The 71334-nt window shown below is 42.2% G+C and overlaps 1 protein-coding gene across 1 annotated transcript; it reads right to left on the reverse strand.

The window, feature by feature from the left end:
• Window positions 1-5140: 5140 nt before the first annotated feature.
• On the reverse strand, window positions 5141-36403 carry MTMR9 (myotubularin related protein 9). The gene is made up of 10 exons (XM_032470774.1): window positions 35760-36403; window positions 29057-29165; window positions 24920-25045; window positions 22707-22880; window positions 20946-21163; window positions 19963-20124; window positions 17844-17985; window positions 15746-15966; window positions 12602-12753; window positions 5141-9426 (listed from the first exon to the last, which is right to left on the reverse strand). Exons 1-10 carry the CDS (start codon window positions 35939-35941, stop codon window positions 9263-9265), a joined length of 1650 nt encoding a protein of 549 aa, XP_032326665.1. The 5' UTR covers window positions 35942-36403; the 3' UTR covers window positions 5141-9262.
• Between the last annotated feature and the right edge of the window lie 34931 nt (window positions 36404-71334).

Here is a 71334-nt window from a genome sequence, read left to right on the forward strand (position 1 = left end):
CGCTGTGAGCTACCGTAAGATCTTGTGTATATTCCCCTGTGCTATACAGTATAATCTTGTTTATCTATTCTACAATTTTGAAATCCCGTCTATCCCTTCCCACCCCACTCCCCCTTGGCAACCACAAGTTTGTATTCTATGTCTATGAGTCTGTTTCTGTTTTGTATTTATGCTTTGTTTGTTTGTTTGTTTTTAGATTCCACATATAAGCGACCTCATATGGTATTTTTCTTTCTCTTTCTGGCTTACTTCACTTAGAATGACATTCTCTAGGAGCATCCATGTTGCTGCAAATGGCGTTATGTTGTCAGTTTTTATGGCTGAGTAGTATTCCATTGTATAAATATTCCACATCTTCTTTATCCAGTCATCTCAATACTTTTTTAAACATTTATCTTACTTAGGCATGCACATGACCTAGATTACCTAAATTATCCCATATACATGAGTTTATTTTTAAATGTCTTTATTTCCCAAAGAATGTCCCCCAGTTTTTCCTCCCATGTTGTAGGTATCTTGACCATTATATATCTTGACTGTAATATTTTGGCCCTGGTGTTTGTGGGCTGTTAGTTTTCCATGCAGTATTTTCAATCAAAGCCCACTGCCTTTCCAGCCTGAGTTTCAAATTAGGTAAAACAGAGATGAACACCTTTGGTAAGTCCTTTAGGTGTCCTCTAGCCAGATTACAAGACAGAAACAATAACTTGTGACTAGAGTCTTCCCTGCTCCCTTCAGAACCTGACATTAGGGGCCCCCGACTGCCCTATGCTGGTGAGGGGGTGGGCAACAGCAGTAAAGATGCCACGAGTATTTCCTACAGTTTTCAAGTTACCTTAAAAAAAAATTCAGCATGTTCTTGGCTGCTGTAAATCTTTGTTTTCCAGAGTTCTGACAAACTTGATTTTGCAGTTTGTTTTTCAGTGTTTCTGTGTGGGGATAAGAGTTTGGATCTGCCTACTCCTTCAGTTTGCTGATGTCACCCTAAATGCTTTTTCAATAGTTTATTATTTTCTGGACATTACAGTAGTTTAAAAATATTTAAAAATTTAAAAATTGGTTTATTAAACTCACAATGTTATTTTATTATACAATTTTAATAGTAAAAATACAACAAAATCTAGCATCTTAATAATTCTTAAGTGTACAGTTCAGTATTAAGTATTTTCAGAACAATATATTGTCCCCTGCCTCAGCCTCTGGCAACCACCATTCTACTTCCTGTTGCTACAAATCTGACTACTTTAGATGCCTTACATAAGTGAAATTAAATAGTATTTGTCTTTTTGTGACTGACTTATTTCACTCAGCATAATGTCAAGGTTTATCCATGTTGTAGTATGTGACAAAATTTCCTTCTTTTTAAAGGCTGAATAGTATTCCATTGTATGAGTAGACCACATTTTGTTCATCCACTGGTGGATATTTGTTTTGTTTCTATCTTTTGGCTATTATGAATGTTACTGCAATAAACATGGATCTGTGTATATATCTTGCTTTCAAGTTGTTTGCATATATACCCAGAATTGCTGGATCATAAGGTAATTTTATTTGTAATTTTTTAAAATTTTTGGACATTTTCTTGAGGAGCATCGTACTGTTTTCCATAGTGGCCCCACCATCTCACATTCTCTCCAACAGCACACAAGGGTTCCAGTTTCTCCATATGCTCAACACTCGTTATTTTTTGCTTTTCTTACAGTGGCCATCCTAATGGGTATGAGATGGTATCTCATTGCGGTTTTGTTTGTATTTCTCTAATGAGTAGTGATGTTAAGTATCTTTTCACAGGTTTGTTAGCTACTTGGACGTCTTTGGAGAAATATCTATTCAGATACTTTGCCCACTTTTTAGTCTGGTTATTTGTTTTTGAGTTGTAGGAGTGTTTTTATATATTCCGGCTATGAACCCCTTTTAAGATATTTGATTTGCAAATATTTTTTCCCATGTGTATAGTCATTTCGCTCTGTTGATAATTTCCTTTGATGTGCATATGTTTCTAGTCCCATTTGTCTATTTTTGCTTTTGTTGCCTGTGCTTTTGGTATCATAGTCAAGAATTTATGATTGCCAAACCTAATGTCATCAAGATTTTCTGCTGTTTTCTTCTAGGAGTTTTATTGTTTTAGATCTCATATTAGCATCTGTAATCCATTCTGAGTTAATTTTTTTGTGTATAGTATAAGGTACAGTCCAATTTTCATTCTTTGTCATGTGGATATTGTTTCCTGACACCATTTTCTGAAAAGACAATTTTTTACCCTTCTTAGAGATCATTTGATTAGCTTTGGACTGGGTGCTGTTCCATTGGTCTCTGTCTGTGTTTAGGTGAGCACCACACTGTTTTGATTACTTTGTAAGATATTGAACTCTGACTGATACACCATTCCTTTTTCTTAACTTTTCTGAGTCCCTTTGTTTTAATTCTGTCAGGTGTATGCAGCATAGAGTTGGGTTTTGCTTTATAAGTCAATTTGAATATTTTTTCTTTAAATGGATGAATCAAGCCCACTTATATTTATTGGTATGTCTGATGTTTGATTTCAGTTATCATATGCTTTACTTACTGTGTGTATTGTTATGTTTACTGTATTTATTTATGTTGTTACTTTGGAGTCTTTATTTCTTTGGGCATAAAAAGATTGGAATTTTTTTCCCCTAGAGTTATCATTGTAATACTGTTTATAAAGGTGGCCATTGACATCTTTATCCTAACTTTCTACAATTTGATTTGTTAGGTTTGAATGATATGTTTGACTCCTATAATTTAAATGACTGTGAATGAAATATTCTACTTTCTCCCTTTATTTAAAAAAAATTGCCTTCTTTCTACTTTGTCAAAATACATAAAGTCTGCATAATATTCTTCCCACCACTGCCTCTACTTTTGTCATAGTCTTGATCTAGAGTTACAGTATTATTTAGAGCCCTAATCTGTAGTTTTCCATCATCTCATAATTGGGCAAAACACATCCTTTCACAGATTTCTCAGGAAGCACTCTTAACTACCATGTTCCCTGAGTCTGCAGGCTTAAAAACTTTTTCAGTAACTTGGATTCTTAAAGTACAGGTTGGCTGAATATAAAATCCTTGGCTTATAATTTTTCTTTGCATTTCTTAAAAATGCTTTTCTCCTATCTGTCTTGCTTTATGTGTTGTTGAATATTCTAATGGCAACCTGATTTTAAGTGACATTTTGCCCAGCGGCCTTGGGGATTTTTTTCCCCCATCTTCATATTTAATGTCCATTGAGTTTACTAAGCTATGTCTTGAAGCTGACCAATCTGGATCCAATTCCACTCAGACCTTTTATTTCTGGAAGCACTTCTTAGATTATAGGTTTAAATATGAGTCCTGTTCCATTGTTTTGTTTTTCTCCTTCAGGGATGCTAATTACTCAGACACTGGCCCTTCTCTGTGTGTTCTCTGTGTTCATTCCTTCCTCGCTGATCCTTTTTGCTTGATTTTTTTTTTTCATGCTTGACCTTTCACACTTTTCTTCAATACTGTTTAATAAATCTTCAGTTGAACCTTTTCCCCCTTGAGTACCTTGTAATTTCACCTTCAAGATGACTTTTTTATTCCTCAAATTCATTCCTGAATTCATTCAACTCTTGTTTTCTAACTTCCTGGTTTACTTTTGGTTTATTTCTGTTCTGAGTTTTGTAATTTCTCATTTGAGGTGTTTTTCCGTATCATATATGGATGTTTTGTTTAAAGGTATTTATTCCTTTTGGGAAGTCTCACAGTTTTCTTCCGCTTAGTGTTCCATTTATTGGGGGATGATTTTCATCAGCTGAAATATTTTGATTCTCATTTTAATTTTATAGCCTTACATGGATACCATCTGCTATTCCCTATTAACTTTTTGCTTTTGAACTTTTAAAAAATAATTTCAAACTTACAAAGTTTTTCAGTCTTTCCTTTTTCTCTATAAGCAACATACTTTTTTTTTTTAAAAAGAATACACTTATTTTGTAGAATGTCAATTTAAAGTTTGCCTGATGTTACCTCATAATTAGATTCAGGTTGTGCTTTTTGTTTTTGCAAAAATGCCATAAAATTGATGCTGTATTCTCAGTAGATCCTATCAGAAGGCACATGATGTTGGTATGTTCCATTACTAGTGATGTTAATTGTGTTTGGATAAGGTGATGCCTACTAAGTTCCTTTCCTGTAAAGTTACCGTCTTTCTTTTTGTAACTAATAAGAATTTTATGGAAAGATACTTTGCGACTACATGCTTTTGCTCACAAACTTTTACCTGCTGGTTTAGTAGCCACTGACCATGACTCCCTACCTCAGTTACTATTGTAATTATTGCCAAATAATGACTTTCTAATGTCATCATTTTTCCTACATTTCATACTGGGCATTCTACTTAGGGGAGATTTTCCCTCACTGATTTATTCATATCACTATGTACTGAATAAGTAGTATACATAATACACACTCCTAATTCTTGGGAGATACCCGTGAAGTACTTAGGTGGCAAGGTCACGATGTCTGCAGCTCTCCCGCAAATGTTTCAGCAAAATAATGACACTTACACACTCAAGAGTGTTAAATACAAATGTAAAAAAAAAAAGTTAACTATTCAATCTAGGTGAACAGTATATGGGAGATCACTGTTTTGTGCAACTTTTTTGTAGATCTGAATTTTTTCAAAATATAAAGTCCAAATATATATAGCAATTTTAATCAAGACATTGCCAAAATCTTCACAGATAATTGGGGAAAAAATTAGCCTACAGATCTAATTTACTGCATTTGAATGTATTCAAATTTTATTACCATTCTGTAGAAATTTAACACTAGCATCTGTGCAACAGTCCTCTGAGGCAGAGGGAGATGCAACACACAAATCTTATGCACTAAGGTAACAGTACCGTGTTTGACAAGACTGTTTCTCAATTCAATAAACCAGGCTTGACAAAGTAGCCAACTTGGCATAAACGATTCCAGCCTTAGCCAATAAGTGACCTCATCACTTAAGGGAACATGACAAATATTATTAAAATGTTACACAGACTTAACAGATTTCAGAATTTTCCCCTGTATGCAGACAGGTTCACAATACTGAAACCTGTATGTATGTTACAGCACTCTGAGGTTTTAGCAAAGCATACATTATAGACACATTTGGCATACAGTGCAATTTTATTGTGTAAGACATGAATAATAGTGCACTTAAATCCAATAGTCACATTCAAATATATCAAGAGTACAATCCAAATGCCTGGCTATTGAAGAAATACATACTTTTTTTTTTAAAATATCTAAGCTGTACAAGTATATTTTCAGTGTAGATGGTAATAGACCTATAAGGATTCTAAACAGAACTCAGGGGGTGTCTATGTGGAATAAGTCTCCTCTCCAAAGATATGTGCATTTGAGAAGTGAAGCAAATGTCTTGGGCAGACAGACACAGGCAGGTGTTGCACAATTTGTATGCTCACAGATGGTTAAACAGAACAGCTCTAGAAGACAGGAAGCTCTTTTTCAGGACAATGTAGCATCTCCAGTGAGCCCTGTTATCTTTCCACTAACTCCAGCACAAACTGCAGTTCTGCAGTGCAGTTCAAACACAGGCTGTGAGATTTCTTGAAGGGAACTTAGGTAACAAGTTCAGGCTTTCTGAAACCTAGCCATGGAGTTTCAGGGGGTCTCTTCTTGGCTATCAGTGGTTTAAAGGAAGAAAATGCTATGGACACTGGATTATAAAGACTCAGTGAAGGCAGAAGTAGTTTTATTCAAGTAAACCAAAATTAGAAAGCTGACACTACCAGGAAATTAGCTTTCATATCATTTGAGAATAAATTTTGATGTAGAAATCAGTCTATTTTTTGTTTAGACGGTGAATCACACAGAAATGCTACCAAGTAATAACTGAGGGTACCAGCTGTGGAGGGGGAAAAGATGCGAGCCATGTAAACAGTAAGAAAACTAACCCATGCTGTCGGAGGCACAGGACAAACCTGTATTAGGTATACTGAATGAGTTCCTTCTCCAAGCTTCCAGAACAGGGGATTAACTATTCTAAACATTGCCCATTTTTTTGTCCAGGAAACAGCTCTCTGATAAAGAGTGCTCATAACACCCTCATGCAGTTTCATTCATTAAATCTGGTCAATACCAAGATGGGGCCCCAGGTTCAGGTCTGATAGTAAGTGAATCTGATGACCTAGGGAAGACTGACAATTAAAATCGCTAATCTTGAAACCAGACAACTTCAAGAGTTACATCTTTAAATTTTTAAAGAATTTTTAAAATGCAACAACAGCTGTCAAGGGACAACTACTGGTCAAATCTTTTCCATGACACTGATTTTTTAATTTAACATAAATACTGACTAAATCAAAGATCAGAATCTCCCCGAAATTCTACCCTTTAAGATGAAAAGCAATGACATATCACCTCTACAAAATCAGGCTTTGGAGTTCAAAGATAAATGTTAAAATTCCCCATAAAGGAACTTGAATGATTATGTCTCCCAAAGTTTTCCCAAAAATTACTTCAAAAACTTTTCTTCAAAAGGCCTTATTTTTCTGAGAAATAAAATACATTTGTAGGTTGTTTTAAACCTATCAGGTTTTATAATTTCCGCTTTTTTTCTTCTGATTTAATAAAATCAGAATGAAAAATTTCAAACAATTAATTACCGAAAAGTCTTACCACCCAAAAAGTTTCAGTATTTTTATATAATCAACCAACTATGTTCTTCTGATTTAAAAAAAATTATTAATTTAAACCTAAGGACCCCTGTACTGCTGACAGAGGATGATAACAATCCTTTGTATTTTTAAAATATTCTTGTGGAGCCTGCTTTTCTACATCCCCAAAATGCAAACCTTCACTATAAATAAACACGCCACATTTATCAAAGACAGTTCTCCAAACTGAACCTTTAAGAAGTATCTTCTCATGAGTACATCCATCGCACTTGTTCCTTTCATCCAAGGGATGAGCTCCTTAATAGTATTACTAAAAACTTTCTTCAGATTATACTGATAAAGCAGTTGTTTTTGACAAAGTTCTCAAGTTTGGGGAAACCTTAATATTTGCGTTATTAGATGACCCCTTTGAAAGTGCACTGACACCAAAGTTTGTTTTCACACCCTGTAAACAGAACTGAGGTTTGGACAATCCCTAATTATAAATTAATACTATAACACAAACTTCTCCAGACAGCTTATGATTGCTGTCTCAACGAGAGAAAGAAAAAAAAGTGAAGCATGAAATGGTTACTGCGCTCTCGCTCACACAGAAAACGTTCACCAGGAAGACAGGCGTAAACTGATGGCACACGACTTCTCCACGACCAGCCTGAGAAGAACCCCCTCCACAGTTCCCATCCACGGGACCCTCATGGCCGGTCAGCATCACCAGCGGGAATCCCTTCTAAAGAATTGCTAAAAACATCTCTAGATGGTTTTCCTTATGGGTCTGTTAACTGAGGAGGAAAGGTTCCTTCTGCAATTCTGAGGGCCCTAAAAAAAGCTGGGGTGTTTCCTCTTTAAAAAAAATCAATAGACATTTCACACAACACAGAGATATTCAGAGCAAGAAAAGTGCGTCTTCTTTGCTCCTTGCCTTGGCCTTTCGATGGGGGCTCTAATGCCCCAAGACTCACAACTATGGCCAAGAAAACAGGTCAGGAGTTAAACTGAGCTTACGGAAGGAAGACACATTTCCCAAGAGAGCTCTGACTACGGATTCTTGCCCAGCCTTCTGCTACAAGTCTGAGGAAACAGAAGAAAGACAAAGGTTGGGAAACTGGAGATAGAAAGTATTTCTAAAGCTGGAGATGGGCTTTCTAAGGCCTCTGAATGTGGCCATTGATTTTGCTGGGGTAGGTTTTTAAGGATTTTATTTTTAACTTAATATACAGCTCTAAAGCAGGATTCAGTTTTGGTGTTTTACAATGAAATGGTTATATACAGATGGGATGGAAATAGTACTGAGGATTACTCTTCAATTATCCTTTCAAAGGAAAACCAGAATTGATAGTTTTTGTTAAAATGAGCAGTGCCACAAAACAAAAATGTACGTGGAAAGCACCAAACTACCAACTTTTAGAGTTGCAGGCATAAACCAGCACAGCATACAGTCCTCACTGTTTCTGTAACGTTGAGACATTCAAACTGGCTTCTGAAGTTTAAAACATAGCTGCAACATGTTCATAAACTTTCGCCTCCACTTAAAACTGTATTTGCCTAACACAATGGACAAACCAGCAGAGTCATGGTAAATTTTCAAACAGCTCGAGCCAATGTGAAAATTTTAACGTTCGTATTAGTAAACTCTTAGAATATTTAAAAATAAAACAGAACACGATAAAACATACACATAACATACATAAACCAGTGCAGTAAGAACTTGAGACAAGGGCAGTGCATCTCTGGTTTAAAGAAACCATATTTGTAGCTTAATTATAACAAATCGACATCTATTCTAAATGATGGTTTAATGTTACACCCAGCATTCGATACACATTTGTATGGATGGTCAAAACCCTGAAAAACCAATTCAACACTAATGATACCTTATCAGTAAAAATTCCTATTTTTTTCTGCATTGCACATACTTTTGTCTACTGTTAAAATAAATTTACTTCTTAAGGTAAATATCAGAGGACTATAACTACTGCCCTTGTAAAAATAATTTACCTTGAATAAATATTCCGATTTTCCTTTCCTGACAAAGCAGAATGAGAATGAATTCAGCTCTGTCAGTACAAAACTATTTTAAAGAGAATGGCTACATTATGTGGCAAAGATATTGCAAACAGCATATTAGACACAAAATTCTTGGTTTACCAACCATTTCAAGTTTGAAAATATTTCTGTATTTGGAGTGTTTAAAAGTCTGATCCTTTTTTAAACTAACAATACTCCCTAAAGAGATTAATCATGTCCTTGACTGGTCTGGAGCACTGTTTGGGAAGTGGACGCAGAGAAAAAGGCTTATGCTAAAATGGCATATAACACAAATGGCATTAAATAGGTCACCTGTTTCACATAAAATAAAATTACTAGCACCTCCTTCCTGCTCCCAAAGTGAAGATGACTCGCAGGCCACATGAAACATGAGTAACTATAGTACGTTTCATTCATAAAGTACTGAGAACCCCATTAAATTAGAAGGTTCTCACATCTAAAGCCTTAAGTTCAAGGCTACTGTGTGAAAGTGAACTGAAGGGCAAAGGAGAGATAGGTGGGCCAGCGGACGGACGGTCCTTCCGGGGCATGGGGCTCCTCAATTCAGGGGCTCTGCTGCATCCCATCCTCAGTCTCCAGTTCTGCCAGCTGCCTCCTAAGGATATTCACTTTCGCCTGCAATGCCCTGTTATATTCAATGATGTTAACCATTTCTTCATATGCTTCATCCAAGTACCTGGAGGATCTGTTCCAACGTAGGAAAATACCTATTGAATCCAGGACAGGAACACAGGAGGGAAAAGATACACACAACGGATTAACATTATAATTGTGGGTAATAGGGAGTCCCATGCATTATAATTCTGTTTTTTTTTTTATCTCACAATTCACATGTGTGTTTTATTATACTCTCAAATATACAGAAACCCTGAGGTATTGAAAGAGTACAATTAACTACAGCACTTAATAAGTCACTGTGTACATGCTCATTAATTCTTCAAAAAACCCCACAAAACTGTAAAATAGATCAAAAACTGTTCTCTGATATATTCAGGAATACAAGTTAACCATAAACTTTCCAATTTCACAATACAAATTAAAAAAAAAAATTAAAGACCTTTACCCAGAACTGTAAGACCTCGTACATGTGTGAAATCACTTTCCCTGTACAGGTGGTGGTTACGGGAAAAGCAAAGCCACAAAGCTGTCACTGAAAAGCCTGGACTTCAGTGCGCTCTCTCCCTCTCTGTTACTTAGGAGACAATCTTCCAGTTCTGCAGGCAATTGCCTCCTTCCCCAGATAACAATAATTATCCTTTTATCACGGAGTGAAAGACATTTTCTCTTCTACACAGACGTACGTTAGCGATACCATCCCAAAATAATGGCTTAAAGACATTCAAGTCAGGAAGTACAAACACTATTCAGGCTGCGACGTGCCAGCAGCTGGCAAGTTCACAGAGGTTTTATGATTGAGTAAAAACCCTTTCTACAAGCTGCCTTGTGCCCTAGAGAGTCTCGTGGTGTCCAAATGGTACTCTCAGAGAGGAAAAATAGGAACACAGCCTAAAAACTGACTGACCTGTGTTGATTTTCCTATTTAATGAGCTTATTTTGAAAATCCTGTCCTTCAATACAGGAATTTCTTAATGGTTCAGTACAATACAAAATGCAAACAGCAGAGAGACATTTTCAGGCCGGAGTAGTCTCAGTATGCAACCCATGTACCTACCATGAGAGTATTCCACCTCACACAGACTTTCTTCCAGGTCTAATTTGAGCAGACAGTAAATACACAGTGAAACCCTGTTCTTAATGGACTAGCAGGAATTCATTCACAGAACAACACAAATTTTCTTCTATCGTGTAATCCCTGAACTCTCAGGGAGCTGTGGTAGACACTAGTTAAGCTGTCCTTTATGCCACCCGACCCCCAATCTGGTCTTCCTCACAAGTAGCTAGTCTCCTACTTCAGTTGTTAAACAGGAAAGTGGCTTTTAGACAAGGTGCCCCAGAAGTCTTAAATAAGAAGTGCAGCATTTGTAATCTCTCATTTAAGAGATCGCTTGTCCTGCACACCTGACTGTCTAAACAATCAAGAAAGCAAGCCAGGAGAAGCTCTGAGCAGCCCCAAGTCCCCAGGGCACTGAAGCTCAGGCTCAGAGAAGCGCAAGACTATCGGTGAGCGCTTCCCCACCATTCTAACCAGCGGACACCTCGACAGAGAAGGTCAGAGGCATGAACTGAGGGGAGGGCGCAGCTGAGGACAGACTCGCCAAGCAGAACAGCTCTGAGAGGTGGAAGCCAGAGAAGGGACAGAAACAGGCTTGGTCTCAAACCAAGGAAGCAAAGCCATCTGAGAACCCTTTACACGCAAAAAGCAAACAGGTCCCACACAAGAGTTGTCCTTGAGAGCAGAATTTGTCAGAACCTGGTAGAATAACTGACTTTCATGGTGGTTCAGCACAGTTTATCCAACAGCTACCATTCCTGCAATGTATGCCTTTTGCTGTTCAATACAAAGATGGATAAAGATGTACTTACCACCTTCAAAATGACTGAAAGGAAATTAAACGGCATTTTATAGTCTTTGTTTAATGAATGCATAACATATTTTAGATAGATTTTATTTATTTTTTAAATAAGCTTTGGTATTTAAGGAGATAAGCTTCAGGAATCTGAAAAATTAATGTAGGTAAAGCATCTTCTTTAGAACAGATCTGAAAGTGAAGCCTGGATTACTGTTTCACATAAACAACGAGATGCCTGTGTTGCTGCAGTGATGGACGGTGTACACGCAGATTTATGGAAACTTAATAGAATGACTAGCTCGTGAAGCCTTAAATGGCATTTAACAGAAGAACCTAATGACTACTTACTAAAGTAACAGAAACCAGCTCCTAGGAGCGTACGGTTTACTCCTGAACCAACCACCTACCACTTTCTTACCAAAAACGAATGAACTTTCCCTCACACCCATTAGGACGGTCACCACCAAAATGGGGAAAAAACCCAGAAAGTAACAAGTACTGGAGAAGATGTGGAAAAACTGAACACTTGTGCACAACATGGTGGTGGGATTGTAAAATGGTGCAATCATTACGGAAAACAGTATGCAGTGCAATCATTATGGAAAACAGTACGCAGGTCCTCAAAATATTAAATTATCGTATGATCCAGCAATTCTACCCGGTTTACAGACACAAAAGAATGGAAAGCAGAGTCTCGGAGAGATATCTGCATACCTGTGCGCCAGAAGATGGAAGCAACTCAAGTGCTCACTGACGTATGAATGGATAAACAAAATGTGGTATATACATACAATGGGAAATTATTCAGTCTTAAAGTGGAAAAAAATCCTGTCCCAAGCTACTACATTAATTATGTTAAGTGAAACAAGCCAGTACAGAAGGACAAACACTGTCTGGTTCCACTTACATGAGGTCCTAGAGTGGTCACGGCCAGGGGAAAGCAGAATGGTGGTTGCCTGGGGCTGGAGAGGGGCACTGGGAAGCTGTCACTTAGTGAACACAGAGTTTCAGGTTTGCAAGATGAAAAGCTCTGGAGGCCTGTTTCACAACAATGTGATACACTTCATAGTGAACTGCACATTTAAAGATGGTTTAAAGTTGGTAAGTTTTGTGTGTTTTCGTCATAATTTTAAAAAGTAATGTACCTTCTCATCGAGAGAAAATATCCAAAATAAACAGCAGTATCCACTAAAGGATCACTGTCAGCTTCCCAAGTGGGGACTGAAAAGAGCTGCAACAAGCCAGCAGACAGGAGAGAGAGAACACTGCCTACACTGAGCAATGACAACCGCACACAGGTCGGAGGTCAGGTCCACCTCACCACCTGCCAGTGTCAGCAGTGCGCACTCACAGGCATCGAGAGGACGGCCTAGACCATTAACAAAAGGTTTGCAAAGGATGCACAGCTTACCCTCCCACAGCTGAAGGCTCTGTGGAGCAACCGAAGGCCAGATGACAAGATTGTTGGCTTCAAAGAGAGGGTTGGTGAACTTGCTCAGTTCACTGGGCCGGTTGACCCAGGACCACAGAGACATCGTTTTCTGCTGTAGCTTCAACTTACATCTGATCAAGAAAGGAAATTACCATTACAGCAATTAACTTATGACGACTACTATTAAGCGCTCCTTCCAACAGGACACTTTCTTTTCTAAGTATGTTAGAAGGCAGAACACGAGACTTTCAGCAGAGGAACAAGATATCGTAAAATAAAAATATTCATCAGAGAATTCAATCAGCATTTTAACTGTCAACAACAACAACAAAAAAACTGTTTTACAGTCTTCCAAAGCTGGAAAGAAAGTTAATCCATCAAGAAGATATAATAATTATTTTTAAAAAATAATAATAAAAAATAAAAAGATGTAATTATAAATACATATGTATGTTGCACCTGAGCCACAAAATATATGAATCAAAAACTGACATAACGGAACACAAAAATAGACAATCCTATAATATAGCTGAGGATTTCACTATCCCACTTTTGCAAACGTACAGAACAACTAGACAGAAGATAAATAAGGAAACACAGGACTTACACAGTATATAAGACAAATATAGAATACTGTACAGCAGTACACACATTCCTCTCAAGTGTGCACGAACATTCTCCAGCACAGACCACACGTTAGGTCACAAAACAAACTTCAATAAATTTTTATGCAAATCACTAAAATGAGGTTTACACCACTTTACAGCCACCTAGGGTGACTACATCAAAAGGGCAGACAATAAAAAACGGTGAAGACATGGAGAAAGCGGAGCCCTCATACTTTGCTGGTGGGAATGTAAAATGGTGCTGCCGCGTTGTTTCACAGCTCCTCAAAAGGCCAGAGTTACCATATGACACACAATTACAACCCTAGGTTTACATCTAAGATAAATGAGTATGTGTCCACACAAAAACCTACATACAAATGCTTAATGCAGCATTATTCATGGCAGCCAAAAGGTGAAACAAGCCATTCTACAACGTGGCTGAACCTTGAAAGAAGCCAATCACAAAAGACCACATATTGTAGGATTCCATTTATATGAAATACTCAAAGAGGCAAATTTATGGATTTGCAAGAGCAGATTACTGGTTATCAGCGTAGAGGAGGGAGGGAAGGAGAATGAATAGTAACTGCTGGTGGATATGGGGTTTGTTTTAGGGGTGATGAAAATGTTCTAAAATTAGGTGCAGTGATGGTTGTACAGCTCTGAATATACCATATGTTAAAAACTGCTGAATAAATACCCTTTAAACGGGTGAATATTATAGTAAATGCATTGTATCTCAATAAAGCTGTTTTTAAAAAGGTAACATCTTCCCTTTTAATTGAAGTCAACTTTTACCAAGAAGTTTCAGTGGTTTTTAAAGATTTTTTACAATAAGGCCAGTTAATATTTCAATCTGCCAAATTCACAAAGTTCAAGTAATTTTAGACTTTGTATTCATAACAAACCTTAAAAGCTCTTATTCTTTTGTATATAAAATTTAAAAGGAAAAAAAAGTGTGATCATTGCTTTCTCTTAGGTCATTTCTTCTAATTAAACTCTATTCTGAGCAGCAAAATTCTAGGTTTTAGAAGAGAGAACAGAACCCTGAAGTCAGGAAGCATTAACCCTTTCATCTATTGTTAACAAGGAAAAACAGGAAAAAATTATCAATAGCTTATATTTTCTTTGGATTAACTGTGATGTTAAAGAATAGTATCTGGGGTGGAAAGGGCAACATTTATGGCATTTCCATCCCAAGTCAATTCAAATCCTACTTTTTGGAAGTAGGCCTGTTCTTCTGTATAATATAATGATTACAAGTAAAATAAGATAATTATTACTAGAAAGCTAATTTAAAATGATATTAAAATACCCAAATACATTTCATTAATTGAAAAAAACTGAGGTACAATGTTCAAAAGATTCATTTAAGCCTAAACTATGAATGAACAGCCCAGGATAATCCCTACCTGCAATCCACCCGAGTGTTTTTACACAGGTTCAATTTTGCAATGCCAACATAAGGCATTTCAGCTTGAACAAGTTAATCCTGTCCCAATTACATACTACTGTCAAGGAAAATACTCAGAGCAAATACCGCTGAGGGTACAGAAGAAACAGAGTAAATTATAAACACATCCATGAAATTAGTCAAACTGATCGCACAAATCACATGTGGCTACAATAACCAGAGTACAATGAGGACTCTGTGGTGATGGACAACTTTCTAGAGTAAATAGTTCTAAATTTCCCCTACTTCAGAAGACAAAATCCATAAAAAAAAAAAAAGTCAAAAAATTTGCCAATCCAGACTTAAGTGAAAAACAAGTATTGCACTATGTGCTTAAATTTTAAACCGGTAAAGATGCAGTAATTCCATTCTTTTGTGAAAACTATTGTTTAAATTTATTATTCAATTAAATGATGCCAGCTACCAGCCAAGGGACAAATCCTGCCTCCTACCTGGAGGAAGCCTTTTGATTGTCCCCAAATGAGAGTACCAGTTCAGCAGCTTTAATGGTCATTCTGGTATAAACCTCCCACTTAAACCCATAAACTTGATGGCATGTGAACTAAGAAGCACGACTGTCACTCTGGGCCGGAGGACAATTTCTCGACGTAAAAGAGGAAAGGAAGTCTACAGCAGGAGTGGGAAGGCCATTCTTCTGGTGCCTGACTGGCTGTGTGTCACTGGACAGGTGACTCACCTCCATGGCCCTTCTCTTCCTAATCTGTGAAACTGGACGGAGAGCAGAGCTGGACTATACGTTAGAGCTTCTCCCAGAGGTAAGAGACTGTGCTCCAGCATCTAAAATGGCCGCCCAGTCTACTCAAAGCTGTTAAATCAGCGTATGGACTAATTTTAATCTAACAGAACGAAATTCAGGATGTGTTCTCACCTAGCATGTGACAGGCTCATACTAAGAACACACTTCATGTAACTTAATTTATATTAACTGTAACCTCTACCATCTTATAAATAACATTAATGCAGAACGAAACCCTGGTCTCTTCTAGGAAGTGACCAAAACAACTAAAAACGAAATGGCCCCCCTGTGAGCAGTGTACCCACCTTTCACTTTCATTGTTGCCCAGAAATGTTCCAAACTGCGAGGCATACGCATGCTCAAAGAGCATGATGAGGAAATTCTCATTAAACTCAAAAGAACAAGGGAACTGACGAAGAATCTGCCACACACAGTCCAAGAAGAGAAGAAACACAGGCGACTCCCACTTCTGCCGACTGTTACAATAGGCTGACTGAGCGCAGCGCTGTTGGAATGGGTGACCAGCCTAGGAGAAAAGACGGAAACGCGGCAGTCACTTCCTGGTGAGGTCACATGACAGCACGTTCTAGTCACAAATTTCACATAGCTGCAACACAACTATCACTAAAGGGAACAGCATATAATTCGCTCTTTAATGATTTCTTGGTTTAAGACAATTTTCAACAGCTAAGGAAAAAGACATTGATTTCCAAATCCTTAACGAGGCTGCGCAGTTAAGACACAACCATAAGAACTGCAGTTGCTCTTGGAATATCAAGTAGAAGAATAATGAACTCCAGGAACAGGAAACATCCATCTTTCCAGGTCTGTGAGATCTGGATCAAAGTCAGAGAACATAAGCTGTTCAGGTACAAAACAAAGGACACCCCCCCCCCAATCCCTGCTCTAAGCTCCACAAGCCTCACCACTGAGCAGAGGTAAATGTGGGTTCTCACAAACTTCATCGGGTCACTCCTGACATTAAACCTTCAATTACATACGAAAAAAGGTTACTATCATGAAGACAACTCTAGGAATACTTTTACATTGGACAAGGCTGTCCTTAATTTCCCCAAAAATAACTTCTCCCAAAATAATTTTCTCCCAAAAATATTTGGAAGAGCCTGCCATCTACTGACCAAAGGAAATAAGAATCATCTGGCTCTCTGGCCCACCCGGGACCTGAGTGCTGACCTTGTCCCCCAGATTACGCCCTTCTAGGCACTTCACAGACCTGCTGTTTCTTCGGGTCCTCATACTACTTTATCTGACAAAGACAGTGCCATCAGCATGGATGGGATTTTGATACCCATGAAAATGGTAATACATACATCAGTAAGCCATACTCATTTGTTTGTCTGCTGTGCATCATAAGAAATGTAGCTGAATAGATTTTCAACACAGAGATAAAGGTCAGCTGTCAGGGTGGGCAGACATGGTATATGCATCATGGCATTAACACAGTTAAATAATGAACTGTAACCAGAAGGGCCAGAAATGATTTTTCTCCAGAGATACTTCCACTTTCAAGATACATCTAAATATTTGTTTTCAATCACAATCATGTACTAAGTTACACCGGGCACGTACATTTCTAAGTTCATCTCTGACTTGGAGGATTTCAATCTATTTTATGGGACCTTTATGTTAGCTGTCCTTCAGCATTATGTGACAGCATTGTGTTGTGTTCTAGGGACAAACAGCTGAATTGGGCAAGGTTCCTTGAACTCAAAGAAGTCACTTTATTTGGGTCTAGTTCAGGAAACAAGGCATGAGGAAAATGGGTCAATTTTACCTATGAAGGAAGTTAAGACCCCAAAGACCTCATGAACGCAGCGACGCTTAGCTGGGTCTTAAAGGGGGAGAAGGGTTTCACCTGGCGGGGAAGACGACAGAACGGAGCCAGGCGAGCAGAAGGCAGACAGCGCTAAAGCACACGCCTCGCACTGTTTTTATCTCTAGCAAAACTAAGTTCTGCAAGACAAGATTATGTCTTACATCCTTTTTGTTTCCCCTGCAGGTAACAAAATACAACTACAAAGCATTTGTGAAGGAAATGAAGTGCCAAGTGAGCAATACAAGCAAAGAGGGAGATGGAAAGTGAGAGGCAGTAAAGACGACACATATTTATTGAGAGGAAGATAGAAAACTAAACATACAATTTAAACATCTGAGTCAATCAGAATTTCATATGAAAAACTGTGCTCTACACTGGAATTTACCACAACATCGTAAAGTGACTATAACTCAAAAAACAAACAAACAAAAAACACACGGCAACCTTAAAATGAGGATCAAGACAGGAAAAAAAAAAAAGGATTCCATACATTATGCCCATTCCCACAAACCAGCATCAGAGCCCAGTTGGGGCGGTTCCTCTCTGGACCAAACAGCTTCTCTCACCTGCAGCCACTCTCTTTCTATCAAGGCCTCAAAGCCACGGATGGTCCTGCTTCTTGGTTCCAAGATGATCTGGGCCAGGGAGGTGACCTGCAGTGTGGAATCAGTTCCTTCTGTTCCGTGAATCAGTATGGATGCTCCTTCCCTGATGGGAAAAACCCAGAGCACAAATGGGACACTCCCAACACGGTCAACCAGCTTTGAAATACTGTCCTCAAGGCGTGTTTATTATTAACAAAGTCTTGTGAGTCCACTCTGTCCTACAGGGCTTAGAGTCTAACTAAGGCATATGAAGGGGGCTTCCCTTGGGGAAAATATAAAACCAGTGAGTCCCGAATTCCACATCACAAGAAACCTTTTAAGTTATAACAAGTCAGAGAACTGTTTAGCTGAATTTTTTTCTTCTTTTACAAAACTGGGCAGCAAACCTCATCACACTAGTAGACGCTGACCTTTTCTGCTTTAATAGCTGACAAAGGTCTTTTCTCACCAAACCTAGAAACACACACTTCAGGTTATTTTTCTGTATCTCTCTGGCCTTGATTCTTCTTTCCACCATCAGCTCACTGTAAGGATGTCTTCATGAACTGTAATGGATCTGGGAAACAAGTCCTAAGCATGCTTTGAGAAACATGACAGCAGGAAGAATTTTTAAATATACACACATATACACAAAGCTGTCAATTTAGGAAGTCAGTGGCAATGACACTGCTCCCCAGGAGGTGCCCAGGACCCCACAGTTCTAAGAAGAGTGGGAGGAAACACCAAAAACTAAATTAACTACACCTCTCCTCCCCTTCTGCCTTTTTAAATTGAAATGACAGTGAAGGAACTTATGGAAAAAAGGCAAATGAGCTCACCACTTTCCCATTAAAGCTTCATGTTTGGCTCCTACTGTTAATTAATTCCCCACGCACAGACACTTTCACACGTCTGTGACGAAGGTAACTTCTTCTCACTTCCACTGAAAACTTAGACAACGTGGTTGTAAGTGTCTATTAGAACTCATGTTTCATAAGCAAACAGAAACCTCTGCACTCAGTACGTAAGGGGAAATATTTTTAACTTAGCTTAAAAAAACCCAAACCACTTAATATTAACATATCACTCTATGTTATTTATTTCTCTGCCACAGAACCTTAGTCTTTAACTCCCATATTTTATCAGATGAATGAGCTTCACTTTCTAAAACAAAGAATAGTGACAGCCTGGGATTCCTGACACCAAGAGTCTGCCCATTCGTGGCACCCGGTGCCCATGTGGTAAATCGCTAACTCACCACATGATCTTAAGCAACCGTTCGATTATCAATGTCTACTAACCATTAAAAAATTATTTATAGAGTCCCCTAACTTGGAAGCATCAATAAAACAAAGTCTCAAAGAAAAGTGCCATCCAACTCTGTGGCGGCAACCTACCTACCTATTGCTTCCGCGGGAATCCCCTTCTTAAAAAGGGCTTTCTAAGCTTCTGCAACAACTTATACCCATCCTTTGTTCAAGTCTTCTGCCTCAAGTCTCAAGGATTAGCAACCTTCAACTGAGTCAATAAACCAAAATCGCTTCACATGCATCACATCACTAGCGTCAGGTTTCCTCAACTTGAGACCCAGGTATAACTGTACGTAACAGGCAGTTTGTAACGAGACAGCTGAGACATTAGAAAGGATCATTTACTGTGTAACAACGTTACATGTTTCTTTTCATTGCTATTTCAAAAATTTCTTGAAGGCCAAGTTTGGCCCTCTGAAGAGAAATAAGAAAACATCTTTTCATTCTTTTTCAGTTTAAGAAAAGGAAAATTGGTAGATTCGTAACTTAAGGATCTTACAGGAAAAAAAAATCCTTTAGTACTTAAAAAAATCTGAGTCACTGAAGACAAGTATAGGTACACGGTTCACACTCATTCAACAAACATCACCAATTAATGCTAGACTCTAGGCACACAGTTCGCTGGTAACTGAACGGCACTGACCACGGTTCTGTGGTTGTTAGTAAAACGATGGGAACCAAAGACCTAGCGCAGGCACAGACTGTAACATAATACACAGACATAGGCCTGGACGGAAGCAAGGCCCAGCTGGCGTGAGCGCCCCGCCCCGGCACACTGAGATGCCCTCTACCTGTCTAGGCACTGAGCCACCAGGCAGGCGGTGGTCAGAATCTCCTTGATGTGAGTCAGCCAGTTGGAGGCCTCCAGTTTACTGAGCCACCGGTCCATGTTGTGTGTTTGGTCATTGCATGCTTCCACGAGTTTGACTAAGCTCTCCTGAAGAATGTGATACCTTTCAAAAATAAGAAAAAGTAGGGATAAAAAAAAAAGAAAAGGAAAACAGAGTATAGGATGAAGGAATAAACCAAACCAAAAACTCAGCCTTCAATATACCCAAGAGCAAAAGCAGTTCAAAATACTATAAAAATATTCACCTTGCTATATAGTAACTTCAGGGTTAAAGACCGAAAAACTAGTATTTTTAAATGACTGCAAAGAGGCTTAAAATGCCTGTGATGCTAAACTATTCCTCATCTGAACAGATTAAACCCAGAAACATGTGACTGGGGAGAAGGCCAGGGCACTGCATTTTGTGACAGGTCACAAGACAGCGCCACCGACATCTGCAAGGACACGTGCACGGTGAGCAGGGATGCTGAAGGCCAGCTCAGGACCCATCGTTTCATTAGCGCCAACTCTCATCCATCCACCAACAAGCCACTAACTGCAGGCATAAAGGAGAGATGACGTAGTTGGAGGAAACAAGGTGTGAAAATAAGTGAGAATGGGGGAAATTAAATCTGAGTCTTTTGACTTAGGAAAGTATAATCACCCGTAGCGCATCTTTTCAGTAAGTTTGGTGGCCTGCTGACTTTTAAGGAACGGGAGGACAGACTTCGTGGTGATGACATTTCAGAGCTAACTTAGAAAAAAATGCTATTTGATTAAAACTCATCTGTCAGCATCCACAATAATCTTATAAAACACAAAGACAGGATACACAGCCAATTTTGGACTCTAAGTTAATATGCAGGTTCGTTTGAAAACTTGTGATTTTTCACCCATTCTAATCAGCTTCACTAGGAGTCCACTGCCGTCTCCTGAATCTTTTACCTCTCAATGGACTTATGAATCCGCCTCCACTGGGGATAATGAGCTTCTTGCTCGAAGCCGCCTCCTTTGGCTCTGGCTTGCTGAGCTACGTTCAGAGGCCGGGTGTCGATGATGTAGCCCCGCTTTCCTGCTCTGAGGGTAGCATTTATCAGCTTCTCATCTTCTTTGCACCGTCTCCCATTTGTGCCAGTGAGTGGCTGACCACTTCGCATAATTACCTACAAGCACAATACAGTCTAAAACTTAGCAGTAGCTGCTTTCAAAGATTCTGAAAACAGAAATGAATTGGCTAGATTAACAGTATCTCAAAAAACTGTGTTACTTTGGAGAGGGGTTTGATCCTAAAACAAACAAAATATTTTTATACACTGACGACTGTTGATAATTGTAAAACAAAAATAAGACTTGCACTCTCACATGATTTTCCTCCTACTATCTCAGAATACTTTCACATAATAAATTATAGTTTCTCTTTAAGACCAGTATTATAATTCATTTAATCAGTGAACTAATTATCCAGCAGATTTGGGCCTGTAATTAAGATAATAATAATGGCCTGTATGCCAGTAAACTTTTGCTTCAACTAGATAAACTTAGGGTTGGCAGGTTTTATTAAGAATTATAAAGAGAAAAGGCACCAATGGTAAAATAAAAAAAAGCTTATGCACTATTATTCTTGTTTTGGGAATCATTTTTACTATCTTGAGAGCTATCTATCTCTGAGTTATTCACCAGTGGCCCTCTTCCATGCAGTATTCCAGGACTTAACCGCCTGTCTCCAAATACCACCAACTATATATTTTGAAAGGTTTGCTTTTGAAACTTTTCTCAAAAACTCAATGTCTATTATACTGATCTCTTCCCCAGTGAATGGTTTAGTTATTTCAACCTCAGCCAATAATATAACTTAACTACCTTGAAGGTTAACATGAACAAGGAAGGTCACCCAGAGGATGACAATGGCTCTCAGGCTGCACTTACCATGTAAATGGACAGAACAGTGTATTTTATATCAGTTGTTAAAATGCTTTATGATGAACCTAGTAAAGAGAAACACTACTGAGCAAGCAGGATAGGTGACCTGAGTTTTAGAAATATTTTTATCCTTAAATATCTATGCTGGACTTACTACAAGAGGAAGAAGGAAAACAGAGGATAACTGTAACTTATCTCCTAATTTACTGCCGGATTCAAAACGAGAAGCAGAGTTTACTGACTGAGAGAAAATAAGAGGAGAGAAACAGATTTAGAAAAAAATTTAGGGAACGAACACACAGCAAGCACTTGCCTATTCAACTCCTGACTCCACGTTTACTTAGGTTGTGACGAGTGACATGTCACTCTTCACCCTTTTGAAAATTAAAACGTCTGCTCAATTTACTTTTCATAAGAAAATTTCGTGAGAATAATTAAAGTATAACGGCATTATTTTGGTCAGAGAAATTTATTTTTCTACCTACGAGTGATAGTTAAAGTGTCAAAGGAACATTAGTTCCCTTGGTCCTGAGTCCTGAGGATCTACCCAGCTGGGCTTTGCGAAGGTTAAGCAGCCTCAGGAGAAGAATCCAAAGTCAGACCCCGATCACAGAAAACACTCTACTTCTGATGCCCCAAAGTCTAAGTAAAAGGCAGTCCTGGCAGGAGAGACTTCTCCTTCACGTCAGGGAACAGGTACACAGGAAAGGGGAATGTGTCTAAGAAAAGAACCTCAGACCAGTTCTTTCTGTAGACCAAGCTGCTCAGTACTGCTTGTCCACTTACCATTCCGTTTTTTTTATGGTAATAGCTGAGAACTGGGAAGCGGCCTCCGTGTCGAAACGCAGCTACCTTCCGGAGAGCTTCGTCATCGATGGCTCTGGGCACGATGACAATTGGTGGGTAAGAGGGGCAGACAGCAAATTCCTTATTGACGTAGCTTAACCTCCATTCACTGGTCTGAAAAACACAAAATACTTCAAAGCTAAGCAAGCATCACAGTGTCACAAAATAACCTGAGAAATTTTAAAGGAACGAGCTTGGAGATCAACTTTCATACAGGAAGAAGCCATCTCTGGGGAACTAACAGAAGGATCCAGCACACACTTAAATCATCAGTGGAGCGCCATTCCTGAGGTCAGCTTTCTGCAGTGCTAGGTACCCTAGTTCCTAGAAAGTTCTTCCTCACACTGAGCAAAACTTGGTGCTCTGTTAACTTCCTCTATTGTTTTTTTTAACTGTGATTTCAGTTAAGTTCCCTATTTCATACAACATCCTTTGGAGCACATAAAAGACAGCAGTTTCTCCCTAGTCTTGTATTCTCCGAGATAAATATATTAAGTGTGTTTATGGGTATCAGGGCCAACATCATCTCATCATCCTTCTCTGGGCACCACTGGCTTTGTTAACGGCACTCTCCCTTAAAGCACAGCAACAGAAAGGCTAGCACTCCAGATAACGCTTAACTAGAACAGGGCAGAGCAGAGCCGCTACCTACGTCCAATCCCTTGCTCATTTCTGTTATTTAAAAAAGGAGGAAAATGTAGGATTGGTAACTTCTTCCTTAAAGCAACAGCAACTTAATACTAAGATTAATACTTATGAGCCAATGAAATAATTTCTAATTCAGTATACTAAGGACTAAAAGTATACAATATAAAACTATCCAATGACAACTTATTTCTAACATCAAAAATGAAAACTACTTGAGGGCTGTAAAAACCTTTGCACAGCAATCAACCAACCAATCAAATTATGTGCATGTAAATTTCGGTATGTTCCTGTAAATCAGAGTTGGCCTAACATACTGGCCATGGGTTGTAGCATCAGGAAGATAAACTGAAGCATGTTTGATATAGTGGAAGAGTATTTAAAAAAAAAAAAAACCTTTATAAAGGTACAATATCATATTTTTAGTTAAATTTTTTCACTGTTCAAAGTTATTTGTTGCTAATTTAAAAGACAGTTTTTAAAAGATTCTTTTTTTTATTTAATTTTATTTATTTATTTGGGGGAGTAATTAGGTTTATTTATTTGTTTCGAGGAGGTACTGGGAATTGAACCCAAGACCTTGTGTCACTTGAGCTATACCCTCCCCCACATTATTTTTTTTTAAAAGACATTATCTGTTTCCTGCTCACCCATGATCTAATTCCCTTTCCCAGAAATAACCATTTTCAACTCTTTTAGCTTTTTTTTGGGGGTGGGGTTCTACTATTAGGTTTTATTCATCGATTTCCTACTCTGGAGAATGCTGATTCTCCACTGACCTGCAGTGCCACCTCTGTCACATACAAGTTTCCACACGTGCGGGACTCTATTCTGTCCCACTGGTCGGGCTGCAGTACGTCGGTAGCTTTTAGAACAAGCTTGGTAGCTGGTAGGTTACCCCTCCTAGTCTCCTCCTCCCCACTTTTATTCTTTAAGAGAAACTTGGCTTCTCCTGGCCCTTCGCTCTTTCATGGAACTTCTATCAAACTCCATGTAAAGACTTGCTGGGGTTTCAATACGACGGCACTGACTTTACAGACTGATTTAGAGGCACTACGTCTTTATAATATTTACTCTCCTTGTCTATGAGCACAGGGACTTTTTAAAGTTCTCTTAATTTTTTCAATAAAGCTTAGAATTCAAGGGACATCTTGCATATCTTTTCTTAGATATACTCCTTGGAGCCTTATATTTTTATTGCATTTTAGTTGTATGTCTTTAAAATTGTGTTTGGTATAGAGAATGTCATTTTCAAAATTTAAACAAGTGACATTTGGAGCACACTCAGTCCGCTAGGAGAAAAGTCACTTAAGCGGCAGCACTGAGAACGAACGGTGCGAGCCTCTGAGGGGCAGAGGCTGCCGCGCTCACGGCCAGCAGCGCTTCCTCCAGGCTTGGGCACGTCAGCTGCACGTCATTCCCTGTGGAAAGGAAGTGACCGTTTTCACAAGAAGAGTTAGGTGCTGGGCTCCTTCTCATTACCCATAGTTCTCTCAGGAGGTACTCACAGCTGAAGAGTAGAGTTCAAACTCCTGCTCAGGGAGGAAGGAATGCCAGCCGTCTTCTATCACGTCAAACATGGGCCGGTAAAAGAAAGGATACATCAGAGTGATGGAGTCCAGGGTGGACAAGGCCTGGGGGAGAAAGGAGCACACCACAACTCGGAACACTTTCTAGCTGCCAAGCTGGTATTAAACAAACATGGCTCAATAATGATGGACACCCAATACATTTCTCTAACACTGTATTTCTCACTACTTCCTGTTATAGCCTATGGAGGCTAATTTCCATGCTTTCAGCATCTAACAAGCTATCTGGCACATAACACACTCAATTAGCATTTGCGAATGAATAAAAGAACAAAACCATCTGCACACTTATTCTAGGAGAAAAATGAAAGAAATCCTTGAAACCATTTATAATAAAGCCTAATAAAAAGGGCCAAATATTTCTGGGGATCAGAGAACAGGTTTTGGTTAGTCAGTAAGGTCTTGGCTCAAAATCCAGTTATTAACTATATAAACATAAGTAAATTATTTTAAATCACTATTTGTTAGCAATTATAAAAGAAGGGTGATACAGCTTAGTAGCCAAAGAGTCAGAATGGAGTCAAATTCCAGGTCCCAGTGCAACAGGAGTTAAGCAATGTAACCACTTCATGCCTAGATTCCTCAATTATAAAGTAGAGGAAACAACCATACTGACCTCATAGGGCTATTAAGAGCATGAAGAGAGAAAACGTAGGTAACAGGGCTAGAACAGTGCCTGGCACATAATAAACCTTAAAGTAATTCCATCAACGTTCATTTCCTCCCTTCCTAGAGCGGCGTGGCCAGCTGTCATCACATCTGTGTACGCTACACTGACCCATTCTCAAGCCAGGGCAATAACTCAATGTTCAAAATGAGCCTCTGTTCATCTGAAGCACTTGAATTCCGGGTGATACCAGGTAAAACTGACTAGATGGAAGTACAGACAGATGGAACATGGCAGTTTCATACTTCTGACAGAGGAGCTATAGGAAGCGTTTCTATGGCTGGGAAAAAGAGGGCACCAAAATCAATGAGCATAATGCAAACTGCAGTAATTATGGAGACACCTTCCTGGAGTGGGGACGGAGACTCACCATCAATACCCCCAAACCCTCAGGATAAAGCGACCTCCTTCTAGGTCACACAATGATCAGTCTTACAGAAGGATGGGCCCATGACTTATTAAAAATAGACCAGACATGTAGTTTAGCAGTTTAACAAAAACATCCCCATCCGAAGTTACTCTTCTGTCTGTCCGTAAATCGTGACATCTTCGCCACAAGGCTCATATAACAGAAAATAAGCAGCATGGCTGTGTAGTCCATTACTGACTTCTCCATCGTCTCTGGCTGCCAAACACACCAAACAGAGGCAGAAAGGCCAAGGCCTGCATCTGATCTAGGCCAGAGCTGTCACTGGGTAGCAGGGCCTGTATTTCATTTTATTTATTTAGTTTTTAAATTTTGTTGTATTTATTTATTTAAAAGATATTCTTTGCAATATTAAATTTTTTTGCAGCTTTACTGCAATATAAATTGACAAATAAAACTAAGAGATATCAAGTGTACAGTGTGATGATTTGATAGACACACACATTGTGAAAGGGTTTCCCCTACTGAGTGATTTGACACATCCATCACCTCACATATTTACCTTTTGTTGTTTATAAGAACATTTGAGTTCTACTCTTAGCAAATTTCAATTATATAATATAGTGTTATCAACTACAGTCCACGTAATAGGTTAGACCTTACTCATCTTGTACCTGAACATTTGTAACTTTTACCAGCCTCTCCATGTTTCACTCCCCTACCCACCCCCAGCCCCTGGTAACCACTTTTCTACTTCCTGTTTATATGAGTTTGACTATACATATATATATACACATACACACACACACACACACACACACATATTCCACATACAAGTGATACCATGCAATATTTGTTTTTCTCTGTCTGGCTTATTTCACTTAGCATAATGTCCTCCAGTTTCATCCATGTTGCTGCAAATGGCAGGATTACTTCCTTTCTCAAGGCTGAATAATATTCCATGGTGAATACATACCGTTTTCTGTACCCATTCATCTGATGACAGACACTCAGGTTGTTTCCATACCTTGGCTATTATGAATAAGGCTGCTATGAACATGGGAGTACAGATACCTCTTTAAGACAATCATCGTAGTTCCTTTGGATATATACCTAGAAGTGGGACTGCTGGATCACATGGTGGTTCTATTTCTAATTTCTTGAGGAACCGCCATACTGAACTTCCATACTGGTTTCCATAGCGGTTGGTACAAACATTATTTTAAATGCAAGTCAGTAACCTTTCTGGCAGGCAGTAAGCACTCAGACTTGGACTTGTCATGATTGCACTTTCACGTCACTGGAGACAGAACCTTTCCTTTAAAAACATTAATGCTGAAAGAACTGAAATCATCACAACCCCAAAAGGCAACTGAAACTACACGGGGAAAAGGCCCATCAGACTTCCTGCTGTAATTCAGGAAACAGCACTTGCCAGCTATCCTTTCAATGGGACTCTGTCTGTGGCAGCAGAATGCACTTGGGCAAATGGGCCCTTGATAACAAAGAAAAGCTTAACTGTGCTACATAAGAAATTCACTTTTTACTCCTAAATTATGTCAAGATGTATAGAAGAAGGGAGGGAAATTGGGTGCCAGGGAAAGGCTAGAGGCCAAGTTCACTATGTGCATTTACTATGCTGTAAAATCAATCAATAGAGAATCACTTTCTGAGGTCAAAGTATGAGAATGGCTCAGAATTTATGGCTTCTTTTCAGCCATGAGAACTTCTGCACAATCAGCCAGTTTCCACAGAGCTTTAGGAAACATGTACGGCTAAGTAAACGACTGATCAGTGTCTGATGCTAAGTAAATACAAGCACACAGTGGGGTAACAGGCTTTGCCCTGTTTCCTCACCAGAGGCAACTTTACTAACACTCGCTGATCAGCTATCTCACAAGTTGGAAAAGGGCTAAGGAAAAAAAGAGATGGGTCAGTGAAAGTCCAACCCCACAACTGAAAAAAAACACATGCTCAGCCGCAGTGGGTGAGCAGCATTCCCCCGCCCAAAGAGCAGGACGGCGCTTCCTTTTTACAGCCTAGAAGCCACAGGGTATTTCTCACTCACGCCAGCGGATCCAGCCAGATCAACATTACCGTGTTATTCCCAAATGATGAATATGTAAGACCAACAGTTCAGCTCATCTTCTCATTTCTTTAAGGAAAATTTAGGAAAGGAAGAAAAATGCTATATGCCATTTTCTCAGTGCCACGACAGTTGTTTCTCTATTTCTCTACTTTTGTTTAAAAGCCACATGAAATCCTACTTACAGACTTAAGCCTCTCTGCCGCCCTTTAATAATTAAGCCGATAGCATTTATTCTGGATACAAAGCCAGATTTGTCACTCAAAGACAGAAGAAAAAAAAAAAACCAGTGTGTCTCTATAATTATCTAGAAAATACCGTAAACACAAAGTTAATTGCTATAATTTAGTGGCAGTGATTTAAAATAAGGCAATTCAAAATCTGAGCATGTACCAAAATGGTTAGAATGGGAAAGAAAATAGTGTGAGCTCTTCAATTGAAACATTAAATTATCCAGATACAATTTCTATTATTTGCAATCTGAACAGACATTCAATATTGTTTATGTAAATGTAAACAAACACATCCTGTCTTAAGCAAACCTGATATATGGAAATTCAGATTAAGTAAGAACAAACATAAGACTACAATCACTGGTGATAATTACTTACTTTACAAAAGAAATGTTTTTTAAAAGTCTCACCATTTACGTACACACGATAGAATATTATTCAGCCTTAAAAGGCAAGGAAATCCTGTCACATGCTACAACGTAGATGAACCTGGAAGAATAAGGAACACTAGAAACTGCCACAAGTCAATAAAATCCTATAAAAACACCTTAGGGTGAGACCTTTCCTTCCAGTCTTCAGTATCTGAGTCGTAGAACATGATCAGATAACTAACAAAGAAACGCAAGAGCTATTTTGAATCAGAATATAAGGTTCTTTCTTATGATTCTTTGTTTTCATTAAATTTTTCTTCCAAAATACTTACCTCAATAGAACTAGCTATATTCAAACATTCCTCCATTCCAGGAATATCCAACTGAATAATTCGAAAATCTTTACATTTTATGATGATGGTACCCAGTGGTCCCACAAACCTATTAAAAAAAATTACAAATTACGCTTAGGAACATATATACTCCCAGCTCAAAGTATACGATTATTTCTTCAAAACCAGAAGGTTAGTTGCGATCCCCATCTACCCAGGCAGACCTCGTTTTACTGCACTTGGTCGAGCTTCATAGATACTGTGCTTTTACAGACTGAACGTTTGTGGCAGCCCTAAGTCCAACTATTGGTGCCATCTTTCCAATAGCATTTGCTCATTTCATCTCTTTGCGTAATATTTTGGAAAGTCCTGCAATATTTCAAACTTGTTATGGTGATCTGAGATTGATCATCTTTAATGTTACTGTTGTAATTGTTTTGGGGGACCAGTAACTAGGCCCATATAAGACAGCAAACTTAATTGATAAATGTGTGTGTTCTGACTGCTCCATCAATTGGCCGTTTCTCCATTTCTCTCCCTCTCCTCAGGTCTCCCTACTCCCTTGGACAGAATATTTAAATTAAGCCAATTAATAACTGTAAGTGAAAAGAAGGGTCACATATCTCACTTTAAAATCAAAAGCTAGAAATGATTCAGCTTGGTGATATGTCAGAAACTGAGATTGGCCAAAAATTAGCCTTCTTATGCCAAATAGTTAGCAAGTTGTGAATGCAAAGGAAAAGTTCTTAAAGGAAATTAAAAGTGCCCCTCCAGTGAACACATGAATGGTAAGAAACCAAAACCCCCTCACTGCTGACATGAATAAAGTTTCAGTGGTCTGGATAGAAAACCAACTAGCTACAACGTTCCCTTAAGTCAAGCCTGATCCAGAACAAGGTCCTCACTCTCTCTTAATTCTCTGAAGGCAGAGAGGTAAGAAAGCTATGAAGGAAAAGTCTGAAGCCAGCAGAAGTTGGTTCGTGAGATTTAAGGGAAGAGGCCAACTCCGTAACATAAAAGTGCAAGGTGAAGTACGAAGTGGTGACGCAGAAGCTGAGCCACCCAGGAGATCCAGCTAAGAGAGTTAATTAATGAAAGTGGCAACACTAAACAACAGATTCCCAATATAGACAAAACAGCCTTACATTGGAAGAACGTGCCATCTAGGGCTTCTCGTAGCTAGAGAGAGAAGTCAATGCCTGCTGCAAAGATTCTAAGGACAGTCAGACTCTCTTGTTAGGGGCCAATGTAGTTAGTGACTTAAAGTTGAAGCCAATGCTCATTTACCATTCCCAAAGTTCCAGGGCCCTTAAGAATGATGCTAAATTTACTCCGCCTGTGCTCCATAAATGGAACAACAAAGCCTGGATGGCAGCACATCTGTGTACAACAAGGTTTACTGAATATTTTAAGCTCACCATTGAGACCTAGTTGCTCAAAAGAAGATTCTTTTCAAAATATTACTGCTCACTGACAATGCACCTGGTCACCCATTATCTGATGGAGACATACAATGAGATTAATGTTGTTTTTATGCCTTTTAACACAATGTCCATTCTGCAGACCATGGATCAGGGGTAATTTTGATTTTTAAGTCTTATTACTTAAGAAATACATTTCATAAGGGTATAGCTGCCACATACAGTGATTCTTCTGATGGAACTGGGCAAAGTAAATTGAAAACTTTCTGGAAAAGATTCACCATTCTAGATGCCATCAAGATTATTTGGGATTCATGGGAAGAGGTCAAAATATTAACATTAACAGGAGTTTGGAAGAACAACCCTCATGGATGACACTGAGGGGTTCAAGCATTTGGTGGAGGAAGTCACTGCAGGTGTGGAGGAAACAGCAAGAGAACAAGAATTAGTGGGGGAGCCTGAAGATGTGAATGAACTGCTGCCGTCTCAAGATAAAATTTTGATGGGTAAGGAGTTGAGCAAAGAAAGTATTTTCTTCAAACGGAATCTACTCCTGGTGAAGATGCTGTGAAGATTGTTGAAATGACAACAAAGCATTTAGAATATTACACAAACTTAGTTGATAAAGCAGCAGCAGGCTTTGAGAAGACTGACTCTGATTTTGAAAAAAGTTCTACTGTGGGAAAAAATGACTCCAATCTATATAAGAACTAATAAATTGTACGTCTTCACATTTTTAAACATTTGCTCTCTGAAAGACACAGTTAAAGAGAATGAAAAGACAAGCCACAGACAGAGAGAAAACACTTGAAAATCTTTCATTTGATAAAGGATTTGTATCAGAACATACTTTAAAAAAAAAACAACCCTCAAAACTCAGGGAAGATTCTGTAACATGGTGCAGCGGGAAACAACAGAAATCTGTCTTCTACCTAGACAACCACTGCACTGGCAGACTCTCTTTGATGCAACTGTTTTGGAACTCTGATGTCTATTAAGGGCTTGGGAAAGACTTGGATGATAAACTGCAGTTAATTTTGGATAAATTGAGCTTTTAGCAAAATAGTCGCCACCCATCCCCCACCCCCAGCAGTGTGGCAGACAGCTGTGCACATGTTCCTGGAGCAGCTTGCACCAGCTTGCACACGGCTTATTTGAGCCAGGGTGGGCAAAAAGGACCCTGTCCTGCAAATATCAGGGATCTGTGCTGTGAACGTAGACTGCTGCTTCTGATCACAGAGGTGCGAAGAGGCAGGAAGCTATTGTTTCCATTCTTACTACACTTGAAACAAAGGCAGAACCCAAACGAATTAAAGACCTAAAAACGAAGGGTAAAGCTGTAAAGCTAATATGGAAGAAAATGTAGGAGAATGTCCTGGTAATCCTGGGATAAGGAAAGACTTCTTAAGTAAGACTTAAAAAGCACAAACCATAAAGAATTGATGAATTCTGCATTAAAATTAAGGACTTCTGTTCAACAAAGGGCACCACACTAAAGTTAGTAAGCGGCTGAGAAATAAGAAGATATCTGCAATGTCTAACTGAAGAATTAAAACCTAAAGAGTATAAAAGGAACTGTGCAAATCAACACAAGAAAGACAACAAATCTAGTTTTTAAAAATGGGCCAAGGCAAAAAACATTTTAATGATTTGCTAAGAAGTATATTAAGAGATACTTAAACCCCCTGCTAATTAGAGAAATACAAATTCAAATAGAGATACTATTTCATAATCATCAGATTGGCAAAAATTAGAAGGACAATAATACCAAATGCTGGTAAGAATGTGGTGGAGATAAGGACCACGGTGGGAGGGCAAAGGGGAAGAGCCATTTTGGAGAGCCATCTGGCAGGACTTCGGGATGTGAACCATACGTCTGCTTTCTAGTTCAGTCTCATCCCAGACACAGTCTCAGAAAAACTCTTGCACAAGACTGTAATGGGACCTGAATGAGTCTGTTTACCAAAGTCATTTGTGACTGCAGGAGCTGGAAAAGGGTCAGATAAGTAAACTGTCATAGGCACTTCGGAATTCTGTGCTGCAGTCAGAAGCAGTGAAATAACAGGTGTACATACAGCAACATGAAGAGATCTTGGGAAAAAAGAGCACTGAGTTAAAACGTTGAGAAACAGACAAGATCTACAACATGATCCAACTCAGGTGAATGAAACTCACTCACCCACATGCAACGGCGCTGTCCGCTTTACAGGGATACACACATCCCTGAGGACAGGCAGCAGCACTCAGCACAGCTGTCTGTGGGGACTGAGGACAAAGTGGAAAATGGGAGTGAAAACTAGGGCTGAAAAAGAATAAAATAAAAAACCGAGGAAACCTGGTAATGGATCAGCCATTAAAGTGATGAGTCATTAACTGAGCAGGACTAACTCAACTTTCTACCATAAAAAGAAAAAAATGAACAATTGTAAAATTTGTGTACCCTTGTCTGCTGAAAAGATCAAATAAAATTTCGTGTGCTGCGTACACGAAAGTATTCTACAAGCTTGTAAAACCTTATTCAAGTACAAGTTACTAGAAGATACGAGGGGGCTGCAACAGAAGCGAGGCTCAGGGAGGTACCGCAGCCCACCCAAGGGCACCGGACTAAGAGGCAGCGCCCAAGGACTCCTTGCTAGTCCTGCTCTCCCTCTCACAACCCACTCACAGCTCCCCAGCAGGGCGTGGGGCTCAGCCTTCAAAATCCCTCCCAAAGCTGATGGCTGCTGACCGCCCTGCTACTGCTGCCACTCCCAGCCGCCATCACCTTTTGCCCCTAACTGGGCCTGCTGTTTCCACTCTTGCTCTTCCACAATCCATCTTCTACCAGCGACCAGAATCATCTTCTAATAGTCTATCGACTGCTACTTCCTTGCTTTCAACTCTCCAAGGCTTCCCATGAAAACCATCACAATGGCGCGTAAAGCGCTAACGACCTGGCCCCTGCTCATCCCTCCAGCCGCAGTCTCCCCTCCCCCTAGCCTCTCCCCGGTGCTCATCGCCCTCCTGCCACCCGGCCTCTTTGTTCCTCCTCGTGCATGCCAGGCATGCTCCTGCCTCAGGTATCTGTGCTCGGGGTCCCTCTGGCTGGGAAGCTCCTTCCTCTGATGCTCACATTGCAGGCTTCCTCCCTTCATTCACATGCCACTCATTCAAATGGCACTTGGCTTCTCTGATGTTCTTTCTAAACATGCTGCCTCCTGGCATTCTCAATCCTTGCATCTTCCCTTATCTTCCTTCCTGGCACTTATTACCTGCCATCGTTATACATTTGTTAGTTGATTTATTTGAATGCCCAAGTCCTCCACTAGTACATAAGCTCCTCGCCTGTCTTCATCATCATGGGATCTGCTTGGCCCAGACAGTGCTCAGCACATAGAAGACACACAGAAGTAACTTTTTTTTAAAGCAACGGTGAAAAAAGCTCTGATCTGACCACCTAGCTCACACTCTTTCCATTACATCATGCTGCTTCCCAGGAAAATGCTAAACGTGCACAGTTTGTCATTTCTCCCCTAACAGATTAAAATGTCTTTGTCTTACATACTTTTTTAAGCTTTACCAGGCCCAGCATGTAGTAAATGCAAGGTAAATATGATGAAATGAGAGAGTGAAAAGCAACCACAGAGGTAAAGAAGAAAGAAAAGAGCTGATGGCATGCAGTTTGTATTCTACGGCACCACTGACCACTCAGGGGTCATCTTTTTCTGCCCCATGTGCCCATCTGCCCAAGACACAGGAGATAAAAATTAACCAAATTTGAGTCCTGGATTCAAGGAGCTACCATATATGGAACTATCAAAACACAAATTTTAATATATACCTTTGAAAGAGATATAATTAAAGAGCTATCAGATTTCAAGGTGAGGGAATTACTTCTAGTTGTGGGATGAACAGAAGAACCTGTGAGAAGAGGCGGCATTTGAAATGGCTAAACTGAATACTGAAAGGTGAGTAACAGTTGGATGATAGCCTATAAACCTCCAGGAAGAGCTGTATTTTATTCATCTTGGTGTCCTTAATGCCCCAGAAAATGTCTGAAACATAATGACATTCAATAAATGTTCAATCAACTTGGGAGAAGCAAGCATTCTAGGCAGAAGGAAGAGCGTCAGTAAAACACAGACACGAGAGGATGCAGGGTATGGATGAACCGAAACTGTGGGGACTGGTTGGTAAAAAGGGTTCATGAAAGGGAATGGCAAGAGCTCAGGAGGGAAAAGCAGGTTTGCAGCAGAACAAGGAGAGCCATGCCTGACGGACTAGCGGGGTTAGACTGCTGCGCAGGCCAGGAGAGAACACTGAACACTTTCACGCAGGAGCAGGTGATCTGAGGAGTCTAGGAGGAGCCCTCCGCTTGGGAAAATAAACCCATCTCCACTTCACCCATATTGTTTAGCTTCTGCTATTAGAAATAATTTTCATTTAAGGCATAACTTCTCTAGGGATCTTAATATCTAAATTCTCCTGAGGGGTAACAGAAAAGGCTCTTGTCATTCATTTATACTTTAGTGTAAGTTGGACAACAGTTTACCTCCTTCTGGCTAGAGTAAGTACTGGGGAAATGGTAATTTTGACTGCAGATGAAAGATAACTTTTTGACTCTGAGACACTGCTCTGGAAAGACAAAGTCTGGGGTGTAAAAAAAGAGGTTAATTAATTAAATACTGTTTAAGAACAAACTCTGTTCTTTCCAAAAGCACAACAGAATAAGGATAAATAAAAGACATTATAGTCTCCCATAATGAAAGTCTTAAATTGACGACCCGGAAGGTAAGAAATTAGGAGAAATATGATCAGCTGAGCATTTCTGAGAGGGGGGGAAAGGTTTTGTGGAATTTGACACTATATGCTGAATTCTTTGCGTTTTCCTCGAAAGTAGCAAGTAAAGATTTTACCAAAATCACATTCCATCACGACTTCATGAACCATGATGGACAAGTAATATTCAAGAAATATGATGATGCAATTTAAAATTTAAAAAGAAAATTAAAAAGAAAACGTTGCAAATCCACCCAAATGGTGTTATGTACCAAAAATGATGATCACGGTAACAACCACGTGATAAGCCTGGAAATTCCAGCCAGATTGAATGGAACCCAGGTGTCTCATATGGACGGTTCTCTTGCTTTCTTAAACTCAAATCCCACATCTAGGCCAGAGGGGCTCGTTCTGCTGGCTGGCTGGGCGATGGGACGCAAGGAAAACACGGGGATGAGTCCCCGCAGAAGTCCACCTAAGGACCCTAGGTCCCCTGCGGGATAGGAGGTGGAAGGGGCACTCACCGTTTGTCGATGGCATCGATGTTTGAATGGAGGAGCCATAGCTCCTCCGTGTTGTCCTGCCGGGAGGACAGGATCAGGTGGTGGCCAGTCAGACACAAGGTCCCCTCGACGGCGGGGTAGAAAGGCCGGTGCAGCACCACATTGTCCACCCGCGGGGTCTTAATCAGCTCCGCAAACTCCATGTTCTCCAGCGGCCGGAGGCAGGGGACTGCCGAGCCCCGGAGGTACGAGACGGTCAGACCGCCGCAGGGCTGAAGGGAATGACCCGGCGCTGGGCAGGCCGGAGGGGCGGGGACCCGGGCGGGACGGCGGCGCCCCGCCCCAGGCTGGGGTGGGCGCGGCGAGGCGTGTGGCCACCCTCACCGACCGCGGGAAGACCAGGGCTCGGCCCGGGCTGGGCCAGGCCGGGCGTCACTGCCGCACCACTCGGTCCTCCCAGGCCCAAGATTCGGGCAGCGGGGACGCTCTGCGACAGGCCCAGCAGCCGCAGCCGCAGCCGCCACCTGGGACCCGTCCTCGGGTGGGCAGGCTGAAGGTAGGAGGAGGCCGCCCTAAGGCCACTTTCCAAGTCCGAGATGCTAAGGACTCCTGGCGGAAGTAGCTGCTCGCAGCCAGAGCCTGAGCATCTCCGGGCGGAAGCGGCGAGCTCCAAACTCGGAAGACAGGGAAGTCCGACCGGAAGTCAGTCCCCGCTAGGTCCGATGAGAATGCCCCCGGAAACACAGCCGGAACGGAAGATTTGTGTTCCTACAAGGAAAAAAAGCTCTTCTTTGCCTGCACGCCCCTGCCTCACCCGCAACCCCTACAAATATTCCTTATGAGAAAAGGCTGGGGAAGGAGGGACGACGCAAAAAGTCCCTGACCTCCCTCCCTCCGCCTGAGCAGTAATCCCTCCAGTAATGCCTCTGCAGAGCCTGGGGCTGCCGTAAATTGCAGCGATTTTCACCCGTTCACCGTGAAGAGATGGCAAGTGGGATCGAATCGGTGACAGTGACCCCGGAGAAGCGCCAGGTGTAAGGGAGGGAGGGGCCTGGCCGGACGCCGCAGACTCCCGGAGAGAGCCGCGCCCAGGTGCTGTGACCTTGAGCAAGAGAGGAAAAGCATTACAAACTCCTGTGAGAGGGAGTCGAATAAGTAGAAATACATACATTGCACAGAAGAGGAAGTGATTAATCCTACTATGCAGAAGCTCAAGTGACTTGATGTAACAGATAATCTGTAGCGAAACTGACTTCAGTCTAGGTCTATGAAATCCAAGGCACTGAGCACTGTTCACCACACAGCCTCCCAATTAAATACAATACAACTGAACTACTTCCAGACACCTACATTGTGCCAGAAATTTACTCATAATTTCTTTGGTGCCTCCCTCCTCTTTTAAACTGACATTTTCATACTAAAATAGAAAATTAGAGGCGAAATATGCAAGAGCTAAAGCCCTGATCTACTGTCACTTCATTAACCTTTGAAATCTTCACCATCTGTTACCTAAGAACAGCGAGTTGGCTTAAGTCTCACAGCAGAGACAAAATAAATTGCCTCAGATCTCATCAGACCATCCAACACGTGTCCTGCTTCTGTCCTTGCCCTTCCTAAAATGTTCTCTTCTTAAAACAAAGCCCTTTATGAGATTGTTACAGTCTAGAGTCCAGTTTGATGTTGTTTGTCTGCAACAGAAAAACTGGAGCCAACAGAGAAGGGAGAATGAGGGGGGAAAAGACTCATAAATCTGTCCCTTTTTTTTTTTTAAATTTTGGAATTGTTGGTGTCCTTTCACTCTATGGTTCATTATAACAATTACCAGTTGTGGAAGGGAGAATTTTCTTTCAAAACAAAGAATTAGGGAAGTTTTATGGAAAAGGTACCATTTGAGAGGAGGACCTTGAAGGATGAGTAAGATTTTACACCTTGAAGGATGAGTGAGACTTACACCCTGAATGAAGTGTAACCAAAATAGCTGTTGAGTTTAAGGATGTTTACTAGAGGTAGGGAAAATTTCTTCAGAAATTTCATGACTTTTTTCTTTTAGTTTTCCTGAAAAAAAGCCTATGAAAAGACCATTGTGTCATTAAATTTTAAAATGTTTAGTATTTCATAAAGGCATAAACTCTTTTTGCCAATGAGAAGAAATTTTCAATATCATATTGCATTGTAATAATGAAATATCAGAAGCTATTAGAAAATTATATCTTCTCTGGGTTGAAACTCCAAGCATAGAAAGAAAGCCCTTGAGATCTGAGGAAAACAAACATTCGATAATAAGTGAAGAACAGTGGCGTTGGGGAACACAACTGGTTAAGCCACTACATGAACAGTAGGTGGCAGTAGAGTTCAACAGTAATGGGACAGGCTTTCATTCTATTAATTATGTGAAGTTGCTGTCAAACAAGTTATTATTCAAACTGCCTGGGTGTAAGGGTCTCAGAGGATTCTGATAAACCCAATAAGGTGATGGCATGTATAATGTATATAAAACAGTCAACACCTTACAGATATTATAGTTGTCATCATTTTATGAGATAGTAAATGGCATCGATAGGTAAACATCTAGATGTTACTCTATCATCCAGACAATGTATTAAGTGCTGACTTGGTCATCACTGCTGTGGGAAATGGAAATGATAGATCTGCCACGGCCCTTCCTCTCAAAGAGTAACAGCTAATCTGGGGGAGGCCAACGAACCCCACACCACTAATGAACAAAATAAGAGAGTGAGTGCCAAATTTTACTTTCCTGGTTTTGCATTTCTCTATGAGGCCTTCAGTAGTTGGCAGAAATGAAGGTAGTTTGAAGAAAGCAGGTCAACACTTGCCAAAAGTAGCAGGAGCATCTTAGACGGAAAAGACACTGCCCGCATGGGCCACTGAGGGGCAGTTCTTCTCCACGTGCTTTGTAATTACATGCTGACTGTAGGCAGCTGAAATGAACTGATAACCTTGCTCCGTGCCTTTCTTGAGTTTTCCATCCCCTTCATCCTCCAAGCAAATCAATCACTAAACTGTTGATAGTATCTTCTAAGAGCTCTTGAATTCCCGCACTTCTCTCCATCCCCAAGGCCACGGCCATACTTTGTACCATCATTTCTCACCTGCTGTCACTTAACAGGAAAAGCCTCTCAGCTGGTCTCCTTTCTTCTAGTGGGGTTCTCCTGCAACCCATTTTCCACTTGGCAGCTAAAGCCCTCTTTACTGTTTTAAATTTCCTTTTTTCTTTTCATAACGCCTAAGTCCCTTTATGGTTTAGCCCCTTGGGCAGTGATCAGCACCACAGACCTCATTTCTCCTATTCTCTCTCTACTTAGCACAAGAGAACAGCCCCCCAACCTCTATTCTTTGCAATTTTCACACCAACAATCCTTAAATAGCTCACTGTATCCTCTTGAGATTTTGCACCCAGTTAGAACCTTGCTACCAAGTGGAATGTCATTAGAAATGTTCCACTCCAGAGCTACTGAATCAGAATAAACACTTTAACAAGATTCCTAGATGAATTTTTATGCATGTGAGAGGTTGACAAAGCACTCAAGTCTGCTGTTCTTTCTGCCTGGTATATACTCATCTCACTCCCAATACCTTGTCCCTTGATCTGCTAATGCCTATCAGCCTTCAGATTTCATTTCAGATGTCACTACCTCTGGGAAGCATTCCCTGATTTCCCCTCTAAAACTATGGGCTCCATGTTATATAGTTTCCACAGCACATATAAATAATAATAATAATAATAATAATAATAATAATAATAATAATAATAATAATAATAATAATAATAATAATAAAATAAAAAATAGTAGTTTTCACTTTTGAGTGTTTACTCTGTGTTCCAGACATTCTGTTAAATGCTTTCCAAGCATTGGCTCATGTAGTCCTTGCATAATTCTCTGAGGTTGGTTATTATCATCCTTTTACGGATGAGGAAATTGAGGCACAGAGATCTTAATGTTTCCAAGGTCAGAACACAGTAGGTGGTGGAATCAGGATTCAGACCAAAGCAGACAGGTACAGACTCTGACCTCTTCACCTCCACGCTACATTGCCACCCAGGAGACCTGAGCCCACCTTGGTTACTCTCTCTGATTTCCTCTCTCAATAAATGGTATTGGAATAGAATCCTTATGTGTCCATAACATTCCACTAAATAGTAAGTTCCTTGAGCACAAAGACCATTTGTTGATTGCAGTATTCCCCCATTATTAGGGCCAATACATGGCAGCCACTCAGTGTGTATTTGTTGAATGGATAGCCTATATTTTACTTAACATACCCCCCTGATCTCTCCTCCACCCACCTCCCCACCGCCCAGTCTGAGTGACTAGATATTTTTGCAGATGTTGATCGCAGCTCTTTGAGGAGAGCAGGAGGAAGGTGGTGTTACATTGTTCCCATCTCTCAGATGAGGAAATGAAAGCAAGTGAACAACTTCCCCCAGTGATGATGGTATTGATCATCTCTTATGTTTAGTCACTGTTTCACAATTCACAAAATGTTGTCAAATATGCCATCACATATGGCTCTCTCACTGACCTGGGGAAGCAGATGGGAGAGGTACTGGTCCCAGCTCAGAGAAGAACGGAGGCTCAAAGGATGCTGATGTCCTTTCAATGACAAACCAAGCAGGGAAGCAGAAACCCAAAGGCAACACTTCTGAGTCCAAAACCCAGGCCCTTGTTAATTTAAATTAGAGTTACTTTGTATTGCACTTGTCTGTTAAGATTCTGAGCTGTGGGTGTTGGGAGAAGGCAGTCATTCTTAAATAAGCAAAGGAAGGCTAAGTTTTTACTGCCCACAGCAACAAAAGGAAAGCTCTGGGGACAATGATATGATCAGTGGGTCTGTGTTCCGATATTACATTCTAATAGCCACATTCCTGTGTCTCAATCACTGAGCCACGTCATTTTTTGAGACCAATCAGAAGAACAGCAACCCAGCACTTTAGAAAAAAGTGGCAAACTAGAAGGAATAGGGACTGTTGCCATTGCACATAAAGTAAATCAGCCTAAATATAATTGCTTAAAACAGCATCCAGCATTTGGGAGCGAGAGCTGGAGTAGTGGGAGGGCATCCCCACTGAGGCAGCCGGAGCTGCTGGGGCAACTGTATCTGGAGTCTCAGGGTCCTGTGCTCTTCCTGGGAGTTAATTCCGTATTCCTGCTAGTACACTTGTAACGGGGAAGAACAAATCTGACTCCATATTAGATCTGTTTCTTTTACTTTAAGCTTTGTCTTCTACTGCTTTTGCTACAAGTTAAAACTGTTGCCGATAGCCTGAAATATATGGAATAGCCCATTCTCTAGGAGCTGGCCTTTAAAAGTATAACATTTTTCCATTCATACAGAGAAAAAAAGTTGCAGAACAGAGAATAACATTTGTCCTGTTGGAGGTTAACAGGAACATTGTGACCAGACCTACAGGGACAGCTGCAAGAACAAAAGATTCCAGCACCAAAACACCCCCACCCCCTTTTAGTACAAAAGAAGCCTGAATTCTAACTTGGGAAAGATGGTTCTTTGGGGCACTAGTTGACCAACTTCTCAGTCTGCTGGCTTTCTGAGTAAAGTCTCTATTCTTTGCCCCAATAGCTCATCTCTCGATTTACTGGCAAGTTGTGACGTGCACAGGACGAGCTTGGACTCAGTAACACGGTGGCCTTAGTACAGCTGGGCTGCATCCATGGCAGCTGAAGGTGTCAGGAGTGAATATTCCCAAGAGCAAAGCAGAGCTGCATCAATTTTTGTGACCCAGACTCAGATGTCACACAATGTCACTTCCACTGCGCTCTGTGGATCTTAAACAGTCACAAAACACCCCCAGTTTCAAGGGGAGAAGACACAGATCCCATCTCTCAATAGAAGCAGTGTCACAAATGTCTGCTACAGGGACACAGTTGATAGTGGGAAACATGTATGTCTGAACTCCACTTCCCCCGTGCACGCTGGCAGCTGGAAGGAGGAGTAAGGAGAACATGCAGAAAGCCAGAACACTTTCTGGCAAAGGGCTTTTCTGCTCATAGCCATAATGAAGTGAACTAAGAAGCTGCAATTACATATAATTGGGTATAATTAAAAGAAAGAGACATCTAAAATAAAGGCATAATTAAGAAAACTTAGGAGGTGGGGATGTCAACATGCAAATGCAGCGATGACTGCTGGGGTTTATTTTATTGTCACTGAGCCTAAATCCAGGTCAGCGTCCGATAAAGTAGGGAAGCAACCTCCGTCTGCTCTCAGCTCTTTAAGTCGCACCTCCCAAGCTCCCGGTCCTTCTTCCCCCGCACTGTTTACAGGAAGCTTTACATACAGTTTTAAATGTAGCGGACAGTTTTGTTTTCAATCCTTTAGTGTGTTTGATAGACTACGACCCCTGTTCCAACTCCCCCTCCTGTTGCTCCTTTACTTCCTTCGCCTCAGCTCCACTGTCCTTTCCTTTCTCATCTTTTTCTGCGTTTCTCTCCTCCGTCGTTTTTCTCAGAGATGCCCACCCTAAGAGGACAGCTCTACAAGTACCACCCCACAGACGACCCAGTAATCACAAAGACAAAAGCATGTCCTTCTCCTGGAGGGATCTGGTGACCATCACCGTGACCAAGTGTCGCCAGTGAGACATCCAGACATTCCGTACCTGTGAGGCAAGGACAGGGTCACAACATCACCCCGGATGTGTTCTTGCCAGACACGCCTCACTCGAATCTAAGCATGAGGGCAATATCGGACACACCCACAGGGCGGGATATCCCACAAGGCGAGAGGACCACCCCAGGCTCACAGAGGTAAAAGGGGTGTGATGGCCAAATGCAAGGCAAGAAACCTGATTACATTCCTGATGGAAAAAAAATACTGCAAAAGACATTTTGGGGGAAAGTGTGAATATGGATTGTACCCCAGGTGATGTTATTTGAGCTTGTGTTAGTTTTCTTAGATGGGCTAATGATCATGTGGTTGTGTAGGAAAATGGCCTTTTTCTCAAGAGCTGCAATATTTAAAGAGGACGTAGGAGGAGATATAGCTCAGCCGCAGAACACACACCAAGCACGCGCGAGGTCCTGGGTTCAGTCCCCGGTACCTCCATGCAAGTAAATAAATAATAAACCTAATCACCCCCAAACCAACAAACAAAAAAGATGAAATGTATACATTCGTGTACATATATACACATATGTATATATGTACACACACATGAAGTGCGTATGCACACACAGAGAATGAAAACGTGGCAAGTTATTGACAACTGGTTAATTTGGGTAAAAGGTTTAAGGGTATGTAGTGTGCCATTCTTCCAACTTTTCTATACCTGGAAATTTTTTCAAAATTAAGATTGAATGAATCAAAATAAAAAAGACATACAAAACAACAAGGACCTACTGCATAGCACAGGGGACTATATTCAATGTTTGTAATAACATATAATGGAAAAGAATCTGTAAAGAAAAAAAAATATATATATGTATATGTATAACTGAATCACTTTGCTGTATGCCTGAAACTAATATTGTAAATCAACTACATTTTAATAAAAAATAATTTTTTTTAAAAAGAAAAATTTAAAGAACCTTAAAAAAGAAAAAGACACACCAATTTTGGTGTATTAATGGGTATCAGTGCAAGTTTTGGCATTAGACAGCTAAGCCCAAGAACACACTTGGAGCTGTGGCTTAGCATTGCCTGTGGCCTGGAGGGGCCTGGATTGGCGATTCAATTTTAATGTGACCCTGACACAAGGAGCATAACTCCTGACCTTTCCAAAGATGTCTGGATTCCTGAAACTCACCAAAGACTGAAAGACTTGGCAACCATACTGCTGTGAGCTTTACTGTTTCAGTGTAAGGGGTTATTTGTAGGAATCCAGATATAAGTTGTTAAATCACACGTTCATAATTTAAAGTCCACGCAATGTAATCTCTTCATCAGCCAGAACTTCTCTACATCTGACAACTGCAGATCCTGAAATTCCACCTTCTGACCACAGTTTGCTTTTCCTGACTGTCGCTCATGCTCATCTGCCCTGCTCAGGTGGACTTCAAGTCTCTACCAGCCTTACTTAACGCCACTTCTTCTCCTGCCCCGGCCCGTCCACTGGTCAGTCATTTCCACCACACTCTCCAGCAGCCTTAACTCCAATTGCATAAAGGGAAGGACTGGGTTTCTTTTATCTTTGTAGCCTCAGAGTTAAGCACAGTGGCGGATACATAATAAATATTTGAAATACATCTGAATGAGATTGAATTTCCCAATCCAATCCTCTCATTTTACAGATGAGGAAACTGAAGGTCAGAGATGTGAAACTGCTCACCTAAGATTACAGGGCTAATGAGAGACACGGTGGGGGCTAAAATCCTTCTTTTTCCCCAGTTTGACTGAGATATAATTGACCATGGAAGTATAAGGTATACAGTATCAGTGATTTGAATTACATGCACTATGAAATTATTCCCACAGTAAGTTCAGTGAACACACGTCATCTCATATAGACATAAAATTAAATAAATAGAAAAAGTTTTCCTTGTGATGAGAACTCTTAGGATTTACTCTCTTAAACACCTTTCACATATAACACACAGCAGTGTTAACTTTATTTATCATGTTGTACATTACATCCCTAGTATTTATCTGTCTTATAACTGGAGTTTGTACCTTTCGACCACCTTCATCCAGTTCCCCCTCTCTATGCCCCCTGCCTTTGGTAACCACAAACCTGATCTCTTTTTCTATGAGTTTTGTTTGTATAACTGACCTACCACACTGTGTTAGTTCCTGTTGCAGTGACTCAGTGTTTCTGCACATTTCAAAATGATCACCATGGTACGTTTAGGAACTATACACGTCACTGTACAAAGATATTGCATAGTTATTGGTTATATTCCCTACGCTGTTCACTTCATACCCATCACTCATTTATTATGCCTCTGGAAGCTGGGACAGTAATTCTTTTTTGGTAGCCTTGAGGGTTTTTTTGTTGTTGTTGTTTGTTTGTTTGTTTAGGCAGGCACTTTAAGGCGCTAGGATTGTCCTAGGGATGGGGCCTTGAGTTGTTAGAAATCATGTTAGTGTTTATTCACAGCCTTTAAAGTGGAGGGGGAGTGGAGGTAGGGGTTTGGATGAAATCATCTGTGCCGGGAGTCTGCAGTTTTTGAGGCCAAGGAGGAGGTCTCGTCAAGAAGGCGTAGAGGGCCTGGTCAAAGCCTGGCCAAGGAGAACATCTCTGTCATCGCTATCAAGGAAATGTAAGTTTTCAATTGGCCTCATCCACTGTGTCATCAAACTTTAAATCTGAAAATGGAAGCCGGTCGCGCTGTTCACCTGGTTCACCCTGACGCTCCTTTCCTCGCTCCTTCCTGTCTCGCCTTTGTCATATTCCCGGTCATATTAGTTTCTCACTAGACTGTGCCCCTCCAAATTCACATGTTGAAGTTGTAGCCCCCAGGACCTCAGAATGTGACTGCACATGAAGACAGGGTCTTTTAAGAGGCAATTAAAGTGAAATGCGGTCTTTAGGGTGGTCCTAACCCCGTATGACTAAAGCCTTCGTCAGGAGAGGGTATCAGGACACAGACCACAGAGGGAAGACCCAGGGCCAACACGGTCACCTACCAGCCCAGGACAGAGGACTTGGGGAAAACCGACCCTGCCGACACCTCAACCTCAGAATTCCAGCCTCCAGAGTTGTGAAAAAATAAATTTCTACTGTTTAAGTCCCCCAGCCTGTGGTGTTTCGTTATGGCAGTCTTCTAGAGACTGAAGAATCCAATAGTCTCCTTTTTGGAAAGTGAGATTTCTAATAAGAAGATTTTTTTAAGTAATGTAGTTATTAAAACATGGATCAAAAGGTATATTTTTTCAAAACAGTGTGAGTAACTTAATACCTATAACAATACACTTAAAATGGTTAACATGGTTTTTTAAAAGGATATATGTGACCCTAATTAGTATAAAATTAAAACATTTTAAAAACAATGTCTAAATAAGTCATTAATAAAAGTGTAAAAAGTATTCCTGCTTTCTAATATTAAACCATCTCTCCCTGAAAAGTTTTGGGATTAGAAGAATGGAAAAATGCAAGACTAGTTTAATAACATAAGGTTTCTGTTGATAAATTTATGTTGATAAATGCAAATCAACCTTAGGCCGACAATTACTAGTCAGATAATGATGCCACAAAGCCCTTTCAATGCTCACGTTTTAAGTAAAATTTTAAGAATTTTAATATTACTTAGTAAAAATAAATACAAGAAAATTATTTTAAAATCTACTTTTAAGATCACTTAATATCCCAATAAATTATGAATTTTGACTTAAAAACAGTCATATATCTTCTCTCTGATTTTACCACAGTGTGCAATATAATTTAAACATAATATTTTAGTATATGAAAGATTTTGGAATTATTTTACCACAAGCTAAACAGAATATCCTAAATTCCTTATACTTGTCAGGTCATCATTACCCACATGAAATATTTGAGACTGTAAACATAACCACGAGTGTGTAACTACGGAGAGTTAAAACTAATGGCTTCATGTAAAGCTGCCATTTATGTGGACCTATGGAATGACGCCACCTTTTCTGTCTGGGTAAGTTTTAAAGTGTTGTATTTCTCTGACAATTTTTTAAATACTGACAGGATTATATTTCCTTAACATCCATTTAAAATACATTTCCTAAGATCCCTAATTGAGTTGCGACCTTTACCTATCCACCGAAGGAAATGAGGGAGTAACCTTTATACATCTGGAAATTTTCCAAAGAAAGAATTTTAAATTCACGAATAAAGGGAAAGTAAAGCACGTCCTCTTTCACGTAGTTTTGGCTCATGTGTTCTTGCCATATAAACACATACATCTTCATGACAGTCACGAAGAGAGGGAAACCTGATCCATCATGAGACACTGCCTTAGTAACATGCTTGATAAGATAATGTTGATAAAATTCGAGTTTCAAAGGGATAAATAAGGTTGGCCTTTAAACACTGGGTACAGGGCTATTAGGAAGCACGGCATCGAGAAGCCCTGGGGAGGAAGAGGTGACGGCCCCTCGGAGCCGGCAGGGAGGGATCCCGCAGCACATGTGCGGGGACCAGCCACCCGGCCTCGTCGGGTAGGGCGGCGCCGCGAGGGGCGCTGTCCCCGCCTCGTCGCAGCGCCAGACCCAGCGGCGGACGGCGAGCTCCGCCCGCGCCCGCCCCGCCGGGACGCGCGATGTGCCCCGCGCCTGCTGCCCCCCGGCCCGGTGCGCCGGCTGCTTGAAAAGGCCGCTAACGTTTGCAGGATCTCCGGTTCAGCTCCCGGATACTCCCCACTTTACACAAATCCCCCCTGGTGGTGGTGGTACCCTTGGACGTGGCTGTTACAAAATACACTAAGCGAGCTAATAATGCAGTTGAGACAATGGACAATTCTTGTTTTCTGATACCTTTGCTTTTATCTTAATAAATTGATCATTTTCCTCTGTTTTGTTACTTAATTAATAGATACTACTACTGTTACTATTATTATTACAGTTTTAAATTTACAGAGTTCCCGACTAATCCTTTTACCAACCCCAGTTTCCTGTTGTTTGCATCTTGGATTAGTGTGGTACATTTATCATAACTGATTGGGCAGAACTAATACATTATTAATAACTTAAGTCCACAGTTTACAGTTCACTCTTTGTGTTGTAGTCTATGGGTTTTGAACGATGACATGTAGCTATCATTCTTGAATCACAAAGAATAGTTTCGCTGCCCTAAAAAATCCCCTTCCTTCCTCTAATTTTTAGTTTAGTTTCAGTTGCCGTTTCCAAGATCCAGCCCCAAACTGAGAACCTGTCGGGGTTTGGGGGGAATCCCCACCATTTTGGCTTTTCCCAAAATGGCCACTAGGTGGCGTCGAGATGCCTAATACCACCGCACCCCTCCGCCGGGCCCTGGGAACATAGAGGCTAGAAAGCCAAGAACTAACACCTGGATGCAAAAAAACTGGCGGGGAAACTGCATTAAATCTTCACTTATATAACTAGTTGTCTCACCTGCAATCGGCATCATCCTAGGATATCTATAAAGGTGTGGCAGAGACATGGAGCAGCTCTGCTGGGTCCGTGTGAACTGGATTTCCTGCGCTTAGGAAATACACCCCCCTAAGCGAGTGTATTTTCACTGGCTGATGTCGCCCCCTTGTTGCAGAGCACCCTGTGTCCTGTTGCAAAGACACTAGTACAGTATGTCGTTCGTTCCAGCCTGGAGAACACGTTCAGTGCACCCCCCGGACAAGGCTCACTGAAGTTCTTTCAGCTGTCAGGCGGGCTACTGGGGCCACTAAACAGTGTTACTGTCCACATCTACACCCACATTTCCAAACTTGGACAATGTGAACCAGGTTGATAGAATTGTCAAAACCAAACTGGCTAGTCTAGTTTGTGAAACTGACATGTCTTGGGTCTTTCGTCTTTCATGATGACAAGAATTCATTCCTCTCCACAAGAAAAACACCGAATCCTTATGAAATAGCTTCTGGATGGCATCTCCACCAGTCAGAACGGCCGTCATTTAAAAAGTTACAAAAGATAAATGCTGGAGAGGGTGTGGAGAAAAGGGAACCCTCCTACACTGCTGGTGGGAATGTGAACTGGTGCAGCCAGTATGGAGGTTCCTTTAAAAACTAAAAATAATCCCACTCCTAGGCAAATATCTGGAGAATTATAATTTGAAAAGATACATGCACCCCAATGCTCATAGCAGCACTATTTACAATAGCCAAGACATGGAAGCAACTTAAATGTCCATCGACAGATGATTTGGTAAAGAAGTTGTGGTATACACACAAACACACACACACAAATGGAATAATACTCAGCCATAAAAAAGAAATAATGCCATTTACAGCAACATGAATGGAACTAAAGATTATCACATTAAGTGAAGTAAGTCAGAGAAAGACAAGTATCATATGGTATCACTTACATGTGGAATCTAAAAAAAAATGATGGAAATGAACTTATTTACAAACCAGAAATAGACTTACAGACATAGAAAACAAACTATGGTTACCAAAGAGGGAAGGAGAGGTGGAGAATATTAGAAAGCAAGCAGACCCAACTGTTTGGCACATGCTCCCAGCACCAGTAACAAACCATGGTTCCTATATGGGAAGCTATCTGGGAATGGGGCTGCCTGAGCCGCTAGTAACCCGCACCACATACCTGGAGGGGTCAGCAGCTTTTCCAGACAGACACCCTCTCATTAGGGGGTGGGAACGTGGCTTCCAGCGCAAACCTAGAGGGGCAGAAACATGGCAGCAGTGCCAACAAGAAGGGACAGAAACCTGGTCAGTTTCTCTCAATGGGTAAAACCTGACCAAGGTCCATGGGAGCGCCGGGCTGAAGTTACACTGCTCCTCAAGCACGTGTGCACATTAAACAAAGACGCGTGTATCACGGTGCGGTTGTAGCTAGAATACGCTCACTGCGGGGCTTCCAACGGGTCTTCCTGGCTGAGCCTGCCCCTCCAGCTCCAGGCAGAAGCTGCTCTGAGATCCTCCCCAACAGGGCCTCCTTAAGTGAAGGGAAGTCACAGGAGGGGGACGGGCTTGGCTGTACAGGATTAGGAAACTGGAACGCAGCCTCTCCTCTGGCCTGAGGGCTGGAGGGAGCGCGCATCCTCGGCTGGACCTGCCCACCCTTTTCTCTGCCTCCGAGGTGCCTCTCCCGGCCCAGCACTGCTCTCTGGGCTTCTCTAAAGCAGGGTCGTTTCCTGATAGGAGAGCCTTCCGTCCTTTCCTGGATGACTGTCAACAGCTGGACACCTCCCAGAAAGGGAGGCAGGAAAGCAAATTATTTGGGATTTCAGACCAAGGCAGACCTAGCCTAACACCTGGAGTGGATCATTTTGAACACTTCCCCTCCTGTAACATAACAAAATTATCTTTAGTAACAATCATGTAACATTCAGTAGTTATTCAAACTTAGAACATATTTCATGTATGAACTAAATCTGCACTTGCCAATAGAAAACATTAGATCTCACAGTTTTCACTGTTATTATGTTACTGATTTAATTGAATGTAACATCATGTTAGTGTACAACATGATTTAATATATGTATATATTATGAAATGATCGCCATAATAAGTCCAGTTAACATCCATCACCATACAGTTACAATGTTTTTTTTTTCCTTGTGATGAGAACTTCTAAGACCTACCCTCTTAGCAACTTTCAAGTATATGAAACAGTACTGTTAACCATAGTCACCATGCTGTCCCTTACCTCCTCAAGACTCATTTCTTCTACCACTGGAACTGTTTGAAATTTTAAACACAGACAAAACCTCCAGATTTGTATCGTGCAGAATGACAAAAGTGAATAACTCAAGGCCGCCTCCTCTGGCTTTGCGATCACTTTGTTATCACAGTTTATTTTGCGAATCTGCAATTTAAACAGGTGTTGGAGACAGTTGCTGCTCAAAGACCAAACCCCAAGCTCTCAATGTTTCTGAATCAAATGGAACTCACCCTGGAAGGAAATGCAGGAACCCGAGTCCATGGAGCAGGAACTTCTGCACAACAGGGCGTTCTCTGAATTGTCTTCCAGATGGATGCAACTATAATGGATATGTAAGAAAATGTACCAAACTGAAGCTTACGTAGATGCAGTAATAAAACAATCGTACCTGCGTAAATTGTGTAGAACTTCGAGCGACAAAAGATTTTGTGTGGGGTGTCTTACCACGGACATTATTTAGAATTGCTGGCACGTGGTGATCTAAAAAAAAAAAATGCGGTGACTTGTAGTCAGTACTGCTGTGCTTAATTCTCTGCAAACGAGGCGTCCCTCTGCCTGCACCAGGGCCCGCAGCCCCCACCTCTGCCCCGTGCGCTGGTTTAGGGAGGCGGCCTCAGCGCTGCAGGGTTACGCAACTGTCTTCACTTACACTGACAGTCTCGAAGCTGAGCGTTTTTATTTCAGGTATAGGACCTCTCACCGGTGAAGGGGAAAGCGAATTGAAAGTCTGCTAAATCCCCTTTGTCAGGTATCAATGCTTGGGATTTTTAGAGCACGCTTTTTTATAAACTGAGAATTTGCGAGGGAGAGACTGGTCAATGGCTTTTTCAAGTTCCAGGGCCGCGCGTGTGGCGCGCCCTCTGGTGGACAGTTTGAAAATAGAAAGATCAGATCCTGCATAAATTAGTAACAGCTTACGTTTACTATTAAGTGCCATGCTTCTGGCCAGGCCTTTTGTGTGCATTATCTCATCCTTAAAACTGACTATAAATTAATTATCTGATTACAGCTTTACCGATTATAGAACCAACTCGGAGAGGCCAAGTATATTAACCACAACTGCACAGATTTGCGGGGCAAAGCTGGGGCTGAACCCGGCTTTGTCTCCTTCCAGAGCTCCGGCTTTTAACCACCAGGGACTGACCCACCACCGGCTCCGCATCTCAGAGCCTGCGGGCTCGAGGAAGGTCTACCCCAAACTGCTCTTCCAGAAGCATAGGTACTCGCACAGCTGTGGTGGCAAAATCTAACTGTAGTTTCTGATGTTCACTTAAAGCTTGTGATTTGTTCTCAAAAGCAAGCCGCTGAGGCTTGGTTTGTCATTCTTTTCTTCTTATAGTTTTGTTGATTTTGCGTCTTACATTCTGGGCAGTTCATGGCGATAGCCTTTGGTGTCCAGCAACAGTCACGCTCAAACGTTACGGCACGTTAGCAGTTTAACCTCATCTGGGGAGCCCCGACAGTGTGAGCACCCCAGAACTGAGGGGACCTGGGGCTTATCCAGTGTCGTGGTCTTGCCAGGTGGGCATCTTGCAGACCCATGGAGGAAGCTTTGGTTGTCACAGTGATTGGAGGGTGCTTCTGATGTTCAGTGGGAGGGACACTGGGTGTCCTGCAATGCCCAGGACAGGTCACACAGGGAAGAGTTTACCCAGTTTACCCACAAGACTTGCCAACGTCCTGCCAGACATTCTGAGCTAGAACATCTGCTTCAGCCCACGATGGGATTTCAGGCTTGGGGCTGTCCCTCCTGTGGTGCGTCATCGCCCTGCAACCACGTCAGCACAAGGAGTGTTTTCCCACCACACTTAACACACGAGGCCTGGATGATGTGCGTAGAAGGTCCTCCTCTCTCGTTTTCCTCTGTGATGTAGGACTTAGCTCGGGCATCTTAGCCCTACATCACTTAAGGTGTTTTTCTCTTTCTCCCGCCTTGTACAAATCAGGCAGCTCTGTCACTGCTCAGCACTAACTCTTATCCCGTGCCTAGCTGTTCTTTGGCTTTCTCATTCCTTGTCTTTCTGGGAAATGACTCCTCATGTTTGGCTTCTCTTAAATCTAAGCTTTTTCATTATAAGAAGGAGTGACGATTAACCATATCCTGCTGTCTCGCAATACAGTTCTTTCTGTTTTAAAAACACAGTGTATTAATACAAAATTTGAGGGCGGGTAAGGCCAGGAGACGATGGCCATTGAAATGACCGGTTGTTACCCACAGTTCCCGAGAGGAGGGGGAAGGCCAAGCCGTGGGAGTGGGGCGCACAGGGAAGAGCTAGGCTTGGTCAGGAGGCAGAGGGCGTGAGGGGAAATTGTGGGCAAGGGCCTCTGTTGTGGTTTCCAGGGGGAAGCACAAGTGGGGCGGGGGAAGCAGGCTTCCCCTAATGAGGCTAGTCTGGAGAATTTCAGTGAGCTCTGGGCACCAGGCTGTCCCTAGTTGTCTGGAACCTGGCTCTGGGGTGATGAGGACAGGGCAATGGTAGCCTACCGAGAGTATAAGAGTCTGATGAACCAGGACTGGTTGGTCTGAATTTGAAAAGCCCACCCTTGAGCATGTTGCTAACTATTTCTGGGAACAGGCTAGCAGCCCTGGAAGGTGCAGTCTCCCCAGGGTCAGCAAGGCTCCAGATGTCAAAGCATCAGAAAACAGACGATAAAAGACATGTTCAGCATACTGCCCAAGCCTTTACACATTGAAATACCTATTATTTTGTTATAACCCATCCCCTTGAATTTCCCACCTAAATTATAATTAGGCATCAGAGTGGTTTTTTAAAATTATGTCTGTCGGTAGTTAGAGCTACAGCTTTCATTTTAGAACAGCAGAGAAGATGTTACAAATACTTATTTCAAAATGGGGTATAGGATGGGATGAGGTCGGGAGCCACAGATGTTTTACAGATGAGGAAACTGAGGCCCAGAGGTCCCATATGTCTCTCCTCGGGTGCACAGGGTTAGAGGAGGGGTTGGCTCCAGGCCTGACCTCCTGGTTCTCCCAGGCTTTCTTTGGCAGCAGGAATTCTCAATTGAGTAAAAGCTCTAGAAAGTCAGTTTTTGGGGCTTTTTTTTTTGTCTTTTGGTTTCTTAGTGAAACTTAATTTTTATTTCTCTTTCTTCCAGTCTTTTCCCTAATTTCCAGAACAGGCTTTAACTATTTATTGTTTGATGGCTTACTTTTTAAAACTTCAGAAAGTCAGTATTAACGTGCTCTGCCAACACCCTCAGTGAGCACCTGGGCTCATGTACCAGTGTGAAGGCCAGCTGTAAGTGATGGGTTACAGCAAAAACGTGCCAACAAAATCGAGTCTGCGTTTCATCTTTTGGTCAGACTGGGGAGGCAGAGACCCGTCTGCAGCATCCTCTCGGCCTTTCTCTTACTTCTGCCTCCGTGTTGGTCAAAGAGAAGCAGTGGTTTGCTCTGCCTCTTAAACCCTCTTACCAACCCAACTTTTCCATAGTCTTTCCTGACCAGCTAACAGTGAGATCATCACGGTCTCCCTGGCCTGTGGACACCAGGCACCAGTGCTTCTCAAAGTCTCCTGCCAATCGTCTGGGGAGCCTGCGAAAATGCAGAGTAGAGCTTTCTCACAAGCGCCCAGGGGATGCCGGGGCCGCGGTGCAGGGCGCACATTCGGGACGGCAGGACTGTCAGCTGAGACCTGCAGTTATCATCACAGGCATCTGAGCAACTTCTGAAAACTACAGCTTCCCAGGCCTGCTGCAGACCTCTGCTATCACAATCCCTAAAAGCAGAGTCCGGAATGTGACATTTTAGCTCTCCAGATCGCTCTGGTAACTAACCAGGTGTGGAAACCCTCTCCCAGCAAGAACAATGGTAAAATGTTGACCTAATGTTTATGGACACTACACAGAAGTTACAACTCAACCTGAAACTGGCTTTTGGAAGTTCGCACCTTGCAGGCTGCTGCAAACCAGGAGTGGCTGTGATGTATTTTCAGGGCAGATTCCAAGAACTGTACCTTCCCACACGATGATAGGACCTAAGCAGATGGGGAAATGGTCTAAAACCTTGTGATGTTAACAGCTTATTTACATGTATTTATACATCTCTTAAGATGATCACAGTAGTTGTCAGAGCCCAAATGGAAACATTTTACTGCATTTGAGTTTTAAAACTAGGGCACTGGTGTATATTTCACCAGAAGCTTGTATTTACATAATTATGAGTGGCCTGCATTTTCTTGGGCCCATCTCTGTGTCTTATTCAAAGGCTTGAAGCCATCCTGGCCTTGATCCAACCTAACAGAGGGCAATTCTTTTTTTTTTTTTTTCATTCACCAAATATTTACTGGATACTTGCTTATTTGACTGATCTTGTACTAGATCCTGGAGATTAGCGAAAAACTGTGCCTCACAGCCTAGCTCAGGCTCAGCAAACCAGCCCCTGGGGCACATCCAGCCTGTTTTGTTTTGGGTGGGGGTGGCACTAGGTCTACTTATTTATTTATTAGTAGTTTTTTTTTTAAATGGAGGTCCTGGGGATTGAACCCAGGACCTCATGCATGCTAAACATACGCTCTACCACTGAGCTCTACCCTCCCCCCAATAACCTGTTTTTGTAAATGAAGTTTCATTGCAGCCCAGCCACACCCACTTGTCTACATATTGTCTGTTGTTTCAAGAAAACAGCCTTATTGAAATATAATTCACATACCATAAGATTCACTCTTTTAAAGTTTATACTTCAGTGGTTTTTAGTATATTCACAGGGTAATGCACCATCACCACCACCCAATTTTAGATCATTTTTAGCACCCCCAAAAGAAACCCCATACTCATTAGCAATCACTCCCCATTTTAGACATTTCAAATAAATGGAATCATACAATATGCAACCTGTCTGTGCCCGGCTTTCTTCACTTAGCATCACGTTTTCAAGCTTCATCCCTGGACCGTACGTCAGTACTTCTGCATACAGCTCTAGGCAGCTCCCCTGCTATACTGGCAGACTTACAGACTTGCGACAGACACGCCACAGCCAGCAAAGACTAAAATATTTGCTAATATTTATTAAATATTATCAAAAGAGTTTGTAACCCATGGTCTAAGGGGGAAAAAAGACATTTTAGAATGTCTTAGAATCTTGGAGTTGGGGGAGAGTTTATGTCAGTAAGTGTCAAACCTCACTTAATTCTGGAATCTCTTCATTAGCACCCCTGCTGGAAGTTTTAGTCTGCTGGAAAGACATCTGACAGATTCTTTGTTAAGTCTATTTTTATTGAGGTAACATTGATTTATAACATTCTGTAAGTTTCAGGTGTACACTGTTATATTTCTGTTTCTGTGTACATGACAGTGTGCTCACCACTAAAAATTTAGTTTCCATCCATCACAGAGGGAAATTCTTAAAACAGTCTCTTTCCCACCTCAGGGAAGGAGGAAGAGGCTGGGAGGGAGAACAGTGGGGAAAACTCCCTGAATTAGAATATGCTGCTGTAGACTGAATGTTTGTGTCCCCCTAAAATTCATATATTGAAAACCTAACCCCAGTGTGTTTGGAGATGGGGCCTCTGGGGTGATTAGATCATGAGGGTGCAGCCCTTGTCCCTCCTCCCCTTGAGGACACAGAGAAGCTGAACATCTAGGAGCCAGGAAACGGGCTCCCACCAGACACTGAATCTGCTGGCACTTAGATCTTGGACTTCCCAGCCTTCAGAACTGTGAGAAATACATTTCTGTTGTTTACAAGCCACCCTGTCTGTGGCATTTTGTTATAGCAGCCTGAACGGACTAAGATAAATGCCCTTCTGAGCTACAGAAACACTAAAAATTTTTTTTCTAAAAGAGCACAGCCAAGAACCTCAGTGATGGACCGTGCCAGCTGCAGACAGTTTATCCAATTTGACAAAGAAATAACGCGGAGGCCCGGGTGGGAGGATTCAGACAGGTCCTCGGAGCTGCTGAGAGAAGTGTAGAAATGCCTCTGGTGGGGATGAGGACTTCCACAGGGCAGGGTCTCCCCTCCTGCCCAGCACGCAATGTGTACTCTGAGGTATTCCATGTCTTCAGGCTCAAATGTACCCCAGAGAAATGCACCCCTAGTTCCAGTTGGCACACGAGTGTTCTGGGGGCGGGGGTTATGCTCCCTCCACAGGCAGTCACTCAGCACCTCACGTCGCGCTGGTCCCTGCGAGGGCCCGACCCCAGGCTCAGGAGGCAGGACAGGGTCTTTCTGGTTCACCCCGCCTCCCCAGCACCCAACACGGTGCCTGGTTCGTGGCAGCTACTCAGCGAACACCTGCCGACTGACTGGACTGACTTGAGAGTGAGGTGCTCCATCGTTCTAGAGAGGCCTTAGCTGATACACCTCCTCATTTCCACATCCTTCTGGAGTTGCCTTCCAAGTGAGGCACTGCTTTTATTTAACTTTGTATTAAGTATGTCTTTTGTTCTGATGCTTTGACATCTGGGGCCTTGCTGACCCTGGCGGGACAGCCCCTCCCAGGACTAGCCAGTTCTTAGGTGTAGTAAAGGACTGGGCTAGGAGCACACCTTTCATGTGCAAACCAACCGACTGCAGCCCACTCCCCCATCGCCACCGCCTTTACCCGGTTCTCCCACTCCGGCCACCATCCCCCATCCTAATCACCCCAGACCCAGGTACTAGACAGCCAGGGACAGCCTTGTGCCCCAGATCCTGCTTAAATTATTTAGACTAGCCTGTCCTAAGCTTCCCCTGCCTTGCCTGCTCCTCCCTGTGGAAACCACGATTTCCCCTCTCCCTCTGCCTCCTGGCAGACCCTGGTGCTTCCCCCTGTGGCCCCCCCATGACTAGGTGTGCTGCCTCCTCTTGGGACCTGTGAGTCATAAACTATTATTTCAGTGCAATCTTCTCCTGATCTGTTAGCCTTACCATCCCTGAATGATGCTAAAACCCACATTTAAAAAATAGACACATTGTGATGTTGCAGAATATCAGATCGGTTTATGTTCAAGCATAGGTTCTGGGACAATTTCCACTATCTAGAGGGAAAATTTACTGCGGATAATAAACAGCCCAGCTCACTGAACCCGTGCAGGGGCCAGTCCCAGGCAGGGTTCAGTCGGAGCAGCAGAGCTACTAGGATCCACGTCTTGCTGTGTTTCCTCCCAGGGCGCAAACCTCCTGGGAAGACAGGGGTGTGGCCCTCTGCAGCCAAGGGCGCGTGTGTTTGCCATCTAATGTGAGAGAGATTTGCCTCCCCTGGGAGCAAAATTCAGATGAGCTCCCTGCCTACTGCAAATGACTTGGGCTCAGGAAGCTTCTTCCTGGTAAAGCTACCCTGTGGCTCTGCTGGTGTGTCGTGTCCCACAGAAGGGAACCCACATTTGCTGAGCATCTACCTTGTGTCCTCCACGGCTGGATCCTTGGAAGGGATTGTCTTATTTAAGAGAGGATTTGCCCTCATTTTCTGCAGGAAGAAACAGAGGGCTAGAGAGGGTATGTGACCTACCCAGGGTCCCTCAAACGAGAAGGAGCCACCATTGGATCCCCATGTTTTCCTGGCTCCCAGCACCGGGCTGCCCCGCACACCGCCCTGTGCAAAGTCAGAACGTGCACCTGCGCTTTTTCCTCCTTTTCCCCTGGAGGGTTGGCGCCATCCATTTGTCAAAGAGAAAGGGGAGGGGGTGGGAGTCAGCTTGAGCATGAATGTGAGGACCCCGTCACTATTGGGGTAGAGTCTGGTAGACAGAGAGAGGCAAGAGGTAGCTGCCCCAAAACCTATGAGCAGGGGACTGGGGAGAAAGGCATCCAGGACGCAGAAACATCACCAGGGAACTGAAGGTTCGTGAGACTTGGTGACAACTCCAGAAGCTGCACAGGAATCTTTGGTCTGACGGGTTCAGTCTTGCTCGGAGGTGACCAAATAGATGGAATCAGTTAAGAACCATCCAAATGCCAGCGAAGCGGGGACTCTGAGTAGCCACTAACACGGGCTCACATTCTGCAGGAGGGAAGTCAGGGAAGAAAGTCACGGAGCCCTTGGAGGTGCGTCTAGAATGTCTTCTCCACGACGGCAGCAGGGAGCTGGTGCGTGTGTGCTTTCCGATGCGCACGTGACTTTGGGTGCCTCAGACAGAAACCTGTTCAACGATCTTAAGCACCTGCCAGCCATAGGGTTTTCAGACGCATTTCTTAAATAAGCAGAGTTTTGTTTTGTTTTTTTCCCTGTTGCAAATCACTGAGCGACAAAAGCACAGATTCTTGCTGGGACTGTGGAATACTGGCAGTGTTAGCCCGACGCTGCTATCTAAGGAAAACATTCTGCTAAGGCCTTTTGGACAACATGGTTTCATGTGCTCATTTATTTCACACCCATGTTTTAAAATAATTCCTTTCGGCTGAAAATGTATTTTCACCTAAGATAATAGATGGAAGTTGTGAGCTGGTTACATTTCCCAAGTGACGTTAGCATATGTGCCAAGTTTCCTCTGGAATCCCACCCCCTCTTTTCCTTTCTGCTTTTCTATCTTTTTGTGGCTCCAAGGGGGAAAATTGGAAAAGAAAACATACCTGTATTATATAACTCTTACTCAGCTCCCTTCCCTCAACCTTTTTTTTTTTTTTTTTAATGAAGAAAAAAAAGCGGAGAAGCTTCCTACTCCAGCCATTACCGGTCCCGGCCTCTCCGACCCCGTGGCCTCTGCCTCTGTCAAGCCCTTGCCCTCTCCTGCCTGGATCATTACAGCACACACACCTTCTCCAAGTGGTGCTGAGATCTTCAGTTTTGTCTTATAATCCGTCGTCCACACTGCAACCAGCGTGCTCTCTCTAAACCCGCACACTGGGTGCTTTCACCCTTCATGACTTCCCATTCGTTGCAGGATGCATCCAACCTCCTTATCGAGCCATTCACCTCTCACCTTCCCCCTTCTCCTCCATCACTCCACCAGGAGTCAAGCTGCTCTGTTCATACGTGGCTTTTCTATCTTCCCCAAATTCTTCTGCCCTTCTTGCCCACCTGGCAAACTTCTCATCATTTCTGGGACATGGCTCAGGCATTACTTACTCTTGGAAATGTCTCAGGCCCACGAAAGCAGAGCTGACCACTTCATCTGAGGCTCCTCCGTCAAGCATGGCACATGCCCCCAGGAGACTCTGATGTTGCTTCTGCTTGACTGAGTACCTGGTACAAGGACTGACTTTCCTCTTCTTTGCCACTCCAGCACCAAGTCCAGTGTTTGACTCAAAGTAGACTCTTTAAAAACGCATGTTGAATTGGAAAGCAAGTTGAAGAAGTTCGGCTGTCTGGTGGTAACGGTAAACCTTCCTCCCTGTGATTATTGGAAGAGTCACTCCAATTCAACTAATATTTACAGACTATTCACTCTGTAGTGGGTGTTGTTCTGGGCACCGAAGTTACACAGATGAACAATTCCTTTAATCAATAAGCTCACAGTTGATCAGAGAAGACCAGCAAGGAGTATTTCTAACACAAAATGATTGTTACTAAACCAGGGGTAGGAGTGAAATACTATGCCAGACGTCCTCAACATGGCTGTATGGTCAACTCTAGGGAGTTCTAAAAACATATGCGTGATTCCACTTATATTAAGTATCTAAAATAGTCAAACCCATAGAAGCAAAGAATAGAAAAGTAGTTGCCTGGGGCTTGGGGGAGGGGGAAATGAGGAGTCGCTAATCCACGTGTATAAAATTTCAATTATGCAAAATGCATTAGCTCTAGAGCCCTGACGTGCATTACACCTGCAGACACATTACTGCACTGCACACCTAAAAATCTGTTAAGAAGATGGATCTCATGTTGTAGCCTTACAAAAAGGGGAAAAAAAGAAAACAAAAATTAGACAATTTAGCCAAACAAGGTAGAAAAATATGATTAAAGTATGTCAGGTAATTTAAAAAAAATACCTTTACAAATATGCTTTTGTGATTTCTAATAACACAGAATAGTTTCACCTGTCTTTAAACTCTGCATAAATGAAATTATACAATATGTGCTTTTCATTCAACTTCATGTGCATGCGAGTTTTCCACGCTGTTGTGTGGCTGTATTTATTCTTCCTCCTTGCCAGAAAGTAGTCTCCAGGGTGAAAAACTTACTCTCCAGTGTTCCGGTGTTTGGCTACTATGATTAGTGCTGCTATGAACATTCTTGTGTCTGTTGGTGAATATATGTACATTTTTATGTGGCATCTACACCTAGAATACTGTGAAACAGGTTTTCAAAGCAGTTGTACCAATATACACTTTTAACAATAGGCTATGAGAGCTCCAGCTCCTCATCTTCTCCAATACTTAGTGTGAGCTGTCCTTTAGCCATTCCGGTTGGCATGAGGGGGCACCCCATTTTGGTTTTAATTTGCATTTCCCTGATGACAAATAAATTTTAGCACCTTTTTCATAGGTTCATTGGCCATTTGGATGTCCTTCTTTTGAAGTGACCGTTCATGTCTTCTGTCCATTTTTCTATGGAGTGATATTCTTTTTCTTATAGATTTGTAGGATTTTAACAGAGGGGGACTCTAAGGCAAAGAGAGGTCAAGCGACTTACCCAATCCAAAGACACAGTTCAGAGGACGGGAGACTTAGGATCTGATCTCCTGAAGTCGGGCTCTCAAGCCTAGACAGACTGCACTTTTAGTTTCCATGCTATGTTGCTTCTTACTATTAAAGCTTCATTTGGAAGTTAGCTTTGGCAGCATAGGAGGGCCAGTTTGAGCCTGTGATGGGAGAAAAGTCAGACAGAGAGAGGAGTTAGGAAATTATCAGTGGCAAATTTCTGAAATAGAGCAATAGCAGTGGGGATGGATTTGATCAACATCATTGACCTAAGAAGACAAGATCTGGCAATTCACTGAGTCAAGAGATGGGAGGAAGGAGGAGGAAAGGCAGCCAATGACTAAGCCCTGCATAAAGGCTGTACCATTTTCTTATGCAGTCCTTTGCTGGGGAAAGGATACAGATGTACTTACGCTTGGCTTTATAGGTATAGGAGCCCTTGCAGTGGGTTTGGGAAGACAGGGGCTTTAAGTTACAACAATGGAAACAACTTGAAATTCAAGTTTATATCGTCCAGTTCCCCCAAGTTCCTAAGTTATTTCTAAACCAAGGCCCCAGCCTCCCTCTCTGTTTCTCTGTAGCCCAGTTCTTCATTCCTTCTTGTTTTCTTTCTCCTTTATTCATTTAAATGCAGAACAGTTCAGCAATTGTTTTTTCATTTATTTTCTGGGCTCTGCTTTGGTTTTTGGTTTTGATGCCCTCTGGATATCAGTGTCCAGGGCCAACAGGCTTTTCAAAGACAGTTTCCTCTCCAAGAGGAATTCCGGTGCCAGGTGTTAGGATCCCACGTTTGATACTCGATCCCCAAACTTCCGGTCTTTCATTGTTTCATAAATTCAACTCTAGAGGGGGTCCATCCTGGGATCTGATGTCCTTAACTATGAAACGGATATATTTGTATGAAAACTCTGTATTTTAATTTGTAAACTGAAACCTAAATACAGGGCTCTTAAACATTAGTGTGGGTTCACAATCACTTGGGGAGCTTGTAGAAATGCAGGGTTCAAGGCTTCACCTTTAAAAGATTCCTTTAGTAGGTTTGGAGTAAAGTCAAAAAACCTCCCCTTCTGGCATCTTATACTCAGCCCTTATCCGAGACGCTTTTGAAAAGGCTGGCTGGGACACCACACTGGAAGCAAAGCTGTGGTGGGTGGGGAAATGCTATTCTATTTCACCCCTAGGGCAGCAAGCCCGTTTCCACCACCCAAGAGCAACTGGCCCTGGATAAGCACCTGACACAGTGGTTCACTCTCCCAACAACCCTATGTAATAGGTACTATTACTGCCCCCACTTCACAGGTGGGGAAACTGCGGCTCAGAGACACACTTGCTTCAGGTGTCACAGCTAGTACTCAGCCATTAACTGACTCCCTCATTCATCTCCGCCCCACTGCATGCCCGGCACCGTTCTAGGCGCCAGCAGGTGGAGGAGCAAGAATATGAACTCACCTCTCTGAGACCATGTTCTTCACCGTGGTGACATGATGTCTTCCTAAACGTTGTTAAGGCAGCTTATAGACCGAGGAGGCTGCGCGCGATTCAGCAGAGGATGCAGGTGGGAAGGAGGCTTCCCGCGCTGGGCTGGTACCTGCATCTCAGAGGATGCTGCCGGGACCCCATGGGCTTGCAGGGAGCATCCGGTGGGTGTGGAGCGTGAGGAGGCACCACTCCGACCCCCAGGATGACAACACCAGGAGCAGCAAGAACAACTCCAGCCACAGCTGGGAGTGCTGGGATTGAGGAGAGAGGGGATCCTGTTCAAATCCTTCCGCCTTCCCCAAACTCCTGGTCCTCTTTCTCCCTCTCTGTTCCCCTCCTGATTCCTTCCTGCCCCCACCCCGTATTTCCTCTCTTCTCCTTTCTCAGCCCTGGCGTCCCTTCCCACTTATCGCGTGATCTCCTCTTCTCTCTTGTGATCTCTTCTCTCGCGTGATCTCCTCTTCTCTCGCGTGATCTCCACTTCTCTGACTCCCTCGCACGTGCGTGTCCCGGGAGGTCTAGGTTTCTGGGAACCTGTCTCCCTGTAGCTCCCCTCCCCTGGGAGGACTCGTCACAGTTTCAGTCCCGCCCCTGGGCCCAAGGACCCGTTGTGGCAGAAGACAGTGCAAAATTGCTCGGCCACCCTTCACCCAAGCTCCCGTTGTGTTCAGGGACCATACAGGGGGCTACGAGAGCCCCCGGGAAAATGAGGGCTCTGCCCCCAAGACACCGGGACACAAAACCCAGAGCGAGCCGGTGAGACATAATACAACGTGGGAAAACGACAGGAGAGAAGAACAACAGAATTTCACCCAAATACCATCTCAATCTGCTGCGTTTAATACATTCTCACCACTGCTGCCTTGGTCCCTTGTTCACTTGGTTTACTGCAGGTCAGTAACTACTCCTTTAGACCTTGTGTGTGCACCAGCATCACCCCGAGGGCTTGCTAAAATATGAGGTCTGAGTTTCTGATTCACATGTCTGGGTCCGAGCCTGAGAACTGGCATTTCTAACAAGCTCCAGGTGGACCCGCTGCTGCCGGCCAAGCACCATCCCTGGAGAATCACTAATCACCTTGACCTACCCCAGCAAAAACGACTTGCAATCCGCTCTTTGCTGCCTCTGAGGCTTGGCTCATACTGTATCTTCTCCCGGAGATGTCCTTTCCCGCTGTCTGGCTTCCTTCAAGCTGTCTTCAAAACTCCTTTTAGCTCCCCCCCCCCCCCACGCAACCCAGCCCCATCTGCCTGCTGGCATCCTTCAGGTACCACACTGGTGTGTCTTCCTCGCCTTTCTGTCGGCCTGTACCCCAAGACTTCCAGCTGCCAAGGACAGAGGGGAGCCCAGAACAGCATTTTGGAGGGGTGCTTCATACATGTGCCCAGATTAGCCCTTTTCCATCCCTTCTTTCTCTTCAGGCTCTCACAATGCTTGTATCCTTGCTTATCTGTTTATTCATGGTAACAAGTACTGATAACCTACATGTTGGCACACCACTCTCCTTCTAAAGTGTCAGCCTCCAGACATTTTTAGTTTAGTCCCACCACGACAAGGGCCCAGCATCTGAACATCTGCCTTTGTGTGAATTCCCCTTCCAGCCTCCTGTTAACTCAGCGGCCTGGCACCACAGGCTCCTTCTAGAGGGGGTCACGGCAGATATCTTAGAATGTGCTCCTGTGCTTCTGACGTGTTGGTATTTCCAAAAGCAAAGCATTTCAGCTTAGTGAACCTTCTCCATCAGGCTGGCCAAACTCAGTCTTGTGGCCCTAATGAGAATGAGAATTTCAGAGAGAAGAGGGGAGAGGTGAGCTGCCTGTGTGAAAAAAGGCAAATATTTTTTCCTTAGCATTTTCAGCAGCACAATAGTGGCAGGCACTTTTTAAAGCCTTGGATAATTCAATCTTAATTATATGGTATGCAGAGGCAGTAATAAGTTTACAAATCTGCCAGTGGCACCAAACACATATGTCTTAGAAAATGCTACCCTTTTCCTTGCTTATTGTAGGACTAGGAACTTGGGTAATTGTGAGCAATTAAGAGGGAGTGACCAAACGGTGATTCAGAGGAATCCGCTGGAGTCAAGGACGCCAGTGGAAGCAGCAAGTCTGGCTGGTGGGCGAGGGGCACCTGGGGGCTGGAGAGGCAGCATAGAGCCTGTGAATTGTGGCTTGATGCCTCCCAGCTGCATGTGGTCTAGAAAAGAATGTCAGGAAAGCCAAGAGGCCCGTGGGAGCTTTGAGAAAAGCACAGAAAAACACTGTGGGAGAAACACAAGTGCCTCCCAGTGCCTGGTGCCGTGGTGGGTAGAGCTGGCATGGACCGTGGGATCCAGCAGTTTGCAGGGCACCCAGCCTGGGTTTCCACTCATCGGCCAAATGCTGTTGTGCAAGTTACCTTGGCGTCTTCATTGTAGAACAGGGGAAATACCTCCTCATGAGACTCATGCTAGAAGTAACTGACCTAGCACATGTACAACTTCAAGTTGATGTGCTGGCACAGAGTAGGTATGCAATCAATATTCATTCATTTCCTTACCTGCCTCCTTCACAAGAGGATAAAATGCTTTTACCAAGGTCATCTGAGATAGGTACATTTCCTGGCCCACGGAAGGTACTTATCCATATTGGCTCAGGAAAGAAACAAATAATATTGTTTCCTGCTTAAAAAAAAAAAGAAAAAAGCACAGAGAGGCTAAGTAACTTGGCAAGAGCACACAGCAAGTAGATGGTAAACTGGACTTTAGGCAGCAGGGCTCCAAATCCAGCACAGCCACATTCAATATGATAGAACCAACCTACAGTATGGGGCCCTTTTCCTTGATCTTTATTCTGAGGTGGCAATATTTAACAAGAGTGTTTATTTCAGAGAGGATAAAAGGAAGCCCCCGAAGAGCTGAAGGAGTGTGAATGCCTGATTACAGGCTTCTCTGGATAAAACAGAAACTTTGCCTCCGTGGTATGTGTGTTTAGGCAGATTAAATTCATGTTTGATTACAAACCCCAGGATAGCAGGAAAACAAATATGTTCATGAAGCCTAGGAATTCCCAAAGGGAGGAAGAGAAAAAAAGCATTAGTTAACACCCTGATGGCTGCCGTCTCTAGGAGAGTCTCGGTAGATCTCACCTGGTACCCCTGAGCTCAGAGACCTGCGGTGGGTGGCTCCCTATCTCCCCAGAATATCCAAGCTCCCAAGCATGGCACTCACCACCCTCCTGTTGGGTCTGAGTCCAAAATATTCTGTGGCCTCACCTCTTCTGCCTTTCTCCTCTTGCACCCTCTCCTAAGCCTCACTGCAGTGGGTTTACTGTGCCCTGAACACCGACTGTGGTTGGCTGCCTGAAGGCCTTTGCCCCTCCCCTCCTTCACCTGTTGGGAAATACTAATTAATCTTTAAAGCCCAATAGAAATGGGTAAATCCCCTCTAAGTCCTTTCCCAGCACCCTGGCAGGAAATGATTGCTTCCTCTGCAGTCCCAAAGCAGTTTTCTTGTTCCATTCATCAAAATCTGCCTTCTACTAAAATGACGTTTATTGGTGAGCATGTCTGACTTTCACTGTGAATCTGTAAACATCCCCTTGGTCCCCTACCTACGATGCCCTGCATGTGATAAGTGTTCAAAGAATGTTAATTGATGGAAAACAATTTAAATAGAGGCCCCAGGTGAATCAGGTATGGTACAGTCATGTGGCGGGGTTTTCTGCAGCCATTGAAAGTATGATCTGTGCATTTGCAAGATACAGAACCATGGCTCCTGGCATTTGCATGTGTACTACCCTGGTGTGACCACCGGTACTCACAGAACCTTCCATCTGCTTTCAGGCACCTCCCTGTCCCCTTGCACTGACTTAGGTGGGGCTAGACGCGTGTTTAGCCAATGCAATGTGAACACAAAAGCAATAAAAAGCCCATGCATGACTCTCCAGGCTCTCTTCTGCTGCTATGGTGACCAACGTGGCCTTGGGGTCCAGACAGTGCAGCTACGAAGTGGCAGTGCCTCTATCCCCTGGGTGCCCGAGTGACCATGTGGAGCAGAGATATGATAGACATGTTTCAAAAGTGATCACTAAAGCTCTGTTGTGTTAAGCCACTGGGATTCTGAGCAAAATCCAAAATGAAGATGTCAATATCACCTTTATGGCTATTATGACCACGACACGAGAGCACAGGACCCGCCAGTGCTTGGATATAGTGCTTGCTAAACCCTAGCTCCTGTCTCCCTTTCTCTTCTTCCACATGGTCACCTTTCAGCTGTCCATGAGGAGATCCAGTTATTTAACAGAGTGGAAGTTGCGATGGAGCCCAGAACACCTGCCGTAAGTGGGGCCCAGATGAGTTGTCTCGGAGGAAATTCCGGGAGGACCAGCATGAAGGATCTGAGCCTCTGGCTTAGATGTGAAAATGGAGAGCTCAGGGGTGTCCCCAGTTTGGTAGTTTGCTTCTGGTTTGTTTGCCCTCAGTTACATGATGGAAGCAATTAATCTTTGCCTGGGTGGGACAAGAGGGTGAGGGAGACAGGCGTTTCTGGGTGTCCGATGTGATGGATTAGGCAGAGAGCTTGGGGGCTGTGTCCCAGGATAACAGGTTGTGAAAAGGGGTGAGGCGGATGAGGCTGCCAGAGAAAGAGAAGTGTCATGTTTAATCCTATTTGTCCTGTGGGAGTTTTTCCAAAGCCTGACAAAGGACATCGTATCTAATGCCCAGTCACTCACAGACATCCAGGACAGTCTTTCTGTTCTTTTTATACTCTGCACACACTTGGCTGCACAGATTTTAAGAAGGACAAAGATTGTTTTAATAGTGTTAATGGGGGGTGATGGGCGGATCATAATCTTATAACCAAAATGGTTCACTCATTTGTGTCAGCTATTGAAAGCAAAGACTCTTTGGTAGGTAGAGAAGAAAAGGATTTAAAATTGCTTGCCACCCACCTCCTCCACAGGAGAGCCATGTGCATTAATGAGGGAATGTCTTAGTGCTGTGATCGCCCTGGAAAGAAGTTGCTTTGCCAATTCCAAATATTATTGTGACTTGCTTAGGCAGAGCTGAAGGAGCAATGGGGGTGGAAGGCTGGCCACTCCACGTGATGTTTTTCTTTTGGAGATCCTGAGTTGTTTGAGAAGCGGAATGACTGCTGAGAAAGACGCAAAGGAGAGCAGAGTGCATATTCTGGATTCTTTTTTCCCACAATGCACTTGCCTTTCTGGGGGACCCTGCTCTACACACGGTGACTTGCTGTGGCTTCATGTGGCTTCAGCTGTTGGCTTTTAAACTTAGTTTTGGAGGGGCAAATGGAGAACTTGCAAATACCTTCAAGCTTGTTGGAAACATGGAACAAAATAAATACCATTGGGATAATAATGAAATGAAGGTAGAGCATAAAAATTTTGTATTCTTTTCCTTGCAAAACAGCTTAACATGCTTCCAGGTGAGGATTTCATTGGTGTAGAGTGGTGTGGATACTGAAGAGAAGTTGGGTGGTAGAAAATAATGACAGTAATAATAACTGTCTTGCATTTGTCAAGTAGTTTAGAGCTCGAAAAGCATGTTCCATGCCCTTTTATCCTCTGTGACCCTGCAACACTGAATTCACGCAACCAGGTGAATGTGACCGTGATTGTCTCCGTTTCGTAGGTAGGAAGGATGGGGCTCTCTAAGGTGAAAAGTCAGAGCAAAATAGCTAGGAAAGTCTCTGGTTTCAAATCCCTTTTTTGTTTCGCCAAACAGAAAAAGAAACATACCAAAATAAAAAACAAAATACATTAAAAAAATAACAAAGACACATACTCAATGATTTAAAAGAAAAACAATTTTAGAAGTGATGGGGAAAGGCTTTACAGAAGTTTAAGCAATGATTTTTAAACTTTTTTTTTTCCACATGGAAGAAGGGAATCTGGAGAGCTGTAGAGACAGGAGGGAAGTCAGCATGTTGCTAATCCTAAGATACAATGAAACCCGGGGTGCTGCCAACAGAGGGCACTTGGATAAATTAGTGGAAAAATGTCAAAGTTCATGATTAGTTTAAAGTTGACTCAAGAAGTGATCAGAAGCCTGTGTAAGCTTCTAAGAAGGGGTGTGACAGGAGCAGAGTCCTTTCAAATTAGGAATTTGACCTCCCTGCCCCAATTTTTGGTAACAATTTCATGCACTGCATCCAGATGTTACATAAAGGCAGGCATTTCAAAGGCAGTCTCAGACAATGAGGCAGAGCTTTGCCCCAGGGTGAGGGCGGGGAGCACCGCTGTGGGCCTGGAGCCCTTGCTTTCTTGTCTTCCTTAGGTGGCCTTAATATGACACTGAAGTTTCTTTTAATTGTTCATAGCTTTTACTGAATAATTTTATTTCTGTTTTGAAATCAAAAAGTGGATGAATAAAAATTCCTATTTAACTCTTTTTAAAAAAACTTTTTGATTAAGTTGATTTTTACATGTGTGTTCTTGGATTGTGTATTTTTTCCCTTTCCTTCTCCTTCTGTGAATCCTAGCCATTAGTACGAAGTCCCAAACACAGATGCTGCTTCCAGATGGTAGCAAAGTGCTTAATTTTATTTGTAGACCCAGGTGAGCTCCCTTCCTCAATGCACCCTTCAAGGATTCACTGAGGACCCACTGAATACCTGCCATAGACCAGGCCCCCTGGGTGGGGGTGGGCAACAGAGAGGAATAAGGTAGTTAGTCCTTGGTCCCATCTGGTCTTCTTAGTGGCTTTCGTATATAAGTAGGGGCAAGATTACTTTTACATAATGAAACTGGGACCCAGAAGTGTTGAGGGCACAGCTAGAGGCTGCCCAGGAGTGGATCCAAGATCCTCTTATCCTTGAAGTGGTGCTCAAATCAAATCCCTACCTTAGGGGACACGTTTCCATGGCGCTTGAGTTACTGCAGAGGTGGTGGCAACTGATCATTCACGTTCCTACAACGGAATCATTGACGTTTCTATGATATATTATTGTTTTGAGATTTTAAAACATGGACTGAAAAAAAGGATAGAACCTGGTAAAGCAGTTATTTAACACGAGGAGTCCAACACTTCATCCTTAAATTTTTCCTATTGGAAAAGAACAAAATGTTTTAATAAATGGTTTTAAAAAATTTCTGTTTGAATGAAACATTTTCCTCAAAATTCTTTTATAATTACAAGCCCTTAAAAAGTATTAATTGAGCCAAGGACTATTAAATTCCATATGATTTGTACTTATGTTTTTAAAATTTTAAGTAAGAGCACTGATTAATAGTGAGGATGATTTTGTATTTTCATTTAACTATTCTAAAACTTTGAAGTACCTTGAAAATATTAGACAGTAAAATATGAAAATTCTAGACTGCAAGGAATCTTTCTGGCTTAACCCAAACCAGTGTTTTACAAATTAAAAAAAAATTTTTTTATCATATCCTAAGGGATCCTGTAATTTCTATCTCAACTCACTCTTGAGCTTCATTTAAAAAAAAAAAAAGCAACAGCAAAATTTCTGAGCTATTGAATAGATGCACAAGTGGGTATACATGTTCCCTTTTCACTCACTCCTATGTTCTTTCCTCCCTGACACAATGTCTTCCTTTTTCCATTGGACAATAAAGGTGATTCTGATAATTTCCTTAAATGAAGTAGCTAAAATGTAGTTCATTAACTTCATGTTTTATGTTTTCAAAGTTGAAAGTTTACCCATGTGGTACGAAGGACTCCACCCCATTACTTACCCCAGCTCAGACCAATTCTCTTATTCTGCTTTTCTGCCGGGTATACTGCAAAGAGCATGAACTCTTGCAGTCAACTTTCAGATGAACTCAAATTGAAACCCCACCTTCACCACTTGTTGGCTGCTAACTTGGGGGACTCACTTAACTTCTCTGCATCTAAGTTTCCTCAAAGGCATAATGGGGACAATTTCTTTTCTTTCTTTTTTTTTTCAGATTTCTTTTTTTAAAATATATTTTTACTGAAGTATAGTCAGTTTACAATGTGTCAATTTCTGGTGTACAGCACACTACTTCAGCCATATAGGAACATACATATATTCATTCTCATATTCTTTTTAACCATAAGTTACTACAAGATATTGAATATAGTTCCCTGTGCTGTACAGTATTAACGTGTTGTTTATCTATTTTACATATAGTTTATATCTGCAAATCTCAAACTCCCAATTTATCCCTTCCCACCCTGTTCTCCTCATAACCATAAGTTTGTTTTCTATGTGAGTCTGGTTTTTTTTTTTTTTTCTTTCCTCTTTTTTCTTAAGAGGGGAAGTAATTTTAGGTTTATTTATTTATTTGTTTATTTGTTTGTTTATTTAACAGAGGTACTGGGAATTGAACCCAGGACCTTGTGCGTGCTAGGCATGCACTCCACCACTGAGCTATACCCTCCACCCCAATTTCTTGTCTTCAGGAGGGTGACACATGTTAAACCTCTAGACCAATGCCTGGTACAGAGCAAGTTCTTAACCGAGTTGAATTTTCCTGTCTCTGCTTCTCATAAGCAAATGGATAAAAAGACAAACAAAAACCTTCCTACCCTAGACACTCCCCTTCCCAGCTCCTCTTTGTTTTAAACCACAAATCACATCCATAAACTCTTCATCCTGAATCAGATGTTTTCAAATGCACAAGCCCGGAGAGCTGGGTTCCATTTCTGTTTCTCTAGAAAAAGAGCAGCTGTGTGAACTCTCCTCTCCTTTGGGAAATGCTAGCTTTCACTTCAGAAATCAGAATCTTAGGAGGTTAAACACTTAAGAAGTCAGTTGGATTGCAGTTTTAAGCACATTTAAGTAAGTTAAAAGACTATTTTATTATTTCTCTAATAGAGAATACTGAAGTGGATGCTCTTACCAGCTGGGCAGCCACCCATAGGCGTAAATGATAAATCTGTTTGTTCTGAACTTTTATGGGGTTTTCCCTTCTTTGGGGAACCCAACAGTCCTGGGGTTTACCCTGTGGTGTTCTTCCCTGACTCACTCTGCCCTCTGCCCCAACCACAGTGATTGATCCGGAAAAGGGCACCTGGAAACAGAGACAATGAGTTCTTTCTCTAGGATTTTTGGACTCAGAACGAAAGAGGTCAGTTAGCATTTCTCCAGTGGCACAAACTATAGGAAGTGGAACTTGAGAACCATGGTGAACGTATTTCCTACCACTTGGATAATCTGGTGCAACAAAGAGGGATAAAAGATGGAGAGTGGATGTTGGAAGAGTCAGGCCAGTTGCTAAACCCATTCCCGAGTGAACGTGTAATTCTCCAGCAGTTAGTCAACCTTGGGGGGTCTGCTTTCCTGTATTCCCCAAATAAAGTATTTTGAGTGTGGAGGTGGGAGAGAGAAAAAGGAGGAAG

Source organism: Camelus ferus, chromosome 31 (assembly GCF_009834535.1).
Source record: "Camelus ferus isolate YT-003-E chromosome 31, BCGSAC_Cfer_1.0, whole genome shotgun sequence".
NCBI classification, from domain to species: domain Eukaryota; kingdom Metazoa; phylum Chordata; class Mammalia; order Artiodactyla; family Camelidae; genus Camelus; species Camelus ferus.

What these genes read in the sequence shown, in the direction of transcription:
- MTMR9 (XM_032470774.1), bottom strand. Translation starts at nt 35,941, where the DNA reads ATGGAGTTTGCGGAGCTGATTAAGACCCCGCGGGTGGACAATGTGGTG. An exon ending in ATTCATAAGTCCATTGAGAG is followed by an intron (nt 20,125 to 20,945) that starts GTAAAAGATTCA and finishes TATTTTTGAAAG; the next exon opens with GTATCACATTCTTCAGGAGA. An exon ending in TAGAAAGAGAGTGGCTGCAG is followed by an intron (nt 15,967 to 17,843) that starts GTGAGAGAAGCT and finishes CTTTTCTCCTAG; the next exon opens with GCTGGTCACCCATTCCAACA.